Source organism: Nerophis lumbriciformis, linkage group LG23 (assembly GCF_033978685.3).
Source record: "Nerophis lumbriciformis linkage group LG23, RoL_Nlum_v2.1, whole genome shotgun sequence".
NCBI classification, from domain to species: domain Eukaryota; kingdom Metazoa; phylum Chordata; class Actinopteri; order Syngnathiformes; family Syngnathidae; genus Nerophis; species Nerophis lumbriciformis.
Genome location: NC_084570.2, coordinates 16,167,040 through 16,239,128, shown reverse-complemented (window position 1 = coordinate 16,239,128; position 72,089 = coordinate 16,167,040).

Genomic DNA, 72,089 nt, shown 5'->3' with positions numbered 1-72,089 from the left:
TATGGGTTGATAATATTTTTTGCAAACCAGTAATTATAATCCGCAAATAATGTGCCGTTGTTGAGTGTCTGTACTGTCTATAAATCGGCAGAGTAACCGTGTAATACTCTTCCATATCAGTAGGTGGCAGCAGGTAGCTAATTGCTTTGTAGATGTCGGAAACAGCGGGAGGCAGTGTGCAGGTAAAAATACGTCTAATGCTTAAACCAAAAATAAACAAAAGGTTAGTGCCCTTAAGAAAAGGCATTAAAGCTTATGGAAGGCTATGCAGAACAAAACTAAAGCTGAACTGGCTACAAAGTAAACAAAAACAGAATGCTGAAAAAAAAAGCAAAGACTTACTGTGGAGCAAAGACGGTGTCTACAATGTACATTCGAACATGACATGACAATCAACAATGTCCCCACAAAGAAGGATAAAAACAACCAAAATATTCTTGTTTGCTAAAACAAAGTAGATGCGGGGAATATCGCTCAAAGGAAGACATGAAACTGCTACTGGAAAATACCAAAAAAGAGGAAAAAGTCACCAAAATAGGAGCGCAAGACAAGAACTAAAACACTACACACAGGAAAACAGCAGAAAGGTCCAAATAAGTCAGGGTGTGATGTGACAGGTGGTGACAGTACACCTACTTTGAGACAAGAGCTATATTGGTGCATGCTTGGTTATGCTTTAAAGTCATATCCAACAATTGCGACAACAACGTTTTATTGTCTACTGAGTTGAATTTCTTAATGATTTCTGCTGATAGTGTGCCTCCACATTTTTTCAACGCAAAAAATGTGCCTTGGCTCAAAAAAGGTTGAAAAACACTGTTCTAGACTATAGTATACAATACTACTATTGCACAAAAAAGGTTGAAAAACACTGTTCTAGACTATAGTGTACAATACTACTATTGCACATTCTCCCACTCCCACATTAGGTTTTGAGGGTATGGAGGACTTCAGCTGGTCTGGTTGGTCGCCACCTGAAAAATGAACGCATGGGAGCAGGTTTCAGCTTAAAGGGGAACATTATCACCAGACCTATGTAAGCGTCAATGTATACCTTGATGTTGCAGAACAAAGACCATATATTTTTTTAACCGATTTCCGAACTCTAAATGGGTGAATTTTGGCGAATTAAACGCCTTTCTAATATTCGCTCAGGAAGCAATCCGCCATTTTCTCAAACACCGAGTCAAATCAGCTCCGTTATTTTCCGTTTTTTCGACTTTTTTCCATACCTTGGAGACATCATGCCTCGTCGGTGTGTTGTCGGAGGGTGTAACAACACGAACAGGGACGGATTCAAGTTGCACCAGTGGCCCAAAGATGCGAAAGTGGCAAGAAATTGGACGTTTGTTCCGCACACTTTACCGACGAAAGCTATGCTACGACAGAGATGGCAAGAATGTGTGGATATCCTGCGACACTCAAAGCAGATGCATTTCCAACGATAAAGTCAAAGAAATCTGCCGCCAGACCCCCACTGAATCTTCCGGAGTGTGTGAGCAATTCAGGGACAAAGGACCTCCCTAGCACGGCAAGCAATGGCGGCAGTTTGTTCCCGCAGACGAGCGAGCTTAACCCCCTATCGACCCTAGCTTCCCTGGCCTGCTGACATCAACTCCAAAACTGGACAGATCAGCTTTCAGGAAAAGAGCGCGGATGAGGGTATGTTTCCAGAATATATTCATTGATGAAAATTGGGCTGTCTGCACTCTCAAAGTGCATGTTGTTGCCAAATGTATTTCATATGCTGTAAACCTAGTTCATATTTGTTAATTTCCTTTAATGCCAAACAAACACATACCAATCGTTGGTTAGAAGGCGATCGCCGAATTCGTCCTCGCTTTCTCCCGTGTCGCTGGCTGTCGTGTCGTTTTCGTCGGTTTCGCTTGCATACGGTTCAAACCGATATGGCTCAATAGCTTCAGTTTCTTCTTCAATTTCGTTTTCGCTACCTGCCTCCACACTACAACCATCCGTTTCAATACATTCGTAATCTGTTGAATCGTTTAAGCCGCTGAAATCCGAGTCTGAATCCGAGCTAATGTCGCTATAGCTTGCTGTTCTTTCCGCCATGTTTGTTTGTGTTGGCTTCACTATGTGACGTCACAGGAAAATGGACGGGTGGTTAAAATCAGGCACTTTGAAGCTTTTTTTAGGGATATTGCGTGATGGGTAAAATTTTGAAAAAAACTTCGAAAAATATAATAAGCCACTGGGAACTGATTTTTAATGGTTTTAACCATTCTGAAATTGTGATAATGTTCCCCTTTAAAAGCTGAGTTGGTAAAATGCAAACGTGCCACTGTCCCCTTGGCTTTTTGTTGTTTATTGTCATGCTGCCATTTCGAGCCTTCTTCAGGTGCCTCTCGTGTCAGTTGAAGTAAAAATAAAGACGCTGACATTTAAGAGGGATAAAGCTGCATTTGGCACGGCGCAAAAAGTGAGCATGGGTGGGTGCGTCGGGCGGAGGAAGTGGCAATTGGAGAGGGTATGTTTGTCTGAAATAATAGCAAGTGACACTTGCAGAGAGCGCAAAAACAATACTGCTTCAAGAAATCAAATTGGTTTATTGTCGAGGCATTTCGCGGTGACGAAGGACGGCTTAGATAATAAGGGACGTTTGAAATCCGCTAGCCATGCCGGCAGCGCCCGATGTTTGGTGCGAACGCCTCCAGTGACCTGGAGTGCATGCGAATGTTACACGCTCCCCTCATCCACATGGGAGAGCAGAGTGATGCAGCCGGCCTTCTGCCAAAGCTTGAAGACAGCGAGGAGGCACCCGTGCACTTGCATTCACCAGACTCAACACTTGAGGTGATTTTTCTGACTTTAAAACAGGAAAAAAAATACCCATAATCCACATCTGTGGGAGAAATGAAATGCTTTTTTTTTTTTTTTTTAAAGCGTGTATTTCCCAGTCAAACATCCCAAAAAAAGACTCCAAAACTTGCCGGAGTGTCGCTAAATTAGTAATGAAACATTTTATCACCGTCTTGCTGCAAACAAAGGATACAGGCAAGCACGAACAACTCGCAATGTCTAAAATGCATCATTCGCGCTTTGTCGGTTACATCTCTCGTGTGCACTGGAAACGTGGAATTGCGCACGCAAACGCGGAATAAAGCAGCGCACGTTCGCATACTACATACAGTGCACACATGCACGCACGCCATAATTCAAGCTTTTCAAGAAATATTATGTCACATTAAAATACACATTTTGTAGCTTCTGCAGTGTGGAAAGTCAAGGTGTTAAAATATTTCTGCAACCATTATATTGGCGACATGCTGGCAAACAGAAATAGTCGCACCCACGCTGAGTGCTGACTGCTGAGGGCACTCAGATACTCTGTAGACTGCTCGTGCATAGACGCAGAGAGGAAATACTCAACACTGCCTTTTCTTGTTTCTACCCCGTATTCATTCATCCAATGCAGATCATGCACAACCCACTTTTCGCCTCCCTGGCTCAAGTTTTCAGCACTCATGGTAAATCTAACTCCTGTATTCTCCTAACTAAAGAGCGCACCGGTGAATAAGCCGCACCCACAATATTTTTGGAAAAATATTTATCTGCATCGGACTATAAGGTGCAATACGTTGTGAAATTACAAATCCCGTTTCCATATGAGTTGGGAAATTAGATGTAGATATAAACGGAATACAATGATTTGCAAATCATTTGCAACCCATATTCAGTTGAATATGCTACAAAGACAAATATTTGATGTTCAAACTGATAAACATTTTTTTTTGCAAATAATCATTAACTTTAGAATTTGATGCCAGCAACACGTGACAAAGAAGTTGGGAAAGGTGGCAATAAATACTGATAAAGTTGAGGAATGCTCATCAAACACTTATTTGGAACATCCCACAGGTGAACAGGCAAATTGGGAACAGGTGGGTGCCATGATTGGGTATAAAAGTAGATTCCATGAAATGCTCAGTCATTCACAAACAAGGATGGGGCGAGGGTCACCACTTTGTCAACAAATGCGTGAGCAAATGGTTGAACAGTTTAAGAAAAACCTTTCTCAACCAGCTATTGCAAGGAATTTAAGGATTTCACCATCTACGGTCCGTAATATCATCAAAGGGTTCAGAGAATCTGGAGAAATTACTGCACGTAAGCAGCTAAGCCCGTGACCTTCGATCCCTCAGGCTGTACTGCATCAACAAGCGACATCAGTGTGTAAAGGATATCACTACATGGGCTCAGGAACACTTCAGAAACCCACTGTCAGTAACTACAGTTGGTCGCTACATCTGTAAGTGCAAGTTAAAACTATCCTATGCAAGACGAAAACCGTTTATCAACAACACCCAGAAACGCTGTCGGCTTCGCTGGGCCTGAGTTCATCTAAGATGGACTGATAAAGTGTTCTGTGTTCTGACGAGTCCACATTTCAAATTGTTTTTGGAAACTGTGGATGTCGTGTCCTCCGGACCAAAGAGGAAAATAACCATCCGGATTGTTATAGGCGCAAAGTTGAAAAGCCAGCATCTGAGATGGTATGGGGGTGTATTAGTGCCCAAGACATGGGTAACTTACACATCTGTGAAGGCGCCATTAATGCTGAAAGGTACATACAGGTTTTGGAGCAACATATGTTGCCATCCAAGCAACGTTGCCATGGACGCCCCTGCTTATTTCAGCAAGACAATGCCAAGCCACGTGTTACATCAATGTGGCTTCATAGTAAAAGAGTGCGGGTACTAGACTGGCCTGCCTGTAGTCCAGACCTGTCTCCCATTGAAAATGTGTGGCGCATTATGAAGCCTAAAATACCACAACGGAGACCCCCGGACTGTTGAACAACTTAACCTGCACATCAAGCAAGAATGGGAAAGAATTCCACCTGAGAAGCTTAAAAAATGTGTCTCCTCAGTTCCCAAACGTTTACTGAGTATTGTTAAAAGGAAAGGCCATGTAACACAGTGGTGAACATGCCCTTTCCCAACTACTTTGGCACGTGTTGCAGCCATGAAATTCTAAGTTAATTATTATTTGCAAAAAAAAAAAAAGTTTATGAGTTTGAACATCAAATATCTTGTCTTTGTAGAGCATTCAATTGAATATGGGTTGAAAAGGACACAATTTCCCAACTCATATGGAAACGGGGTTTGTAGTTACTTACACTGGAATATTTTATAAATATGTATTTACATACCTTAATTGTTTCCAAACAGTGTCTGTAACATGGCAGCAAAACGGCTGATCAAGCAAAACAGAAGTCAAAGTCATGGACCCACTAGCTGCGAAAGCGAGCGCTACAATCAGCAAAATAGACTCAATTGTACGTGACTTTTTGGTGAGTTCACTGAGGAATTTGTGAAACTGAAACAATATAAAATAATGCCATTGTAAGTTAAAGGCCTACTGAAATGCGATTTTCTTATTCAAACGGGGATAGCAGGTCCATTATATGTGTCATACTTGATCATTTCGCGATCTTTACATATTTTTGCTGAAAGGATTTAGTAGAGAACATCGACGATAAAGTTTGCAACTTTTGGTCGTTGATAAAAAAGCCTTGCCTGTACCGGAAGTATCAGACGAGTAGCGTGACGTCACAAGTTGTGGAGCTCCTCACATCTGCACGTTGTTTACAATCATGGCCACCAGCAGCGAGAGCGATTCAGACCGAGAAAGCGAATATTTCCCTATTAATTTGAGCGAGGATGAAAGATTTGTGGATGAGGAAAGTTAGAGTGAAGGACTCAAGGGCAGTGGGAGCGATTCAGATAGGGAAGATGCTGTGAGAGGCGGGGGGGCCCCGATATTCAGCTGGGAATGACTAAAACAGTAAATAAACACAAGACATATATATACTCTATTAGCCACAACACAACCAAGCTTATACTTAATATGCCACAAATTAATACCGCATAACAAACACCTCCCCCCTCCCGTCCATATAACCCGCCAATACAACTCAAACACCTGCACAACACACTCAATCCCACAGCCCAAAGTACCGTTCACCTCCCCAAAGTTCATACAGCACATATTTTTCCCCAAAGTTACGTACGTGAAATACACATAGTGGCACGCACGTACGGGCAAGCGATCAAATGTTTGGAAGCCACAGCTGCATGCGTACTCACGGTACCGTGTCTGCGTATCCAACTCAAAGTCCTCCTGGTAAGAGTCTCTGTTGTCCCAGTTCTCCACAGGCCAATGGTAAAGCTTGACTGTCATCTTTCGGGAATGTAAACAATGAAACACCGGCCGTGTTTGTGTTGCTGAAGTCGGCCGTAATACACCACTTCACTCCTCCACCTTTCTTCTTTGCTGTCTCCATTGTTCATTGAACAAATTGCAAAAGATTCACCAACACAGATGTCCAGATTACTGTGGAATTTTGCGATGAAAACAGACGACTTAATAGCTGGCCACCATGCTGTCCCAAAATGTCCTCCACAATCCGGGACGTCACGCGCTGACGTCATCATACCAAGACGTTTTCAGCAGGATATTTCGCGTGAAATTTAAAATTGCACTTTTGTAAGCTAACCCGGCCGTATTGGCATGTGTTGCAATGTTAAGATTTCATCATTGATATATAAACTATCAGACTGCGTGGTCGGTAGTAGTGGGTTTCAGTAGGCTTTTAATAATACTAACGCAGACACTCGTAAACGTGTTAGCATATTAGCTAATGCTAGCTTTGTTACATTACGCTAGCACGTACACATATGCATGAAAACCACTCCTACGGACATCACACTTGGGACGATCTAGTAAGTATAAACTGTTTTAGTTATATAGTAAAACGTACAAACGTTGCTTGGAGTGAGGAATGGAAACCCCAGGACCCCTCAAAGTACACTTGGGTCCGATCAAGACCTTGCCGTACCCTCCAAGTTTTTATCGGTGGGTGAAAAACTTCATGTTTAGACAAGTTTGTAATAGTAATTATATTAACATAAAACACAAATTTAGATGTACCACTTTTGAAGCTCTCAGCATGATTTTGTTTTGAAAACTCCTGCCCCACTTTCAAAAAATTATAAATATTTTAATTAGTGTGAAACAATTTTTCTCCTTTTTTTTTTTTTTTAAATCAAGCTTCAATTTAATTTGACACATGTTTTGTAATAAAACAAATTCATGGGAATAAAAGTATAATAATTAAATAATAACAATTTCTAGTGCAATATAAACAGTGTTCTGAAAATTACTTTTAAAAAGTAAATAATTATAGTTACTTAAGTAATTTAATTACAAACGGAAATACTTTTTAATAGATATAATTCATTATTAGGGAAAGTAATTATATTACTCAAAAAAAAAAAACGAAATATCTGGCATATGCAGTTGAGAGATGTTTAATATGAGAGCGCAGTGTGTGTCACAGCTCAGTACAACACAGTTTGAGAGGAACCCAAGGATGCAGACAAAAGGTGAGTTGAACAGTTCTTTACTGAAGTATTATACTCACAAAAAGGCTCTCCTTACTGGAGGGAACAAAAGGCGACGGTGCAAAAAGGAGAACTCAAATGGGCACCGTGGAGAAAACAAAAACTAATATATAAAAATAGAACAAACTTGGGTCGGAGTTGCAAGACGTGCTACCACCGACGTAGACACCAAGCTGGACGGCACCGGGAGTGGCCAGAATGACAAGCTGCAAGAAACGCGAAGCATGGAAGCCATCAGAAGTGGAGAGCCGAGGACTGGAATCACCAAGTGCCATCCAGCTGCCAAGGTGCTGCTTAAATAGCATAAGAGTAAATTTGGAGCAGCTGTGCACGTCTCACAACTCCGCCCACAATGGGAACACAGGAACTCTAAGGGGAAGGAGAAATGAAGTAAAGGTCAACAAGGTCAACTGCATCAACAAAGGAAAACTTAATACAAACCACAAGGTGGCAGCAGGTGGTGACAGTATCCCCCCCCTTAATCAACGGACGCCACCTGGCGGACCTCCTGGTTTTTCAGGAAATCTGTGGTAAAAATCGGTAATTAGCGTTTTATCAATGATAAGGGAACGAGAAATCCAGGAACGATCCTCTGGGGGGTAACCCTTCCAGTCGATCAGAAACTGCACCCCCCTGCCTCGCCTCCTGGCGTCCAGGATGGTGTTGACTATGAAGGCCGGATGACCCTCCACCTGCAGAGGCGCTGGGGGAGACACTGATGGAGGGCTAAGGTCGCTCGACTCAACGGGTTTCAGGCGGGAGACATGGAAGACTGGGTATGACTTAAAAGACTTAGGTACCTTGAGTCGAGCTGTGACGGGAGTAATCATCCGCTTCACCTCGTATGGTCCAATGAATCTCGGTGCCAGTTTCTTCGACTCTCCTGGCAGTGTGATATCTCGGGATGATAGCCAAACCTTTTGGCCGGGTTTGTAGTCGGGGGCTGGTCTGCGATGACGATTAGCCATGGTTTGGTTTCGTCTGGCAGTGCGAGATAGGGCGGCACGGGTATCACGCCACACACGGTGCACCCGGCGCAGGAAGGCAGTCACCGAAGGGACTGCAGACTCTACTTCCTGAGAGGAAAATATAGGAGGTTGGAACCCATGCACCACTTGAAAAGGGGATCGGCCAGTAGAAGAACAAATGAGAGTGTTACGGGCATACTCCACCCAAGGGAGATAGGTGGACCACAATGCTGGATGTTGGTGACAAACACATCTCAAGGCCGCCCCCAAGTCCTGGTTGGCTCTTTCAGATTGTCCATTAGATTGCGGGTGGTATCCTGATGACATACTAACGGTGGCCCCCAACAGGTTGCAGAATGATCTCCATGTAGCAGATGAAAATTGAGGACCTCTGTCTGACACCACATCCATGGGGATCCCGTGAAGACGAACCACATGGGTGACCAGAAGTTTGGCGGTTTCTAGGGAGGAGGGAAGTCTACGAAGGGGGACAAAGTGTGTGAATTTAGAGAATCTGTCTACAATGGTGAGGACGACAGAAAACCCCCTGGAGATGGGTAGACCAGTGACAAAGTCCAGAGCAATGTGCGACCATGGACGAGAGGGGATGGGAAGGGGCTGCAGCAACCCCGCAGGAGCCTGATGGGAAACCTTGCTCCTGGCGCAGACAGGGCATGCAGCCACAAATTTCTTCGTGTCAGTGTGGATGGTTGGCCACCAGAACCGCTGAGTGAGTAGGAACTCAGTGCGTGTGGCACCTGGGTGGCAGGCAATCTTGGAGGTGTGAGCCCAAGACAAGACTTCTGGACGGAGGGCTCTCGGCACAAAAAGGCGACCAGGGGGGCAGCCAACAGGAGATGGGGAGTCCTTCATAGCCTACGACACACGCCTCTCAACCTCCCACTGTAATGCGCCAAGGATCCGGGACTGGGGAAGGATGGTCTCTGGGGGAGTGTCTTCTGTTGGGGGAGAGAACATCCTCGACAAGGCGTCAGGTTTACCATTGAGTGACCCTGGGCGAAAAGTGATGCAGAAGTCAAACCTTGTGAGGAATAGGGCCCACCGAGCCTGGCGGGGATTGAGGCGTTGAGCAGAGCGGAGGTAGGCTAGGTTACGATGATCCGTATAAATGATAGGATGTTTAGCACCCTCCAGCCAGTGCCTCCATTCTTGTAGGGCCAGTACCACTGCCAGAAGCTCTCGGTTCCCAATATCATAGTTCCTCTCTGCAGGTGAAAGGCGTTTGGAGAAGAAGGCGCAGGGGTGCAGCCTCCGATCGGCACTGGAATGCTGGGACAGCACCGCCCCGACACCGGTGTCAGATGCGTCCACCTCAACAAAAAATGGGAGATCATGATTACAGTGGACTAATACAGGAGCAGAGGTAAAAAGAGATTTAAGGCGTCGAAAAGCCTGGTCAGCCTCTGAGGACCACACAAAAGGAACTTTAGAGGACGTTAATCTATTTAAAGGCTGCGCTACTTTATTAAAGTCTCTAATAAAACGTCGGTAAAAGTTTGCGAACCCTAGAAACCGCTGCAACAGCTTCCTGGATGACGGCGTAGGCCAGTCTACCACAGCTTGGACCTTAGCTGGGTCTGGCTTAACCTGCCCCCTCTCTACAATCAGCCCCAGAAACGACACTGTGGGAGAATGAAACGTGCATTTTTGCGGTTTAACAAATAATCGGTTTTCTAAAAGTCTCTGCAAGACCAGACGGACATGCTGATGGTGTACTTCAATGGAGCGTGAAAAGATAAGTATGTCGTCCAAGTACACTACTACGAAACGGCCTATCATGTCGCGGAGAACATCATTGATCAAACACCGGGAGCATTTGTGAGGCCGAACGGCATGACGCAATACTCAAAGTGGCCTAGAGGAGTGTTAAAAGCAGTCTTCCATTCATCGCCCTGACAGATGCGCACAAGGTGATACGCGTTACGTAGATCTAATTTGGTAAATACTACCGCCCCATGCAGAGGCGCAAACAAAGACTCCAGTAGTGGAAGGGGGTATTTATTCTTAACAGTGATCTTGTTTAGGGCTCGGTAGTCTATACAGGGTCGCAACCCTCCATCCTTCTTCTTAACGAAAAAAAACCCAGCCGCCACGGGAGCGGAAGAGGGACGAATGTGTCCGGCGGCGAGTGAAGAGGAGATGTATTCCTCCATAGCATGCTGTTCGGGACGCGAAATATTGTATAGTCGTGAAGAAGGTAGCGGAGACCCTTGAAGGAGGTCAATGGCACACTCATATGGGTGGTGGGGGGGTAGCGACGTAGCCAGGTCTTTACAAAACACATCACTAAGCGAATGCTATTCTTCAGGAATCAGTGAAAGATCAGGGGGTTGAGGACTAGGAAGAGTGACAGGCTTAGTAGGAGACGAAGCGGAGCGCAAACAGTGACTATGACAAAAAATACTCCAATTACTAATTTTAAGTGTGGTCCAATCTATGCTAGGACTGTGACGTTGCAACCAAGGAAGGCCAATAACTACGGGTGCTGAACGAGAAGGCATTATCAAAAAACTAATCCTCTCACTGTGATTTCCCGAAATAAGGAGGGATGTGGTGTGTGTTTGATGCGTAATTTTAGCCAGGTGACGCCCGTCAAGTGAGCTAACAGTCTTAATGCGCTCCACACACACAGTAGGAATCTTTAACAACTCAACAAGCCCACTGTCAATAATGTTCTCATCTGCCCCTGAGTCAATTAGTGCCGTAATAGGGCACGAGTCCCCCCCCCATGACAGAGTACCTTCCACTTGGAGTCTTCCCACCAGCGGAGAAGATGCAGATGTTCCCGCCGGGACAGGCGGCGAAGGTGGTAGTCTTGGCCGAGGAAGATCTCCGGTGGAAGCAGGACGACCCCTCGTGGGGCGCGCAGGACAGCGAACGACGACGTGGTCCGCAGCTCCACAGTACAGGCATAACCGCAACCTCAGTCGACGAGTCCTCTCCGCTGATGACAGACGGCTGCCACCCAGCTGCATGGGTATCGCCCCCTCTATCCCCTCCTACGGAACACTGAAGTCAGAAGGCGGAAGCGACCCTCCCTGAGGCTTGGACGGTGATTGTGGAGACCTGGTAGGTGACTGCCATCTGGTGGACGGAGGATCCCTCCCCTTCTGGGCGTGTCGCTCTCGTAGGCGGTTGTCCAATCGGATGGAGAGTGAAATGAGCTCCTCTAGGGTCTGGGTTTCGTCACGGGCAGCCAGCTCGTCTTGGATGCGGGGGCTAAGGCTAGCCAGGAATATTCCCCGCAATGCTCTATCCCCCCAGCCACTCTCCGCTGCCAGGATCCTGAAGGAGATTGAGTGGTCGGCTGTAGAGGAGGACCCCTGTCGAGTAGCGAGGAGGCGACTGCCTGCCTCTCGTTCCCTCACAGGGTGATCAAAAACGCTGCGCAGCTCAGCAGAAAACAGGGGTAGACTGGAACGAAGTTCTGGTTTGCTCTCACATATCTCCATAGCGCAGCGTGCTGCTCTTCCAGCCAGTAGACTGAGTATATATGCCACACGGGCGGAGTCTGTTGAGTACGAGTGAGGCTGCTGTGCAAATACTAAGGAGCATTGGTATAAAAAAAGTCTGCATTGTCCAAAGTCCCCCTCATACCTGGGTGGGTGTGGTATGCTGGGTTCTCGGGTAGAAAAACCCGATGTCGAGGCGTCGGAGGAACCAGAGTTTCCAGCTGCAGGGTGAGTTACCTCCGAGCCTGGGAGCGGGTGAGGGACAAACATGCGGGTGTGCATTTCTTGCACTAGTGTTATCAGGTTAGCCAAACTCTGTTCATGATGGCTTATTTGCTGGTCATGAGCCCTGAGAGCCCGTCGAACAGGATCTTCGTCTGCGGGTTCCATAATGACTTGGTGATTCTGTCACAGCTCAGTACAACACAGTTTGAGAGGAACCCAAGGATGCAGACAAAAGGTGAGTTGAACAGTTCTTTACTGAAGTATTATACTCACAAAAAGGCGCTCCTTACTGGAGGGAACAAAAGGCGACGGTGCAAAAAGGAGAACTCAAATGGGCACCGTGGAGTAAACAAAAACTAATATATAAAAATAGAACAAACTTGGGTCGGAGTTGCAAGACGTGCTACCACCGACGTAGACACCAAGCTGGACGGCACCGGGAGTGGCCAGAATGACAAGCTGCAAGAAACGCGAAGCATGGAAACCATCAGAAGTGGAGAGCCGAGGACTGGAATCACCAAGTGCCATCCAGCTGCCAAGGTGCTGCTTAAATAGCATAAGAGTAAATTGGGAGCAGCTGTGCACGTCTCACAACTCCGCCCACAATGGGAACACAGGAACTCTAAGGGGAAGGAGAAATGAAGTAAAGGTCAACAAGGTCAACTGCATCAACAAAGGAAAACTTAATATAAACCACAAGGTGGCAGCAGGTGGTGACAGTGTGTGTGTGTGTGCTTTTAAAAGGCGGGGCCTGTTGCCAAGTGACGTGATCTAGGGTTTCAACGGAGCTGTTGTTAGCTTTAGCAGTTAGCAGCGGCAGTCTGTCGGCTCTGACGGCAGCTGTTTTGAATCTTTTAGTGATACCTCAGGTTAAAAAAAACCCATTGAATGCGCTTCGATGGCTGTCACATCTTCTTGTCAACAAACGGTGTGTTGTTTGGATGGCGTGTTCATCACTACGATCAATGATTTGTTGTCCTTTATTCCCATTGCGTGCATGTGCGTATGTTGTTTTCTGCTGTGTCACCGTGTGCTGTTGCCTCTTCCTCTTTGGTATCAAGTTCATTTTAGTGCGGTGCTGTTCGTTGCTTTCACTAGTAAAAGTGATGCATTGAACTTGCTGCACTTATAACGGTGTCTTGTTGACATTAAACCACATCAAAAGTAGCGCGCCACGTTACATCAAGCTATCGCTAACAGCGCTGACCGAAAAGTAATTAATTAGATTACTCTTTACTAGTAACTAATTACACTGTCATTCCGAACACTGAATGTAACAAACATACTTAAAACAAATGTGCATATCTTCCTGGCACATCACCGGCCGATATTCAACCTCAGTATACTGGAGATAATGGGAATTTCGGGGGAAATTTACAAACCCTGTTTCCATATGAGTTGGGAAATTGTGTTAGATGTAAATATAAACGGAATACAATGATTTGCAAACCCTTTTCAACCCATATTCAATTGAATGCACTACAAAGACAATATATTTGATGTTCAAACTCATAAACTTTTTTTTTTTTTTTGCAAAAAATAATTAACTTAGAATTTCATGGCTGCAACCTGTGCCTAAGTAGTTGGGAAAGGGCATGTTCACTACTGTGTTACATCACCTTTTCTTTTAACAACACTCAATAAACGATTGGGAACTGAGGAAACTAATTGTTGAAGCTTTGAAAGTGGAATTCTTTCCCATTCTTGTTTTATGTAGAGCTTCAGTCGTTCAACAGTCCAGGGTCTCCACTGTCGTATTTTACGCTTCATAATGTGCCACACATTTTCGATGGGAGACAAGTCTAGACTGCAGGAGGGCCAGGAAAGTACCCACACTCTTTTTTTACGAAGCCATGCTATTGTAACACGTGCTGAATGTGGCTTGGCATTGTCTTGCTGAAATAAGCAGGGGCGTCCATGAAAAAGACGGCGCTTAGATGGCAGCATATGTTGTTCCAAAACCTGTATGTACCTTTCAGCATTAATGGTGCCTTCACAGATGTGTAAGTTGCCCATGCCTTGGGCACTAATGCACCCACATACCATCACAGATGCTGGCTTTTGAACTTTGCGTCGATAACAGTCTGGATGGTTTGCTTCCCCTTTGGTCCGGATGACACGATGTCGAATATTTCCAAAAACAATTTGAAATGTGGACTCGTCAGACCACAGAACACTTTTCCACTTTGCATGAGTCCATCTTAGATGATCTCGGGCCCAGAGAAGCCGGGGGCGTTTCTGGATGTTGTTGATAAATGGCTTTCGCTTTGCATAGTAGAGCTTTAACTTGCACTTACAGATGTAGCGACAAACTGTATTTAGTGACCGTGGTTTTCTGAAGTGTTCCTGAGCCCATGTGGTGATATCCTTTAGAGATTGATGTCGGTTTTTGATACAGTGCCGTCTGAGAGATCGATGATCGAATGTTGGTTTCCGGCCATGCCGCTTACGTGGAGTGATTTCTCCAGATTCTCTGAACCTTTTGATGATATTATGGACTGTAGATGTTGAAATCCCTAAATTTCTTGCAATTGCACTTTGAGAAACGTTGTTCTTAAACTGTTTGACTATTTGCTCACGCAGTTGTGGACAAAGGGGTGTACCTCGCCCCATCCTTTCTTGTGAAAGACTGAGCATTTTTTGGGAAGCTGTTTTTATACCCAATCATGGCACCCACCTGTTCCCAATTAGCCTGCACACCTGTGGGATGCTCCAAATAAGTGTTTGATGAGCTTTCCTCAACTTTATCAGTATTTATTGCCACCTTTCCCAACTTCTTTGTCACGTGTTGCTGGCGTCAAATTCTAAAGTTAATGATTATTTGCAAAAGAAAAAATGTTTATCAGTTTGAACATCAAATATGTTGTCTTTGTAGCATATTCAACTGAATATGGGTTGAAAATGATTTGCAAATCATTGTATTCCGTTTATATTTACATCTAACATAATTTCCCAACTCATATGGAAACGGGGTTTGTACAATTGTGTTATCTGGAACGCAGCAGGAACGGCCTAGAAGTACATTTGCAGTAAAAATTAATATTAATTTGTCATTCACATGCGCATATTCACGCTAAACAGGACCACCTATGGGTTGCGGGGGGTTCTGCGTATAAGGAGAGGCGGCCATAGCCACTTGTCATTGATAAAATGTAATTCCTTCAGTCTACGAAGTGACAACTTTTTTTTTTTTAGGTATTCCAAATGTTTCCATATGTGAGAACATATGCATTCATGTTGTCTACAGTACATACGAAGACGGCGCCTTCATTAGATCAACATGGTTTTTACACCTCGACAAACCTACTGTAAGTGTTTCTCGCAAGGAATGCCCCCGTACTGCGGAGGTCACTTTCAGCTCTGTAATAAATGTCGCCTCATGGTGAAGTAATTGTGTGGTAAAAGCTTTAGGTAGCTTTAAGTGGCCTGTCAGAAGTCGATGCAGCATATAGGTCACTTGCAGGCGAAGGGAGTCAAGCAAGCACGATGGCAGCGCCTGCCAACAAATTAAACTCTTTGCTACAATACAGATATCGAATTTTGTGATGAATGTGAATAGACAAAATGCTTTTTGCATCCTTTTCCCCCCTCACAGTCTTCACTGACGACAAACCGGCTGGCTTGTTATCTGAGTTTCTCAGACCTATATAGAAATTCTATACCTTTCAGAAATTCCCACTTCACGTGTTTTTCTGGCCTTTTGGTCAGTATCGTTTTTCTTTTCAGCCACCGTTTCTTTCGGTTTTTGACAGTTTCCTTGAGGATTTTTGATGAAATGAAAGAACACTTTCCATCAAGCAGTTAATTTCAGTCGATAAACGGTTCCTCTTTTCATTACAAAGAGTGCCCAAATAATTCAAACTGTGCGGCTTTGTGAGATTGTCAAGTCCAAAGACCCTGTTCACAAAAGGTGAAGACGACTTCATAAGTAGGGAGAAAACACACACACACCTAAAATAATTAGTTATGAAGTCATTTTTTCTATGAAGTCAGTCAAGATGTACATTGCGCATGGAAATCACACTATTAATTAAAATGTTGGTAATAGTATAAACCAGGGGACGGCAACCCAAAACGTTGAAAGAGCCATATTGGACCAAAAATACTAGTCTAGAGCCGCGGAAAATGAAAAGTCTCATAATGAAGGCAACACATGACTATGACGTAAGTGTCTATATTAGCTATAATAGCCTACTATCAAAATGACTGAAGCACGCTGAAGCAAATCTTCGTTGACAGAAATTAAATTGAATATTTTATTCTACACATTTTTACAACATTAGAAACCATTAGTAAAGCAGAGGTTACTCAGGTGAGATAACTCCTGAAAATTAAGTTAAAGTTAAAGTACCAATGATTGTCACACACACACTAGGCGTGGCGAAATTTGTCCTCTGCATTTGACCCATCCCCTTGTTCACCCCCTGGGAGGTGAGGGGAGCAGTGGGCAGCAGCGGCGCCGCGCTCAGGATGTGTGTGTGTGTGTATATATATATATATATATATATATATATATATACCGTATTTTCCGCACTATAAGGCGCACCTAAAAACCACAAATTTTCTCAAAAGCTGACAGTGCGCCTTATAACCCGGTGCGCTTTATATATGGATAAATATTAAGATTCATTTTCATAAAGTTTAGGTCTCGCAACTACGGTAAACAGCCGCCATCTTTTTTCCCCGTAGAAGAAGCGCGCGGTGCATGCTGGGATATGTGACGTTTCATTTCCATTTGTGTGTTTATGTAAAGACCCCAAAATGGCTCCTATTAAGTGTGTTGTCTGTCTAATTATAAATAATGCAGACGAGGCGTGTTAACTGAGTTCTCAACGTTTACTTACAGCGTGCTCATAACCACATTCTAACTGCCAGCATACAACGCTTCTCAGGGCTACCGCGCATGCTCGTAACTATCGTTGCATGCTGGGTAGTGTAGTTGTTATATTTGCTAGCTCATAACAGCACATTGAGAGACACGCTTACGCGCTTAATTCAATACTCGCCGTCATTCCGGGTGGATTGACAAAAGACCTCCAGCCGCTAGATATTGGTGTCAACAGGGCATTCGAAGCTAGACTGCTAACTGCGTGGGAACAATGGAGGACAGAAGGCGAACACACCTTCACTAAGACGAGGAGGCAGCGCCAGACGACGCCAACATCTGCCAGTGGATCGTAAATTTGCCCAACTTTTCACTTCGGACACCGAAGACGAAGGATTTACGAATGAAGAATAACTTCAGAAAGTGAGCGTTATGTTTATTTTGTGTGTTGTGACATTAACGTTCGAGCAACATTATGTTGCTATTGCTCTGCACTATTTTGAATTTTACTATGTTTGTGATTGCACATTTGCGTACATTTTGGGAGTGAACAGAGTTGTTAGAACGCTGGTTTTTAATATATTATTAAAGTTTGACTGACCTATCTGACTGTTTTTTTGACATTCCCTTTAGCGCAGCGTAGGCGCGGCTTATAGTCCGGGGCGGCTTATTGGTGGACAAAGTTATGAAATATGCCATTCATTGAAGGTGCGGCTAATAATCCGGTGCGCCTTATAGTGCGGAAAATACGGTATATATACACACACACACACACACACACACACACATATATATATATATATATATATATATATATATGTGTGTGTGTGTGTGTGTGTGTGTGTGTGTGTCCAAGTTAAAGGAAACGGCTGGCTCTCTTCTTTTAATAGATATACATCTTTGGCAAGCTAGGTCATGTTTGCTGTGGTCTGGAACAACATGGCACACAAACAACTATCTGAAATGCAGCCAATATTACATACAGATACTGTGTCATGAGACATGCAAAAATAAGTGATATGCAAAGAGGATAAAAGTAAAGGATATTAAAAGAGCATGTTAGCATTGATTAGCTTGCAGTCATGCACTGACCAAATATGCCTGATTAGCACTCCAACAAGTCAATAACATCAACAAAGATCACTTTTTGCATTCACGCACAGCATCAAACTTTTGGTGGACAAAATGAGACAAAGGAGTGGAAGATTTTACATGTAAACACACTGTTGCGCCACAGTCCACACTATGGTGGGTTCAAGAACCGCCAAAATTAGTAGGACAAAACGATGTTCACTAAATACTCATATTAAACAGTGGAGTTTCTAACAATTGGGAAGGTTTGTGTCATGTTTGTCCTCAAACAAAAAACATACTAAAACCATTTTCAATCCTTTTTTAAAAATGATCCAGGGAGCCTCTAGCGCAGGGGTCACCAACGCGGTGCCCGCGGGCACCAGGTCGCCCGTAAGGACCAGATGAGTCGCCCGCTGGCCTGTTCTAAAAATAGCTCAAATAGCAGCACTTACCAGTGAGCTGCCTCTATTTTTTAAATGTTATTTATTTACTAGCAAGCTGGTCTCGCTTTGCTCAACATTTTTAATTCGAAGAGAGACAAAACTCAAATAGAATTAGAAAATCCAAGAAAATATTTCAAAGACTTGGTCTTCACTTGTTTAAATATCGCATTGTGTTGTGCTGACATAGAAGTAAGCTTATCTCTTGTCGTAGTTAGCTTTTACTGAAAACCAGTAACTAGTTACAGTTACTAGTTACTTTATTTCAAAAGTAACTCAGTTACTAACTCAGTTACTTACACCAAAAAGTAATGAGTTACTGTGAAAAGTAACTATTTAGTTACTTATTTTTTTCTTGATTTTTTTTAAAGCTCCCATTAATGCCCTTTTAGCCTTCATTTCAGTACTGTTATTGCTCTGGAGAATAATACAATCTGTTGATCAGCGCTATGATTTTTCAAAATGGGGTCCCAGGGACCCCATCCAGTCATAAAAATGGGGTCCTACAGTAAATTTTTGGGGTCCCACTTTTTTGTAAGCGTTTTGAAAAAACAAAAGATATATGTATGCATTATCCTGTTGTATCTCACATTCTATATTGTGTTTTGGAAAAAGGTTGTCATAAACGTTAATTCATTAAAAAAATATATAAAAAAAGAAAACAAATTTGTATACCGTATTTTTCGGACTATAAGTCGCAGTTTTTTTCATAGTTTGGCCGGGCTTCAGTGCGATTTATATGTTTTTTTCCTTCTTTATTATGCATTTTCGGCAAGTGCAACTTATACTCCGGTGCGACTTATACTCCGAAAAATATGGTACATATGTAAAATGTATTCAGTTATAAACATTCATTCACTTTCTTCTTTCCTTCATGGGTCTAAACTTCACCGCTGCTGGTAGTTTGTTCTATGTTTTTATTTAATAAATTGTAAGTGTATCTATTTCAGTATAAAAGTAAAAAGTGTTTTGCTTCGGTCATGAAATGATGATAATGTTGTGCCAGGGCATACATACATTTTATATTTAACGCTTAAATCTCTGGAGTCTACATCAACTTCAGATCTATCCCTCATTTCAAAATGTTTGAGTTTTTTTTATGTTGTTTTTTTGTTTGTTTGTTTTTCGCGTTTTTTTGTCAAACAAAACTATGTTTTTAATGGCAAACACAAAAAATATGCAAAATCGTCCACCAAAAATATTTTTTCAAAGTGGAATATTTGATGTGAAGTAATGGGAACCTTGGATAGGTCAATAATTCATAATAACATTGATTTTGATTCAATATTATGTTTTGAGCAATGACAGTTTGAAAGAAATTGATTAACGTGGACCCCGACTTAAACAAGTTGAAAAACTTATTCGGGTGTTACCATTTAGTGGTCAATTGTAGGGAATATGTACTGTACTGTGCAATCTACTAATAAAAGTCTCAATCAATCGCTCTCTCTGTCTCTGCCCCTCCCTCACGAATGCTGCAGCGTGCGTACAATTTGTTTTGTTTTTAACCCCTTCTTTACCATGAACGTACATTGAAAATACACGCAACCCTAACTCAAAATGCCGGACATTTGAGGCATTTAAGAAACTCCGCCCGGACAGCCCCGCAAAAGAAGACATGTCCGGGGAAAAGAGGACGCATGGTCAGTCTAGAATATCTGCATGTTAAGAAACTCGGCTTCAGCTGCACCATGTCTTGTTAGTAAACACAGACACCCCCCCTTCACCCCCACACCCAGACACACACACAGCGCCTCTTCTCTTATCCCCGTTGTGACAGAGGAAGAATCAGAAAGGACGACACTGCAACTCTCCAATAAAACACACTCAGATCTTCTGTTTTTATCCGATACTACATAAAAAATAACGTAAAATAACGCAGTAACGCATCATGTACTAACGGTAACTGAGTTACTGAATATAAAAAATAACGCGTTAGAGTACTAGTTACCGCCGAAACTAACGACGTTACTTTATAACGCGTTAGTCCCAACACTGTTGCTCTTACAATAACAATGTCGCTACAGTTTGGTTGTTATACAGGTTACGGAACTTAAATTATTGTTGGCGGTTTTTGAATGCATTTTTAAAGTGATTTAGAGGTAGATTTGATTGCTCCTGCATTGCTCGCCACCAAGAACGAATTGATTTTTACATGCTAGAATGCAAAAAAACAAAAAAACTTTTGTCTTGTCTCTCATGATTGTGAACGATAGGTACAATTCCAAAGAAAAAAAAAAGGGCAGTGCCCCTTTAAAGCTTGATTGCAACTTTACTTTGTTTTGACTTCTACTCTAGCGGCCTGTCTTAAGAATTTCCCCGGCCACACATCAATCAAAGTTTACTTACATAACCCTTAATCACAAATGTCTCAAAGGGCTGCACAGCGACATCCTCGGCTCAGATCCCGAGGATGTCGTGAAATTTGGTGGAGGAGGAATTATGGTGTGGGGTTGTTTTTCAGGAGTTGGTCTTGGCCCCTTAGTTCCAGTAAAAGGAACTTTGAATGCTCCAGGATACCAAAACATTTTGGACAATTCCATGCTCCCAACCTTGTGGGAACAGTTTGGAGCGGGCCCCTTCCTCTTCCAACATGACTGTGCACCAGTGCACAAAGCAAGGTTCATAAAGACATGGATGACAGAGTCTGGTGTGAATTAACTTGACTGGCCTGCACAGAGTCCTGACCTGAACCCTATAGAACGCCTTTGGGATGAATTAGAACGGAGACTGAGGGCCAGGCCTTCTCGACCAACATCAGTGTGTGACCTCACCAATGCGTTTTTGGGAGAATGGTCAAAAATTCCTATAAACACACTCCGCAACCTCGTGGACTGCCTCCCCAGAAGAGTTGAAGCTGTAATAGCTGCAAAAAGTGGATCGACATCATATTGAACCCTATGGGTTAGGAAAGGGATGGCACTTCAAGTTCATCTGTGAGTCAAGGCAGGTGGCCAAATATGTTTGGCAATATAGTGCATCTTAAAGGTTAAGGGAACATTAGGCAACCGTCAATGAAAGTAACATGTAACGTTCCGGAAGCCCGAATTTTTTTTCTGTTTGAACCAATATGGTACTAAAAATCAACCTAAAACACTAAAACGTTAATTGTCCAAAAGGTATATATAGTTTATAGCATCAACCGGCCAGGGACCATCTTGTCGTAAAAAGAAAAAAAACAAGCCCTGGGCTACCGCTAATTCAGTGTTACTGTGAATTGTATTTTTCATGCACTTATTTTTGCTGTATTTCTATGCCTACCTTAAACCGGTTCATGGTGCAAAAAAGGTTGGGGACCCCTGCTTTAAATTGTGAGCTTACCTTGATTTACAAGTATTTCCACCATCGGTTGAAGTAATATTTGTCACAGGGTTGTGCCGTTTGAGCAATAAATACTTAATATATTGCTATTTGTTTTTGTTGCTCTTGCTGAGTTTACACAATAAACAAACACACTGCCTGACGTAACCACACTGAAATAACAAGTATTGCGCATAAATCGGTCAATGTCGGTCGTAGCCACATCAAAATGAAACTTCATTCGCAGCTCCTGCCCAACTGTCACAACAACAGATGTTTTATCCATATAAATATTAAGAAGCTGCAGAAGCCGTTTGACGTATTTCAGTTTGTTTTGTCTAGTCCTGACTCAAACTGGATGGTCGAGCGTTTGGTGCACGGACACATCGCTTGTTGTGTTGTCACCCGGAAGTGACTTCCCCTGTCATTCACTTAAAAAGGTCAGTGTGAGGACAGAGGCACGCAACAGCTCTATAAAAACGAGTTGCTTTTAATTAGAGATACTGCGCAAAATTGGCAACGCTAGACGGAGAATCGGCCCGAAGGAGACAGCGCTTAATAATTTGCTCCCCAATAACGTTACATTACTACACAATACTATTCATCCTATTGTATTGATTTTCAAAAAGTATTTATTATCTAAGTAGTTGATCCTTTTTAAACATGTCATAAGTGTGGTGTTTTTGGGAGGGCCAAGAACAAATTAAATTGATTTTATTTCATTTCAATAGAAGGGTGTTACATTCCCAGATGGCTCTGGGTCTAGGGATCGTAGGAGAATGCAACAAACGTGTATAAACTAAATGAGGTGTATATTAAAGACAATGAAGACAAGAATTGAAAACAAAACTAGTGTTATTGAAAGGTAACCATGGGGGGGGGTTACAACAAGACACAACACTAGCCTAGCTTGGGAATACAGGTGCTGTCAAAGGAATTAACAAAACATACCAAAAGACACCTGAAAAAGAAAGGTACGCTTACTAACTATCCATCCATCCATCCATCCATCCATCCATTTTCTACCGCTTATTCCCTTTGGGGTCGCTGGAGCCTATCTCAGCTACAATCGGGCGAAGAGGCGGTGTACACCCTGGACAAGTCGCGCTTACTAACTAAAGCTATTTTAATTAGCAGAAACCAAAAACTGCCCTACTCTAGCCAAATAAACCAAAACCTACAAGGGTGAAAGCCATCACTAAGCCTTGTGTCTCTATACACAAGCAAGTCCGACGTCTGTAGTGTATAGAGGCCTCGGTCTAACCATTCCCAAGACTTGGCTGCACACTATACAGTAGTGATGGGTTGATGAGGCGTCATGAAGCGTTTCGACACATTGCAAAACTGTATTGATACTGTGCCGATACTGTGTCACTAAATACTGACATCTGCTGGACATTAAAAATCCCTACAGGCAACCTATGGACAGACTCAACTGACACTGATTTTATGACCTAGTATATACAATAATATAAACCAAGTCATTGTATTTCATTTAGGATTATCTCATATCTTCATTTAAATAAAAATATATTGTTATATTTTTTAGATACTGTCAATAAATAATGTGAACATGGAAATCTAAGAGAATGTGTTATGAATGAGTATACTTGTGGACTGGGAATTTATTTTTTGTAATTTTTTCTTTACACATTTTTATTAAAAAAAACAACAGTTTTTCCAACGTATTAAATTTTAGACGATTTCTCTTCTTAGTTATTATTGCTCCGGCTGTAGAAAAGACCCGCTCACAGGGCACAGAGGAGACACAGTTCGCATATCGGTCACGTGACCGAAACAGCTCATGATCGGTCACGTGACTTTCTAAAAGCGGTACGCGCACCGACACAGGGTTTTGCTCTATGAGCTCGATGCATGCGCCGATGCATCGGTGTTGCCGGACCCATCACTACTATACAGATACTTAGAAAACACCGACAGTTGAAAGGTAAACAAAAACCAAGACCAAAAAAAATGGTGTGGCACAAGTTAAGCAAAGAGTTTAACAAAAATGGGTACAAAAACAAAGTAATGTCAAAGTCAAAGTAGATCTGACAATAGCAAAATCAAGTAGAGTCTATCAAGGCTGCAACACAGCATGGCTGAAAACGAATCAACCTGATCCAGTGTTGAGCAGGTGGTTTTAAGCAGGATGGGAGGATGAATGGTGGACCGGGATTGGCTGGCTGATTAACAGGTCAAATGAGGATCAGCTGGGAACAGGAACCGGTTGATTGGCAGCAGAGGCAGTGAATGAGTGTGACCTCTAGAAACAATAGGGGAAGAAACACAAACAAACCACCACTATGTGGAACATAACAAAGGGGCTGCTTTGAGTTATGAGTGTTTTGAGTTACGAGCTTGGTCGTGGAATGGAATATGCCTGTAGGTTGAGGGATCCACAGAATTACTTGTCTATTATTACAGTCTTGGTAGGACCCCAACCTAAGATGATACCACATACACACACTCAGTATGTTTACATGCACCAAAAACAAATTATTGACTTATTTTGGGAGAGGGTAGATTTTTAACACGTGTAAAACCTTCAAGTTTTTTTACCTTTTAAAAAAATGGGATTAAAATAGCTCCACGATGCAATTGTAATACACTGCCATTGATCGATAATCGGACCCAGCGTTCTACACACACGTCACTCTTCCCAAAATTATAATCCGGAATCAGAAAGCTTGGCAACAAGCCCACAATATTTATAGCTCGCCAAAATGTGAGTTTTAATAATAATTTTTCACTTCAAAATGACTAAAATATATGAAGTTTCCCTTTACTTCATTGTGTAAGGCAGGCCTGGGTAATTATTTTGACTCGGGGGGCCAAATTTAGAGAACAAAAATGTGTCCGGGGACCGGTATATCTATTTTTAGGAACATTACCTCACAATAATGTCTGATTGAATGCTATAAACGTTATGACACACTGCCCTTAAAAAACAGAATGGAATTTCATTTTTTTTACTGAATGAGACACCCAGAATGTACATGAAAATAAAGAATGTAGGATTTACATAATTAACTATGAACGATAAAACACTGAATATTGACAACATATGAACGTCACACCCCGTCTCGGTCAACATATTTTACAATCAAGCTAAATGCAACAAATATTTACGAAATATGAACGCCATGGGTAAAGAAAAAACACCTGCAATCTGATATATCTGATATATCACTAAGCTTTAGAACTTTGTTGTAAAAATCTCCTTCCGTGTCTGTCCCTGACACCCGCATTTCAGGCTGGCTCTGGAAACACTCTGTGGAAACGCTCCCCACCCACACTGCTTGGTGACTTAGATTACCATAGTAACTAGTATAGCATGCAAAAGCGCAGATTCCAACCATAGAAATACTCTGTATAGTTCAAGACGGTCATTTGAAAACGTCATTGCACATTATAATGGCGGCTACAGTTTCCATCTTAAAGATCTAAAAAACTTATTTGGGGATGTCTGGTGGGCCAGATTGAAAAGCTTAACGGGCCGGGCCGGGCCTTAATTTGCCCTGGTCTGGTGTAAGGTTAGCTGATTCATGTGGATCATCATAATAATACATCATCAGTTATTAGTAAGGTAAGCAGGTAAGAGTCTTTTAATACTCAAAATAGGGAGAATGAGTCATGCATACAAAGGTTCTAAACATAGTCAATCCTAGAGCCCTGAGGAACAGGTGAGGCAGTCATAAGTAGCGGCCTGATTGGCAACTGCAACCAGGTGTGCCGGGCTGCCAATCAGGGACAGGTGAGGAAAACGAGCGCTCAGAGGAGACATGCAGGAAATGGAAACCAAATAGGAGCGCTGGCAGAAAATAAACACAAAACAAGGAAACACAAACAGAAGTGAAGTGACAGATCATCACACTCCTAAACATATTACAGTATATAGCCATTCATATATTATATTACTGTATTTTCCGGACCATAGGGCGCACCGGATTATAAGGCACACTGCCGATGAATGGTCTATTTTTTATCTTTTTTCATATATTAGGCACACCGGATTATAGGGCGCATTAAAGGAGTCATATTATTATAATTTTTTTCTAAATGCAAAACACTTCCTTGTGGTCTACATAACATGTAATGGTGGTTCTTTGGTCAAAGTGTTGCATAGATTATGTTTTACAGATCATCTTCAAGCCGCTTTCTGACAGTCGCTTCAGGACGCGCCGTTTTGCAGACAGTCTTATTTACGTGGCTCACCTTCGACAGCGTCTTTTCTCCGTCATCTTTGTTGTAGCGGTGTAGTGTGCAAGGACGGGGAGATGTGTCAAAAGATGGAGCTAACTGTTTTAATGACGTTAAGACTTTACTTAAATGTATAACAGAGCAGCATCTTCTCATCCGGAAACAACAACACAGGAAATGTGTCCCGTGAAAAACCATCCGACCGGAACTCTCTAATAACCAACATTCCTTGGGTGAATAATGTAAACTCACTACACCGGTATGTTTTAGCGCTTTCACGGCGAGTTTACTGACCGATATAAGTAAGAACTTTACACTACTTTATATTAGAAATGGCAACAGCGGAGAATGAATGTCACATAACAAGAAGGTACCAGAAGGTAAGAAAAGTTGCTTTTGCATAATATTGCGAAACAAAACGCCAGAAAATAAGTCTTATCTTATACACACACCATAATAATACTCGTATGTTTAATGCGCCGACAATCCTTCGAGCGGTGCGGCTTCATAGCTTACCAAAGTCGCACTAAAACATTTTGATATATTTTTGTGTGTAGTGTTCTATATTTTCAATGGAACATTTAAAATGTTGGTGTTGTTTACTTGAGACATATTGCAATCATAATGCTGTCTACACGTATCTCTTATGTGTGACTGCCATCTACTGGTCACACTTATCATTACACCATTTACAGAATAAAATAGCTTTGAGGTGAGTGAGCTCAACCAAACTTATTCCTTACATTAGGCACCAGGTTATAAGGTGCACTGTCGAGTTTTGTGGAGAACAAAAAAATGATTTTAAGCGTGCCTTATAGTCCGTAAAATTCGGTACTTTAATTTATTTTCCCATATAAAAACCCCTCATTTTTAAGGTGTAGCGACTTTTATTTTATTTTGTAGTTGAAGCAACTTCCTTGTTCATTGGTGGAATCGGGTCAACTTCTTTTGTTTTCACTTCATCGAACTGCGCATGCAAGTGGCGTCGAGGCCACATTGGGGTCTGAGCACGTTTACATTGGAGTCTGATAAAGATCACATTTTACTTTCAGTGTAAACAGTCAGCTGGAATAAAAATCAGATTTCGAAAAATATACAATTTAGGCCGCTTTGGCATGCGATGTAAACATAGTCAATGAGTTTACCTTAGTCACATCTTCTTTTGTATATAGCAAGACCATAATCCCTATCATTTGGGCAAAGCTCCTCCAATTACAAGGTGGCTGTGAAAAGCTTTCTCTTGTCATCCCTGTTCTTCTAACACACATTTCTTATACCTATACACTACATTTATAAAACTTATTTTTGCACTTCATGTCATCAGATTCTCATACTTTGTGCCAATTAAAAAAAGCTTAATTCCCCGATGTCACCGTAGCTCTTATATCAGCAGCAATTCCGATGTTCAAGAAAGGTGACTCACTTTGTTCAGAATTTTGAGGACATTTCCAGTGAACCATTTACTAGGACACAATCATTTCTAATCATTGACGCAGAAAGCTGATGCCGGCGTTTGAGCTTGGTATCAGGTGGTAATTATCGTCATCAGTGTGGTTTGTTATTGTCCCAATCAGACAAATGAAAAGGACATGCTGCAAGCCATGAATAATAGGTGCAATAAAGTTATGTTCTGTGGTCAGGCGGTGTTTCTAGTTACAGGCCATTAGAGGCAACACAGGGTGTAAAGCCATTGTTTCTCACTCTATAAAGTAAGGTTCCGTGCCTCAAAGTAGGCTTTCAGCTTCACTTGCACACACGGGGCACTTTGATCATAAACTTTTAAACTTTTAACATTATGACATGACAATGGCCACTCTACTGCATCATTAGTTTTATTCTGTCTGGAGAGTTACCATCACTTCTGGGGCTCCAGCCTGACCTTCAGGTAGCTTCTATTTAATCCTTTAGTAAATCATAATCATGGAGGCCAAAATATATTGTTGTCACCGCAAGTAATAGAGCAAAACAATGCAAAGAAACTCATCTTATTGTAAGGTCCCAGCACATATTGACTTTTGAGCAGGGGAATCAAACTAATTTTAGATCAGGGGCCACATGGAGAAAAATCTACTCCCAAGTGGGCCGGACTGGTAATTTAAAAATAAAGACAACTTTAGATTGTTTTCTTTGTTTAAAAATAGAACTGTCACGACTTGGACTGTGGCGTGATTTGTTCTCCCGAGGTGCAAAAGATTTGGACCAGATGTGGCGTGAAGGGGAGTACATGATTTATTTTAACATTTTAACTACAAAAAAAGAAGCAAACAAAAGGCGTGCACAAGGGCGGAAGTACAAAACTTGACTATAAACACAAAACTTGCACAACGGCAGAAACTATGAACAATGAAACAAAACTTGCAAACTATGGCATGAATAAAGAAAACTTACCTGGACATGGCATGAAGTGCGCAGAGGTAAACAGAGTGTGACAGGGGTATGATGTCGCCAGACAGACAGCCTGGCAACTGGAAGCTTAAATAATAGTGACATGATTAAAGACAGGTGCGTGAGTCGTGAGGGCAGGTGAAAACTAATGGGTTGCTATGGTGACAAACAAGAGTGCACAATGAGTCCAAACGTGGAACAGGTGAAACTAATGGGTAACCATGGAAACAAGACAAGGGAGTGAAAAGCCAGAAACTAAAGAGTCCAATAACTAAACAAAACAAAACATGACTAAAACAAAACATGATTACACAGACATAACAAGAGCAAGCATATTTTAATAGTATTATATCCTTATTTGTCGTTATTTATACTTTCTGACTAAATTATGTGACAATGTTTATCACTCAACTCATTGATGTTAATTTTCAATCCATCAAAATAAAAAAATAATATCAAAAAAATAATATCAAAATCAAATTACAGGACGTTGTTTATGTAGTTTGCTTATTGTCCTCGACTGGTGCACTAACATCATGTGGTTTATTTTTTTTACACATCTAGCATCATCTACAAAGATACAAATAATTGCTATTGCGACATTTAGTGGACACATTTTTTTAGACTTACTTTTTATTGTCATTCAAATTTGAACTTTACAGCACAGATAAGAACGAAATTTCGTTACCTAAGCTCATGGTAGTGCAGGATAAAAAAGCAATAAAGTGCATTTATAAATAAATAAATATATATAAATAATATAAAAAATATATATATATAAAATACATAAATATATATAAATAAATAAATAGATTACTGTACAGATGAATGTATTGCACTTTTTCACATGCGTCCACGTTTATGGATGTATGTTATATTGTCTTTTTTTATTCCAGCGAGTTAATCCATTTTGGGGGGAGTTGAGGGGACGATTTAATTATGATGCGTTCAAGAGTCTTACGGCTTGAGGGAAGAAGCTGTTACAGAACCTGGAGGTTCTGCTTCGGAGGCTGCGGAACCTCTTTCTAGAGTCCAGCAGTGAAAACAGTCCTTGGTGGGGGTGGGAGGAGTCTTTGCAGATTTTCTGAGCCCTGGTCAGGCAGCTGCTTTTTGCGATCTCCTGGATAGGAGGAAGAGGAGTCCTGATGATCTTTTCCCCCGTCCTCACCACTCTCTGGAGAGAGACTTCCAGTCTGAGGCATTGCAGGCTCCAGTCCAGACAGAAATGCTGTTGGTCAGCAGGCTCTCTATAGTGCCTCTGTAGAATGTGGTGAGAATGGGGGGAGGGAGCTGTGCTCTTTTCATCCGACGCAAAAAGTGCATGCGCTGCTGAGCTCTTTTTACAAGAGCTCCGGTGTGTAGGGACCAGGTTATATTGTTAGAACAGCTGGTTCTTTCATTAAAACATTTCGGTTCATTTTTATACTTAGCAAACTCATCCTGCGGGCCGGATAAAACCGTTTTGCGGGCCTGATCCGGCTCGCGGGCCGTACGTTTGACACCCCTGATTTAGAACTTAAAGAAAGAGTGCCTGTCATGATCCGTTACCCGGGTCATGGCATGATTTATGTTTGGTAGTTTTCCTGTTTTAGTCTGTTCCCTGGGTGCACCCTCTTTCCCCGTTTACTGTTGGTTTCTATGGGCACTGATTCTCCTCACCTGTCTTTGTTTAGCAATTAGTGTTCCCACCAGGTGTTTTGGTTGATCACTCCTTTACAGCTTTCTGTCACCCAGCACGAGTTGATGGGTCAATGTTTGCTATATGCAACATTTACGTTCTCCTGGTTTTTCCTCCTTGCTCTAGTGATTTTTCTGCTCACTAGTATTCCTCATTTTTCAGCCTTGGTGACATTTGGGTTTTTTGGCGCCACGCTTGTTCGCGTCCTCAGTTTTTGTAGTTTTGTCCTGCGTTTTATTTATTCAAAGCTTAATCTTACCTGCACGCTGCTCCAGCTTGTTTTTTTTGCGTTGGATGGAACATTAACAGCCCAGCCATGCGCCCCCAACGTAACAGCGTTATATTTGGACTTTGGTACTATATAGGGATGTCCGATAATGGCTTTTTGCCGATATCAGATATTCCGATATTGTCCAACTCTTTAATTACCGATACCGATATATACAGTCGTGGAATTAACACATTATTATGCCTAATTTGGACAAACAGGTATGGTGAAGATAAGGTACTTTTAAAAAATAAAAATAAAATAAAATAAGATAAATAAATTAAAAACATTTTCTTGAATAAAAAAGAAAGTAAAACAATGTAAAAACAGTTACATTGAAACTAGTAATTAATGAAAATTAGTAAAATTAACTGTTAAAGTATTAGTAGTACTATTAGTGGACCAGCAACACGCACAATCATGTGTGCTTACGGATTGTATCCCTTGCAGACTGTATTGATATATATTGATATATAATGTAGGAACCAGAATATTAATAACAGAAAGAAACAACCCTTTTGTGTGAATGAGTGTGAATGAGTGTAAATGGGGGAGGAATGTTTTTTGGGTTGGCGCACTAATTGTAAGTGCATCTTGTGTTTTTTATGTTGATTTAATAAAAGAAATAAAAATAAAAAAAGATACCGATAATAAAAAAAACGATACCGATAATTTCCGATAATACATTTTAACGCATTTATCGGCATCTCTAGTACTACATGTATCAAGACATATACAGTGGTACCTAAGCTTACGAGTATCTTTTTACTTACAAGATTTTTGAGGTATGAGGGGTCTCTCGACTTTATGTTATACTTTAAATTGCGAGCATAATTTGAGTTAAGAGCATCCCCTAAGAAATCCAGTGGTAAGATGCGATTGGAGATATACATATTTAGACTACAATTTTTTCCTAATTTCTTAATGTGTATTAAAGAAGTACATAAATGCAAGTTCATTAATATGCTGATAATTATTGTAAAAAATAAAAATAAATCTATTTTTCGGAAGTGATTATCTGTGACACATCGAACAGCCAATCACATCGTGATTTAGGCTCTGTATTGACCAATAGGATTAGGTCATCAACAATTATATCATCTGAGAGTGTAGGTCTCACTTGGTAGGATATGTACAGCGAGTGGTGACCATAGAGTGCTCAGAAAGCATAAGAACAAGTATATACATTTGATTATTTACATTTGATTATTTACAATCCGGGGAGGTGGGATGTGGTGGGGGGAGGGGGTTAGGCTAGGGTTGTAGCTGCCTGGAGGTGTTCTTTTAGTGTGGATTTGAAGGAGGATAGAGATGCACTTTTTTTTACATCTTTTGGGAGTGCATTCCATATTGATGTGGCATATTTAAATCAATCAATCAATCAATGTTTACATAAAGTTGATTTGATTTGATTTGATATGGCGTGGGGGATAGATGGCGCGGTTGGGAGAGTGGCCGTGCCAGCAACCTGAGGGTTCCTGGTTCAATCCCCACCTTCTACCAACCTCGTCACGTCCGTTGTGTCCTTGAGCAAGACACTTCACCCTTGCTCCTGATGATTGTTGTTACGCCCCCTAGGCTCCGACGAACCAAGAATGATTCTGATTTGTTCCAAATGATCTTCTTTCCAAATATTGCAGTTGAAGGCAACTATACTGCCTCACCTACACTTGAAAAAGTACAAGATAGCACTATACAGGTAAAAGCCAGTAAATTAGAATATTTTGAAAAACTTGATTTATTTCAGTAATTGCATTCAAAAGGTGTAACTTGTACATTATATTTATTCATTGCACACAGACTGATGCATTCAAATGTTTATTTCATTTAATTTTGATGATTTGAAGTGGCAACAAATGAAAATCCAAAATTCCGTGTGTCACAAAATTAGAATATTACTTAAGGCTAATACAAAAAAGGGATTTTTAGAAATGTTGGCCAACTGAAAAGTATGAAAATGAAAAATATGAGCATGTACAATACTCAATACTTGGTTGGAGCTCCTTTCGCCTCAATTACTGCGTTAATGCGGCGTGGCATGGAGTCGATGAGTTTCTGGCACTGCTCAGGTGTTATGAGAGCCCAGGTTGCTCTGATAGTGGCCTTCAACTCTTCTGCGTTTTTGGGTCTGGCATTCTGCATCTTCCTTTTCACAATACCCCACAGATTTTCTATGGGGCTAAGGTCAGGGGAGTTGGCGGGCCAATTTAGAACAGAAATACCATGGTCCGTAAACCAGGCACGGGTAGATTTTGCGCTGTGTGCAGGCGCCAAGTCCTGTTGGAACTTGAAATCTCCATCTCCATAGAGCAGGTCAGCAGCAGGAAGCATGAAGTGCTCTAAAACTTGCTGGTAGACGGCTGCGTTGAGCCCTGGATCTCAGGAAACAGAGTGGACCGACACCAGCTGGACTGCTGCTGAGTGGTCCAAAGTCATGTTTTCTGACGAAAGCAAATTTTGCATTTCCTTTGGAAATCAAGGTCCCAGAGTCTGGAGGAAGACAGGAGAGGCACAGGATCCACGTTGCCTGAAGTCTAGTGTAAAGTTTCCACCATCAGTGATGGTTTGGGGTGCCATGTCATCTGCTGGTGTCGGTCCACTCTGTTTCCTGAGATCCAGGGTCAACGCAGCCGTCTACCAGCAAGTTTTAGAGCACTTCATGCATCCTGCTGCTGACCTGCTCTATGGAGATGGAGATTTCAAGTTCCAACAGGAATTGGCGCCTGCACACAGCGCAAAATCTACCCGTGCCTGGTTTACGGACCATGGTATTTCTGTTCTAAATTGGCCCGCCAACTCCCCTGACCTTAGCCCCATAGAAAATCTGTGGGGTATTGTGAAAAGGAAGATGCAGAATGCCAGACCCAAAAACGCAGAAGAGTTGAAGGCCACTATCAGAGCAACCTGGGCTCTCATAACACCTGAGCAGTGCCAGAAACTCATCGACTCCATGCCACGCCGCATTAACGCAGTAATTGAGGCAAAAGGAGCTCCAACCAAGTATTGAGTATTGTACATGCTCATATTTTTCATTTTCATACTTTTCAGTTGGCCAACATTTCTAAAAATCCCTTTTTTGTATTAGCCTTAAGTAATATTCTAATTTTGTGACACACGGAATTTTGGATTTCAATTGTTGCCACTTCAAATCATCAAAATTAAATGAAATAAACATTTGAATGCATCAGTCTGTGTGCAATGAATAAATATAATGTACAAGTTACACCTTTTGAATGCAATTACTGAAATAAATCAAGTTTTTCAAAATATTCTAATTTACTGGCTTTTACCTGTAAGTGTTACACCTGCCGCTGGTAGTAATTGCCTACAGCCAGAGATCAACACAATCCTGCCCTTGACCGTAACTTGGATTGCGAAGTTCGACACACACTGAATCAGAAAAAAAACCCATTGAAAACATGTCCTACCATATAGCAGTCTGCAGTCAGTCTGTGCCACACCAAATCAAAATTCAGTTTCCGCACCAAAACAACATCAACACAGCGGATATTAATCCATGAAAATATGGAGAAGCCACCAAATGGTCTTCCCGATGTATTCCAGTTCCTTATTTCTCGTGCGAGAAAACTCTCTGACATGTTACTCAAAGATGTCAATGTGCAAAATAAACAATTTCCTCATTCCTATTGTTAATTAACACAGCCCAAAGATGACACTAGACAGGAGACATTAGTCCAGTCCGCAGGGTAAATGCTGTACAATATCACTAGATCCATCCATCCATCCTCTTCCGCTTATCCGAGGTCGGGTCGCGGGGGCAGCAGCCTAAGCAGGGAAGCCCAGACTTCGCTCTCCCCAGCCACTTCGTCCAGCTCTTCCTGTGGGACCCCGAGGCGTTCCCAGGCCAGCCGGGAGACATAGTCTTCCCAACGTGTCCTGGGTCTTCCCCGTGGCCTCCTACCGGTCGGACGTGCCCTAAACACCTCCCTAGGGAGGCGTTCGGGTGGCATCCTGACCAGATGCCCGAACCACCTCATCTGGCTCCTCTCGATGTGGAGGAGCAGCGGCTTTACTTTGAGCTCCCCCCGGATGGCAGAGCTTCTCACCCTATCTCTGAGGAAGAGCCCCGCCACCCGGCGGAGGAAACTCATTTTGGCCGCTTGTACCCGTGATCTTGTCCTTTCGGTCATAACCCAAAGCTCATGACCATAGGTGAGGATGGGAACGTAGATCGAACGGTAAATTGAGAGCTTTGCCTTCCGGCTCAGCTCCTTCTTCACCACAACGGATCGATACAGCGTCCGCATTACTGAAGACGCCGCACCGATCCGCCTGTCGATCTCACGATCCACTCTTCCCTCACTCGTGAACAAGACTCCGAGGTACTTGAACTCCTCCACTTGGGGCAAGATCTCCTCCCCAACCCGGAGATGGCACTCCACCCTTTTCCGGGCAAGAAATATCACTAGATTACCTCATAAAATTACTGTAGTTGTTTGTAGCACACTGCAAATTATTTGCCACTTGCCAAAATTTAAATCTTTTACTAAAAATGTCCCTAGTTTTCAATCAATCAATCAAGTTTTATATATATGTAGCCCTTAATCACAAGTGTCTCAAAGGGCTGCACAAACCACAACAAACACAAAGCAGCTGCAGTTCATCCAAAATGCTGCTGCTCGAGTCCTGACTAGAACCAGGAATTACGACCATATTAGTCCAGTGCTTAGGTCACTGCACTGGCTTCCTGTTGCTTAGAGAATAGACTTTAAAACAGCTCTTTTCATGGTCATATGAACCATATCAGGGTCTGAAACGCTCAGGGAATGTTCTCCTGCTGTGGTGCCCAGAGTCAGGACCAAACGTGGTGAGACTGCGTTTCCGTTTTATGGAAGGTCAAATCCGGACTATCAATCAATCAAAGTTTATTTATATAGCCCTTTATCACAAGTGTCTCAAAGGGCTGCAAAAAACTCAACCCAATGGGATACAATGAGATACCTTGGAAGGCGACCGGTGCAATGGATGTCGAGTGGTTCTAGTTAATAGTGTGAGAGTCCAGTCCATAGTGGGGCCAGCAGGGGATCATCTTGACTGGAGACAGGTCAGTAGCGCAGAGACGTCCCCAACTGATGCACAGAGGAGTGGTCCACCCCGGGTCCCGACTTTGAACAGCAAGCGCGTCATCTGTGGTCACCTAATAACCTCTCCACGCAGGAGAATGGGGCAGAGCAGAAAAGAGACGGCAGATCAACTGGTCTAAAAGGGGTCTATTTAAAGGCTAGAGTATACAAATGAGTTTTAAGATGGGACTTAAATGCTTCTGCAGAGGTAGCATCTCTAACTGTTACCGGGAGGGCATTCCAGAGTACTGGAGCCCGAATAGAACACGCTTTATAGCCCGCAGACTGTTTTTAGGCTCTGGGAATCACTAATAAGCCGGAGTTCTTAGAACGCAGATTTCTTGCCGGGACATATGGTACAATACAATCAGCAAGATAGGAGCTAACTACTTATTTTTGGTCATTGACTTTCCATCATAATTTTTAATTTTAGGATGAATAACTATATTGTGTCTATTCTAGTTGAAAAATGTGAAATATACAAAAAATAACTATTCAAATAAGATATTTTGGTTTTCCCCACATTTTGCAACATCCTAAGGATGGTTAATTAAAAAATTGCAAGTTGAATAATGCCTGTTTTTCAAATAAAATACCTATGTCTATGTTAAAAGTTCTGGTAATTGGTAGATCTTAAATTAGGATGTCTTACCAAGTAAAATTAACAAGCTGCACAGACTTATAATTTCACTAGTTTTCGATATATTATTCCTTCAATCTAGTCTTTTTATTTAGAATTTTGTCAGCTCAAATCCCAAGCAAAATGTTATTTGAACTTTTTTCAATAGTATTTTTTATCTCAGCTTCGACTGGTGACAAACCCATGCAACAGTGTACAGTCTCTCCCATCTGGGTCTCTGAAGAACCTAATTAAGTCCCTGAGTGGTCATAGCGTCTTGGTGGCCTCCTTCACCAGTCTTCTTGTTCTTGCCCGATTACTCAGTTTGTGAGGCCGGCCAGCTGCAGGCAGATTAAGAAAAATACCATGTACCCTTCTGTGTGTTAATTAGGCATTCGACTGAAGTCTGTGGGTTGCGGAGTGAGTTGGAAATCTTCTTGAAGCCATCTCCTGTCCTAACCTTTTTAATGATCTTTTCTCTGAGTTGCTTGCGGTGTTCTTTTGTCTTCATGTTGTATTGTAGCAGGAATACTAATGAACGTAAGACTGGACCTCCCAAACTACAATCATTTGACACACATTAATTGTACTCAGGCGATATCCACTTCACCAACGGTGACACTGCTGGTATCAGCTCGCTAGATCTCTGCGAAATTAGGTCAGTCACTTTTAAAAGGGGTAAATAGTTTACCTTATACATTTGTTAGTCATGAATGAAATGAATGAAATAAGTTTATTTCGGTCATATAATCAACCATCAACCATTAACCATTTTGTGTGACCAGTTTAAGAGTACAGACTATACATATACAGTATAACAATCATACACATTTACACACAAAAGGAAAAGAAAAGAAAAGAAAAAGCATGACCGAAAAAGGAATAGGCTGAAGCCAAAGCTTATATTTGCCTATCCTAAACCTTCACTGAAAATAAGATTACCTGGAACATCAATGTTAAAAAAAAAAAAATCAAAATCAATGGGATGAAAGTAATTGTTACTATATTTTATAATTTTCAATTATCTCACCTTTCAATGTTTTCTTAAACCTTAACAAAGAAGTGCATGTCTTCAGCTCATGAGTGAGCTTGTTCCACCATTTAACTCCTAAAACTGAAATACATTTGTATTTAATATTCGTTCTTGCTTTACCTATTTCAAAAATCAATACCCCCCGTAAATTATGGTTTTCTCCTCTAAATTGAAATAACCTAAGAATACAAGCTGGAAGGCTGTTGTTCAGCAGGCTCTCTATAGTGCCTCATCGGTGCCAGTTTGCAAAATACACTCAAAAAAACCCCAAAAATAAACATTATTTTACGTATAAAAGCAATAAAAATCTGCAAGACCTAACAGGTGTGAATACTTTTGCAAGACAATATCTGCACACAAATACACAACAACCTTTTAAAACTAAACAAGGTTGAATTAATCAACATACTGTAAGTGTTAACTGTTTTGTTGTAACATGATCCAGAACAATACTGCGTAGAACAGTCAAGTCCTGTACTCCTTCAGATATTTGAGCTGAAGCCAAGGTACTACAGCACACTTAAAGGACATAAACAATTCATATACTTGCGGTGGGTTTCCACATTTCCAGTAGGGTAGGGATTCCTTACGGCCCTACTCCTGGGTGGATGTCGCTTGAGAGGAATGCAACGTAGTCTGCTGAAAATTATGGAAAGCGCCACTCTACATAGCAACTGACGCTGAAGCCAAAGTTGGAATTGCCACAAAACACATTTTAAGATATTCAACACTCTACTGCCATCTGGCGGCTAAACTGGATAGTGTACGGCCTAAATTTGTCACCTTTCCTGTGTCAGGTAAACCAAATGAATCGCCTTCCTGCTGTAAAAAAATGTAAAATAAAAAGTTTATCAAGTCTGCTTCTTTAGCATTAACAGGTAACTAACCTGGGCTTCACAACATGTACAAAAACTGTTATGTACCGTATATTCCTGACTATAAGGCACACTTAAATCCTTTCATTTTCTCAAAACTCGACAGTGCGCCTAGTGTACGGAATAATTTTGGTTGTGCTTACCGACCTCGAAGCTATTTTTTTTCGGTACATGGTGAAATAAGTGTGACCAGTAGATGGCAGTCACACATAAGAGATACGTGTAGACTGCAATATGATGGCAGTCACACATAAGAAATATGTGTAGACTGCAATATGACTCACGTAAACAACACCAACATTGTATAAGTTCCATTGAAAATATAAAACATTACACACGGCGCTCAATAATCTATCAAAAATGTTTTAGTACGACTTTGGTAAGCTATGAAGCCGCACCGCTTGATGGATTGTACTGTGCTTCAACATACAGGTATCATTATGGTGTGTGTATAAGGTAAGATATATTATCTGCTGTTTTGTTTCGCAATATTATCCAAAAGCAACTTTTCTTACCTTCTAATACCTGCTGATCTGTAATTGGGATCTGCATAAGTCCTGAAAATGTGCGCGCTTCCGCCTTTGTAGTCGGTTCCGTCCTTATTTTTCTCTATTTTCTTGTTATGGGACATTCATCCTCCGCGGTTGCCATTTCTAATATAAAGTAGGGTAAAGTTCTTACTTACGTCTGTCAGTAAACTCGCCATGAAAGCGCTAAAACATACCAGTGTAGTGAGTTTACATTATTCACCCAAGGAACTTTAGTTATTAGAAAGTTCCGGTCGGACGGTTTTTCACGGGACACATTTCCGGCGTTGTTATTGCACTAGTGAGCCACGGATGAGGAGATGCTGCTCCGTTATTGATTTAAGTAAAGTCTGAATGTCATTGAAACAGTGAGCTCCATCTTTTGACACTTCTTCCACTCCTGTCCTTGCACGCTACACCGCTACAACAAAGATGACGGAGACAAGACGCTGTCGAAGGTGAGCCACGTAAATAAGGCCGCCCACAAAACGGCGCATCCTGAAGCGACTGTCAGAAAGTGCCTTGAAGATGATCTGTAAGACATAATCTATGCAACATTTTGACCAAAGAACCACCATTACATGTTATGTAGACCACAAGGAAGTGTTTACATTTAGAAAAAAAAACAATAATATGACTCCTTTAATGCACCCTATAATCCGGTGCAACTTTTGTATTAAAATAGACCTGACTAGACACGCACATCAGCAGTGCGCCTTATAATCCGGTGCGCCCTAAGGCCCGGAAAATACGGTAGTTGGAAATGTTGCATTGGCAAACCCTCTTAGGCAATGATCATGATCATGACAATAAGCTAAGCTGATATTCAAACACGGAATTGTAGCTCCGCCCATCTGAATGCTTGCAAGCTTCTCTAACACGGGGATAGACTTTCTATCAAGGGTGCCTGCTTTCCCACGACACAGGCTATATCTGGCTATATGCAGCTCTAATGCGTAATATCCACTGGTGTGTAGGATAAACATAAATAATGACACATATACCAGTCAAGGAACAAATTCCTGGCTCCGAAACTGCATTGTGTGTGGGCAGATTTTCAGGACAGCTAAAATTCCATGCAGAAAATATCTAGTAAAGCAGATCTTAAAAAGCCATCTCAGTGGTTGATGGATGCACCTAAAAACGCACGGGCTGTGACACCTCAAGTCTAACATCGTACAGTAAGAGTGTCATTGAGCGGGGAGAGGAGGATCTGTGAGCATCAGAACGACGTTTCACGATGAAACAACTTAGATCCAAGGACGCATCAGGAAGACGACCTCTAGTGATCATCTGCTAAGTGTATGCCTCAGGCATCAGAGGAGGAGAGGAACTATTGTCATGGGAAATGTCATGTGGAGAAGGAAAAAAGAAACCCTGCACGAAAATGTACCATCGACATTAAGAAAAGGTTCAAAATGGGAAATATTGACCTATAGCGTGTATGGGACACAACAACCACAATGGCATACTTCAGTGATTGCCAATTATGTTCCACCGAGCCTACACATATACTAGTATCATTTGTATGTACAATTGTTTTAAGTACGCCTCTGCATAACATTGTAACCTTATTAACATGAAAGAAAACAGAAAATAATTATAGATACATTTACAACAAATAACACCTATATTAACACCGCCTACTGAAACCCACTACTACCGACCACGCAGTCTGATAGTTTATACATCAATGATGAAATCTTAACATTGCAACACATGCCAACACGGCCGGGTTAGCTTACTAAAGTGCAATTTAAGATTTTGCGCGAAATATCCTGCTGAAAACGTCTCGGTATGATGACGTCTGCGCGTGACGTCACAGATTGTAGAGGACATTTTGGGACAGCATGGTGGCCAGCTATTAAGTCGTCTGTTTTCATCGCAAAATTCCACAGTATTCTGGACATCTGTGTTGGTGAATCTTTTGCAATTTGTTCAATGAACAATGGAGACAGCAAAGAAGAAAGCTGTAGGTGGGAAGCGGTGTATTGCGGCCGACTGCAGCAACACAAACACAACCGGTGTTTCATTGTTTACATTCCCGAAAGATGACAGTCAAGCTTTACCATTGGCCTGTGGAGAACTGGGACAACAGAGACTCTTACCAGGAGGACTTTGAGTTGGATACGCAGACACGGTACCGTGAGTACGCATGCAGCTGCGGCTTCCAAACATTTGATTGCTTGCCCGTACGTGCGTGTCGCTATGTGCATGTCACGTACGTAACTTTGGGGACATTGGGGAAATATATGTGCTGTATGAACTTTGGAGAGGTGAACGATACTTTGGGCTGTGGGATTGAGTGTGTTGTGCAGGTGTTTGAGTTGTATTGGCGGGTTATATGGACGGGAGGGGAGAGGTGTTTGTTATGGGGATTAGTTTGTGGCATATTAAATATAAGCCTGGTTGTTTTGTGGCTAATAGAGTGTATATATATATGTCTTGTGTTTATTTACTGTTTTAGTCTTTCCCAGCTGAATATCAGGTCCCACCCGCCTCTCACAGCATCTTCCCTATCTGAATCGCTCCCACTGCCCTCCAGTCCTTCACTCTCACTTTCCTCATCCACAAATCTTTCATCCTCGCTCAAATTAATGGGGAAATCGTCACTTTCTCGGTCCGAATCGCTCTCGCTGCTGGTGGCCATGATTTTAAACAATGTGCGGATGTGAGGAGCTCCACAACCTGTGACGTCACGCTACTCGTCTGCTACTTCCGGTACAGGCAAGGCTTTTTTATCAGCGACCAAAAGTTGTGAACTTTATCGTCGATGTTCTCTACTAAATCCTTTCAGCAAAAATATGGCAATATCGCAAAATGATCAAGTATGACACATAGAATGGACCTGCTATCCCCGTTTAAATAAGAAAATCGCATTTCAGTAGGCCTTTAAATTCTGGACTATAAGCCGCTACTTTTTTCCTAGGTTCTGAACCCTGCAGCTTATGAAACGGTGCAGATAATTTATCAATTTGTTTACATTGAAGGCCGGCTATAATGTAAATAGTTAAAAAAATTAAAAAAAACAAGCAAATACACTGAATAGGTGTTATTGTTTGTGCTATGGCATCATCTTTTGGACAAGATTGCTCACTTCTAGCCGTCTATAGCGTTAATACACATATGGGTTTTTCATTTGTCACTCCGAGACACTTTTGTAAGTTTTACAATATAACTAAAACTAGTGTTACTGACTAAACCGTCATGTGTGATGTCTGTAAGAGTTTTTTCATGCATATTTGTACGTGCTATGGTAATGTAATGACGCCAGCGTCGTTAGCATGAGCTAATATGCTAACACGTTTACAAGTGTCTGTGTTAGTATTATTAACTTACAATGGCATTGTTGTTGTATTGTTACAGTTTCCAAAATGTCACCGCGGACTTGTTGAGTCTGTTTAGCTGATTGGAGAGCTAGCTTTTGTTTGATCAGTATCACGTGGGGGGGTCGCAGCTTACTGCGGGGTTTGTTCCCCCGGGATGCAAACGGACCACTCTGGACAGGATGTGCAGATAGGAACATGATCTATTCTCGAAAATCAAAGAAGTAAAAAAACAGAAAACAAGCCGAACACAACGGCGTGCTACGATATTAGCTGTAAAAGCTAGCAACGGCAAAAGATAAGCTAGCTTCCACGTCAACAAGAAACATCTTTGAGTTAGTAATGCACACAATTCGATAAGACACCAATGTGTACTGACTGAAAAACATGAACAATCATATTATAGAATTTGTAAAGTATCCGCCCACATTTCATGTTTTTGTTTGTACACAGCTAGCCAGACAGCGTATGTACTGACGTGCTGCGTGTATCATGATCAATATAAAGTGCGACTCACTCAATGGACAGTTGTTTGTTTGGTCCAGCTGGCCGGGGATGTTTCTCCCGAAGTTTTTGGGTAAGCACTCCATTGATATCAAAATAGCTTGGCTTTAAGTTCCACATTTACAGCTTCGAGTCACTTTCACCTCACTCTGTCGGTTTCCGTCTGCCCCGACATCTCCCTCTCCCTTTGCGCTGGTTTATAGGAACTGTACTTCATCCTCTGTATTTTCAGCTTCAAAAAGATAAGGTTGTGAATCCTCATTGGTCCAAAAATAGTATAGTTGTTAAGGTCTGTCATGATTAGAATACACGCACGCCTTCTTTACGTACTTAGGACACACAGTTGTTGCCAGAAGTCGAAAGTGCGCTGCTTTGGAAACGGAAATAAATGCGCCAAATAATTAGTTCCGGCAATGTTAAAAATGACCAAAATACGGTAAATATTGAACATATTACATATTGTTATGAACATGTCTGTTACTGCATTGTATGTAGACTTGTAGTGTGTATATAAAACGTTGATGGAGGGATTTTAAGTTGTCTTAGAAGGCTTTCACGGCTACAACAATGACTCACATTGCCTGCATCTTGCAAGCGATTTATATCATTTTTAAAATAAAAATGTAAAAAAAGACGTGTCTTCTTGCATCTCTTAATAATTGTGAACAATAGGAAAAAAAAAAAAAAGTGCAGTTCCCCTTTAAGGAAAAAAGCGTACCGTATTTTCCGCACTATAAGGCGCACCTAAAAACCACAAATTTTCTCAAAAGCTGACAGTGCGCCTTATAACCCGGTGCGCTTTATATATGGATAAATATTAAGATTCATTTTCATAAAGTTTAGGTCTCGCAACTACGGTAAACAGCCGCCATCTTTTTTCCCCGTAGAAGAAGCGCGCGGTGCATGCTGGGATATGTGACGTTTCATTTCCATTTGTGTGTTTATGTAAAGACCCCAAAATGGCTCCTATTAAGTGTGTTGTCTGTCTAATTATAAATAATGCAGACGAGGCGTGTTAACTGAGTTCTCAACGTTTACTCACAGCGTGCTCATAACCACATTCTAACTCCCAGCATACAACAACGCTTCTCAGGGCTACCGCGCATGCTCGTAACTATCGTTGCATGCTGGGTAGTGTAGTTGTTATATTTGCTAGCTCATAACAGCACATTAAGAGACACGCTTACGCGCTTAATTCAATACTCGCCGTCATTCCGGGTGGATTGACAAAAGACCTCCAGCCGCTAGATATTGGTGTCAACAGGGCATTCGAAGCTAGACTGCTAACTGCGTGGGAACAGTGGATGACGAAGAAGCGCGCGGTGCATGCTGGGATATGTGACGTTTCATTTCCATTTGTGTGTTTATGTAAAGACCCCAAAATGGCTCCTATTAAGTGTGTTGTCTGTCTAATTATAAATAATGCAGACGAGGCGTGTTAACTGAGTTCTCAACGTTTACTCACAGCGTGCTCATAACCACATTCTAACTGCCAGCATACAACGCTTCTCAGGGCTACCGCGCATGCTCGTAACTATCGTTGCATGCTGGGTAGTGTAGTTGTTATATTTGCTAGCTCATAACAGCACATTAAGAGACACGCTTACGCGCTTAATTCAATACTCGCCGTCATTCCGGGTGGATTGACAAAAGACCTCCAGCCGCTAGATATTGGTGTCAACAGGGCATTCGAAGCTAGACTGCTAACTGCGTGGGAACAATGGATGACAGAAGGCGAACACACCTTCACTAAGACGAGGAGGCAGCGCCAGACGACGCCAACATCTGCCAGTGGATCGTAAATTTGCCCAACTTTTCACTTCGGACACCGAAGACGAAGGATTTACGAATGAAGAATAACTTCAGAAAGTGAGCGCTATGTTTATTTTGTGTGTTGTGACATTAACGTTCGAGCAACATTATGTTGCTATTGCTCTGCACTATTTTGAATTTTACTATGTTTGTGATTGCACATTTGCGTACATTTTGGGAGTGAACAGAGTTGTTAGAACGCTGGTTTTTAATATATTATTAAAGTTTGACTGACCTATCTGACTGTTTTTTTGACATTCCCTCTAGCGCAGCGTAGGCGCGGCTTATAGTCCGGGGCGGCTTATTGGTGGACAAAGTTATGAAATATGCCATTCATTGAAGGTGCGGCTAATAATCCGGTGCGCCTTATGGTGCGGAAAATACGGTAATTCAAAAATTAAAACCCTAAAATACATTTATATACCAACAAAAACTGAACACTTTCATATCCTTTTAAGTGGTTGACGGGTCTAAAGATACTGCATTGATGTATGGAGCTAAAGTAAAGTTTTGTACTTGATAAAATAAACTATGAATTTGAAAATTCTAGATTTAGTGTTGAATTTTGAAATATACATCAGTGTATTCAAAATAAAAATAAGTGCACTTTTTTTTTTTAGATTGATTCTAATTGTGATTTACTGCGGTAATTATGAATAAACTGCATTTTTATTTTTCACTTCAATATATTTTGATATTGGAGCTTTTGCATTTTTTTAGATTGAAATATATTTATTAATTTTTTTACACCATTTTTTTCAATATCAATATCATTTTGAAAAAAAAATTCAGATCCAGACTTTTGGCCCAACTTTTTTTTCAAATGAGATGGGCGTGGAATCGTGACAGACAACTTAGCAAAAAGGTTACGGGTGTCCCCTTTCATGTTGAATTCAGGGAACGTTTTAACTCAAACAATTTAACTCGACACTTTACGTAAGCTACACTAGAGATCCGAAACACCGCACATATTTTATCGTAAAAATAATATACAGTTCCGAAACTCGCAGGTTTATTTTTTGTGTTTAGGTCATTTTGTTACATTGTGCTTTGCTGGGCCTTGAATTTTCCCACTTTATTTTGCCATCTTTGAACGCACCAAGGTTGTCAAAAGTTCCAAAGTGTGGGATGATTATCATTTTACAATAAATGTTTTTTTCTTGTTTACTATTTGGTTCATTGACCAGAGTTTCATACTCCCGATCTGCCGTGTAATCAAGCAGACATTTCCTGGATGGCTTTGAACTCGCAGCATCTGTGACATCATCCAGGCTGCTCGATCAGCACACATAACAGCATACGCCTGAGGAGATGGGAACAAATCCCGGGCCTTAATTTGTGTCTGGCTTTGGGGCACTGACATTTCAGGTGGCTGAAAAAGGTTTAATGTGTTGAAGCGTGACGTTCTCGCGGAATATTGCAGAATGTTTGGTGCAAATTGAATGAAACTGTCATGTCTGTGATCATGTTTTGTTTAGTTATGTTTTGCTTGGTTTTTGGACACTTTTTAGTTCTTGCCTTCACTCCCTTTGTCACCATAGTAACCATTAGTTTCACCTGGTTCACATCGTCATGTCACGCACCTGTCTCACATTTTCACATTTTGAGTCACACACCTGTTTTCACTAATCATGTCATTACTATTTAAGCCTGTAGTTGCCAGGCAGTCAGCCTGACGACATCACTCCTGACACTCTGTTTCATGTTCATAGTCCATGCTGCCCTGTTCACGTCATCGCAAGTAAGTTGTGTTTATGTATGCCACAGTTAGTGTCTTTTGTTTTGCCATGTTCGTAGTTATGCAAAGTCCAAGTTTTTGTTCCCTACGTTAAGTTTTGTGTCTCCACTGTGAGCGCCTTTTGTTGGTTCTTTTTTTGAGTGTTAAAATTAAATATGTATTTACCTTCACGCCATGTCCGGTCCAAATCATTTGCACCATGGGAAAACAAACCACGCCAAAGTCCAAGTCCTGACAGAAACAAGGCTTCCTTTGTATCAGTGAAGAAGTCTTACACCATCGGCGAATGAGAGAGCTTGGTTTTCTCACCCCAACCCACCTATAGCACAGTACATGTAATCTCGCCAAATTGGAGCATTGTTTATTTTATTTTTGTTATTAGATTTATAGGCGTGATGTCGTGAGTGATGTCACTCAAAGCTCTATTGACAATGTGCTGAATGTGAACTTCATGAACATTTGCATTAGATTACTCTCATTGAATCAAATGATCAATATCTATTTTTATCTTTATCCATGTGTACACCAATTAATGCCAAAAATAATGGTATCAATAAATGTAATAAAACAACGTATTTTGATCACCCATGTTAGCGGCATAGAACACAACAGTTATCCATTTTGCTCAACTAAACCACATTTTGCAGTGTTTACACTTTTTACACTGGCTGTGAATTACTGTACACCGGCAATCGATGCATTGGGGAAAAAAAATATTCACTACATTAAATATTTAGGCTAAATCAGGTGTGTCAAACTCATTTTAGATCAGGGGCCACATGGAGAAAAATCTACTCCCAAGTGGTAAAATCACGGCATGATAACTTAAAAATAAAGAAGACCTCAGATTGTTTTCTTTGATTAAAAATAGAACACACACATTCTGAAAATGTACAAATCATAATGTTGTTGGGTTTTTTTTTTACACTTACACGTTGCGGTTAATAGTATTCTATCTTTATTTGTCGTTATTTATACTTTCTGACTAAATGATGTGATAATGTTCATCAGTCTACTCATTGGTGTTAATTTTTAATCTATCAAGATGAAAAAATAATACCAAAATCAAATTACAGGATGTTATTTATGTAAATTGATCATTTTCCTCGACTGGTGCACTAACATCATGTGGTTTATTTATTTTTTTACATATGTAGCATCATCTACAACAGACTTGGGCAAATTAAGGCCCAGGGGCCACATGCGGCCTGTTAAGCTTTTCAATCTGGCCCGTCGGACATTCCCAAATAATTGTTTTAGATCTTTAAGATGTAAAGTGTAGCTGCCATTATGATGTGCAGTCATGTTTTCTAATGACCGTAAGTCTTGAACTACTATACTAAGTATTTCAATGCTTGGAATCTGCGCTTATGGCTGATATACCAGTTACCAGAGGTGGGACCAAGTCATTGTTTTGCAAGTCACAAGTAAGTCTCAAGTCTTTGCCCTCAAGTCCGAGTCAAGTCCCGAGTCAAGACAGGCAAGCCCCGAGTCAAGTCCAAAGTCAAGACTGGAAAGTCTCAAGTCAAGTCCTAAGTCCTGCATTTTGAGTTTCGAGTCCTTTCAAGTCCTTTTAACCACAGACTAATATATTAACACAGATTGTGTATGCTTTTCAAACGCTGTATTTATTTATTAAAACAAGTGCATTTTAAATTGCAGGAAAGAAAATTGTGCTGACATTGCACTTTATAATAGCACTATTAACCAGTCATTTTAAACATTAACTCATTCCTTTACAGAACAAACACATTGAAAAATAAAGTGCAAATGTACTTATTTGTACAAAAGTGTTAACATTGAAAAAACATGACATATACGTGAACATAACAAAAAAGTTGTACTTTTTATATGTCAGGGCCCTATGCTGCATTGCATTTGCAAAAGACCAAATTAGCCAAGAGTCTGTCAGTCATTTGTGCACGATGGGGGCGTAGTATTTATTTTACCTTTATTTTACTATTTTTGTCTTTTTTTAGGTGGCTAAAATACGCGGTGCTGCTGACCGCCGTCTAACGTTACGTGTGATATATTGACTAACGTAACCCTGCTTAAAAAAAATCACTGAACAAAAAGTATGAATAAGGTAGTGAACTGCAACAGATTCCCGTGTTTGCAATAACGTTATAACGTTAGCAGTGAGTTTACAGCCTCACTGATTTAACTACACAGCAAATAAAAGTCACGTTACTTAGCCAATAAACGTTATCTTACATTCAAAACTTACCGTTCTTTGTGCAACTTCAAATGCCGGACGAAGTTGGAAGTTGTTGCCTCTCCATCAGTAATTTTCGAACCGCATGTGTTGCATACTGCAAACCGTTTTGTGTTGACCACCTCGTAATTTTTATACCCAAACGAAATTATTTTAGGTATCATTTTTTGTTCACTGGCGTGTGGTTTGGACATGTCTTCTTCCTTGGTTGTCCTGCAATTTGATTGGATGAATGCTGTGTGATGAAAACAAAGTAGATCTAATTTGATTGGTTGTTGTACTGAGACCACACCAGCTGACACACGCAACGCTGATAGACAAGTACACAATGAAAAATACGGAGCGCTCCCGAATAACTTTTTCATCTTTGGGTTTTGGGGAAAGTAGCAAGTCATGTCAAGTCATGTAAATTCAAAAGGCTCAAGTCCAAGTGAAGTCACAAGTCATTGATGTTAAAGTCTAAGTCGAGTTGCAAGTCTTTTTACATTTTGTCAAGTCGAGTCTAAAGTCATCAAATTCATGACTCGAGTCTGACTCGAGTCCAAGTCATGTGACTCGAGTCCACACCTCTGCCAGTTACTATGGCAATCTAGTTAGTTACTATGGCAATCTAATTAGTTACTATGGTAATCTAATTAGTTACTATGGTCATCTAATTAGTTACCATGGTCATCTAATTAGTTACTATGGTAATCTACGTCACAGCATTTCAGACGAGCCACCAAGCAGTGTGGGCGGGAAGCGTTTCCACAGACGCGGAAGGAGATTTTCACAACAAAGTTCTAAAGCTTAGTTATATATAAGATATATCAGATTGTAGGTGGGTTTATTTTGTACCCTTTGCGTTCATATTTCACTGTTTGTTGCATTTTTGTTGCGTTTCACTTGATTGTAAAATATGTCGATCGAAAGGGGGTGTGACATTCATATTTTGTCAATATTCAGTGTTTTATCGTTCATAGAAACATTTAAAATTCCATTATGTTTTTTTAAGGCGGTCTGTAATAAAGTTTTTAGCATTCAATCAGACATTATTGTGAGGTTTTGTATTAGTGTTCCTAAAAATAGATATACCGGCCCCCAGACACATTTTTTTCTCTAAATGTGGCCCCCGAGTCAAAATAATTGCCCAGGCCTGATCTACAAAGAACTGCTATTGCGACATCAAGAGGACACCTTTAGAACAGCAGTTTCTTTCATTCAAAAATGTCGGCTCATTTTTGTACTTAGCAAACTCATCCCGCGAGCTGGATAAAACATTTTTCGCGGGCCTACTTCGGCCCGTATGTTTGACACCCCTGGGCTAAATAGTCCCTTTGCGAAATAGGTTTATATTATTTACCGCTATGTTTAGCATAGCACAACATTTTTGTCAAATGCTAAGCTAAATAAGATTACTCGATGAACTAACACTAGTGAGGACTGGATTTACAGACGTATCTTCTTTGATTAACTGAATTAATGTTATGATGTCCTTGTGTTAAATATTGACTAATCCATGGATGAATAAAATATGTATTCCCTGAATGAAACAGTTTTAAAGCTGGAAATATCCTTACTGAGACCCCCTAGAAGTCTTTGTATTTGCTGAAATGACCTTGAGTTGGGTGTTTACGATGTCGACCCACAGAAAGTCATTAATCATTGAGAAAAAGATTATTATTTTGAAAGTTTTTATTTGAGTCATTGCTTCACTGTTACCGACCAAAATGATTTGTAAATATAACAACATTTTCTTTGTTAATCAAGAAGGGGCCAACTATTGCATGCCTACTTTTTGCAATGCTTAGAATTGGTTCAGGAGCAAGCCAGTCAGGTGATCTGTGACGTGGAGGTAGCAACCACAGATCCCTTACCCATCAACAACAATGCTATTCAAGCCGACTTTGTGAAATCCAACAACGAATACTTTGAGATATATTGTGATCTAGACCCATGTATTTTCGAGTCCGAACACAAAGAGGATGAGCAATACGTTTTTAGAAGCCGACTGCTAAACGGATGTGGCTTTTTTGTAACATAGCATTAGCAGCACTGCTAGGTGCCAAACATACAAACTAACCGTAATAAAAATTAATAAAAGAAATACTTACTGTACAATTTCCACTTTAATTGGGATGCTGACCAGCGGGAGTCACATAATACTGTTAAAATTAAGATTCAATCACAATCCTAAAGGATTTAAAAAAAAAGATGCCGCAACTAGCGTTTTTTTGTGTCGTTCCATGGCCACATTTGTCTACTACCAGGTGAGAGATAAATGAATTATAATCTAGAATTTACTTTCAGCAAATTTGAGACGAAGCAGAAGCAGCCGCCGGCTCAGTGTGTCAACAATAGCAGCGTAAGCTAGCATTAGATCAATGTGCCGCTGAAATAGTCCCTCTTCGTTAGCGCTTATAATAACAATATCACTCATATTTGGTTCATGTTCAGGTCATGACATGTAAATGGAATATTGTTGGCGGTTACTGGATGTTTTTAGAGAGTATAATGGCCGCAATAGAGGACCCTCGATCTGTTGACTCAATTGTCAGCTATTATTTTCACGATTTTGAATGCATGAAAAAACCCAAGCATATTTGTTCTTGTCTTACATAAGGATTGTGAATGATAAACACCACATCTCTTTCCAATGTTTGCATATTTCCAGTATGACTGATGTGATAATATGGTCAGAGTGCAGAAGCGTTACTCCAGTGACGTAGGTAGAATCTACGGAAATTGCCATAGATATTCAGAGTGCAATATTCAAAACGGCCAACTGAATTTGTGGCATCTTGTGATGTAAAGACAGTATTTTCACATACTTTGCGGATTGTAGATAAAGTTAAAAAGTTAAAGTACCAATGATTGTCACACACACACTAGGTGTGGCGAGATTATTCTCTGCATTTGACCCATCACCCTTGATCACCCCCTGGGAGGTGAGGGGAGCAGTGGGCAGCAGCGGTGGCCGCGCCCGGGAAATAACATTGGCTATGGTTTAATGGATACAAAGAAACACAATTTGGCAGCTAAAGTGGATAGTGCACACCCCCAAATTGGTCACGTTTCATGTGTCAAGTAAAACCCAACGCATGGGGTCACATGAATCCCCTTCCCACTGTATGCAAATCGCAAATACACAAAAACAGGGACCAATGGTTTTGCATTCTAGGTCCCCTTAAAGCAGGGGTCGGCGTATTGGACCAAAAATACAAAAAACAAATCTGTATGGAGCCGCAAAAAATTAAAAGCCATATATAAGTCTTATAATGAAGATAACGCATGACGTAAGTGTCTATATTAGCTATAATAGCCTACTATCAAAATGACTGTGTCGCAGGCTGAAGCAAATCTTTGTTGACAGAAATGTTGAAATGTTATATTTATTCTACACATTTTTACATTAGAAACCATTAGTAAATCAGAGGCTAATCAGAAGGTGAGATAACTCCTGGAAATTACTGATTTTTGATGGTCAAAGGTATAGATGTGTGTGTCCAAGTTAAGGCTGTCTTATTGTAATAGATTTATTACAATCTTTGGCAAGCTGGGTAACGTTTGCTGTGGTCTGGAACAACATGGCACACAAACAACTATCAGAAATGCAGCCAGTATTACATACAGATAATGTGTCATGAGACACATTATAAATTATATACCAAGAGGATAAAAGTAAAGGATATTAAATAAGCTCAAATATACATACAAAGGAGACATAATGATGCAATATGTACATACAGTTAGCCTAAATAGCATGTTAGCATTAATTAGCTTGCAGTCATGCACTGTCCAAATATGCCTGATTAACACTCCAACAAGTCAATAACATCAACAAAGTTCACCTTTGTGCATTCACGCACAGTATAAAACTTTTAGTGGACAAATGAGACAAAGAAGGAGTGGACGATTTTCCATGTAAACAAACCGTTGCATCACAGTCCACACTATGGTGGGTTCAAGAACCGCTAAAATTAGTAGGACAAAACAATGATTAACAAGTACTCTCATCAATGAAGCATACACACAAACATATTAAACAATGGGGTTTCTAACAATTGGGAAGTTTTGTGTCATGTTTGTCCTCAAACAAAAAAACAATTCCCACATCTTTTTTTTTTGGACTGGTTACTGTGATGCCACCTGACATTCTTTCTGCTGACTTTGCTTAAGTTGACTTTTTCAGTTCCTAATTTTATTTAGATTTTAGTGCAGCGGACTCCACAATACTGGAATTAAGCTCAATTTCCACCGATTGAAAGTGAAGGGGGAAGCCCTCATCTTTGCTTTTTGCTTCAGAGTTCAGATTTGGCTTGTTTTTCGCTATAGCAGGGGTCGATAACCCGCGGCTCCGGAGCCGCATGCGGCTCTTTGATCACTCTGATGCGGCTCAGCAGCTTACTTGCCGAACCCCCCGATTTTCCCGTGAGACTTCCGGGATTCAGTGACTCTCGCAGAAAACTCCCGGGATTAATATTCGCCGATTTTCACCCTTACATCTATGATAAGGGCGTGCAATGATGGTGCAACATTTGACGCCCTCTACAATCTGTATTAATAGTGTGCCAGCCCAACCACTTGTTATACAGTATGCATCTTCTACTTGCACACGTACGTGACAGCAATGCATACTTGGTCAACAGCCACACAGGTTACACTGAGGGTGACCATATATAACAACTTTAAAACTCTTACTAATAATGCGCCACACTGTGAACCCACACCAAACAAGAATGACAAACACATTTCGGGAGAACATCTGCACCGTAACACAACATAAACACAACAGGACAAATACCCAGAATCCCATGCAGCCCTGACTCTTCCGGGCTACATTATACACCCCTGCTACCACCAAACCCCGCCCCCACCCCAACCCTGCTCCCTCACACATCAACCCCCCCCTCTCTGTGCGTCGGTTGAGGTGGGCGGGGTTTGGTAGCGGGGGTGTATCATGTATCCCAGAAGAGTTAGGGCTGCATGGGATTCTGGGTATGTGTTCTGTTGTGTTTATGTTGTGTTACGGTGCAGATGTTCTCCCGAAATGTGTTTGTCATTCTTGTTTGGTGTGGGTTCACAGTGTGGCGCATTATTAGTAAGAGTGTTAAAGTTTTTTTTATACCGCCACCGTCAGTGTAACCTGTGTGGTTGATGACCAAGTATGCCTTGCTGTCACTTACGTGATCAAGTGGAAGCCCACACAATGTGTGGCTGATCAGGCACGCTGATTGTAGTGGGTGCTATATGCTGTACCATCTCGGCACGCATGACGCTGACAATCGCAATTCATATAAAACCTGCGTGCCGCACCAGCATTCAAATTCCATATTAAGTTGTGGGCAGCGTGTCTGAGACCCCTGGTTTATACATAGCACAAAGCAAAAAAAACAACTTTGTATGCAGTGATATTTCATTTTAAATTTCAAAAAATCTTTGCGGCTCCCATTGTTTTCTATAATTTGTGAAACTGATCAAAGTGGCTCTTTGACTGGTAAAGGTTGCCGACCCCTGGGCTAGAGCAAAGCGGACTTCTAGCTGTTGTACCTCATGTCTGATTCATAATTGGGGATCAAGCAATGTGGACAAATGAGTTGTGTTGTCAGAAAAACTAAATTAAAACTTAGTGTTGTCAGAAAAACTAAATTAAAACTTAGCAGACCAACATCGTTGTAGGAACAATCACTGTTTGAAAAAGATTGTTTGGGTAGGTCCATTGTTGGCTTTTCAATTCCTCGTACGGTGGTACTTCGGAATACAATTGTTGTGCTTTAGGTTACAAGCAAAACTTCGGGATTACGAGCCTCCCCACCATTAGCTTATCGCTATAGACGACATACTGTAACTGTGTTTTTCCAACCATGGGAACGAAGAACATTTTCAAAAAGGTGACTGAATGTGTAGCCAACTTGGCAAAGCTGTTTGAGCACAGCTCTGTTAGTGTGGTGGATTGATTTTATTGAAAAATAATGTGTTTAAAAAGTGTTAGTTCCATTCACAACTAGATGAGGCAATTCCTGAAGGAATTGCGTGTGAATGCTCCAATGCTGAAGTTGAACTGAAATCATGGATGTTTTTTTTAGAATTGTTGAAGTAAAGCACACAATTCCCAAACAGGCTGAATATTTTGAAGTTGGAACCGTTTGAATCAGATGAAAAATGTGGGAGTTGTAGAACTTTGAAGAATGTCCCGTTGACTTCAATGGGAATTTCCCAAAAAATTGGTTATTTCAGGAAAAGCGGGAATTTTTTTGAAAATGGTAAAAAACTTGAATGATCTGTATGAGTTGAAATAGTTGGTGTTGGAATTTTTGAAATCGGTCGAGAAATGTTGAAGTAGTAACATGTTAATTTGAGAAACGGTATTACGGAATTTCGGGAAAACCGGCAATTTTTCCAGTTCAAAAAGCAACTTAGTTTTTTGTCCTAATTAAGAAAAATGTGTAGATGGTGGAACGGTTGAAGTGGGTTGAAAAATGTGGGAGGAGTAGTCGCCAGAGAAAAGGGTGGAAATAGGGCTTTGGAAAACCAGGAATTCTGGAAAATCCTGGGATTTTTTTGAACTTGGAAAAATGATAGTTTGAATTTCCAGATTGGTGGAATGGTTTGAATTGGTTGAAAAATGGCCAATTCATTTTGAATGGGAAAAATGTCCCAGAAAACCTGCAATCCTGGGAAATCTGGGAATATTAGGAATTTGTCAAGGGAAAGCCCACGATTCCCAAATAGGCTGAACAGTTTGAAGTTGGAACAGTTTGAATCAGATGAAAAATGTGGGGGTTGTGGAAATTTGAAGAATGTCCCATTGATTTCAATGGGAATTTCCCAAAAAATTGGGAATTTCTGGGAAATCGGGGATTTTGGGAAAATCTGGAATATTTTTGAAAATTATAAAAAAAAAAAAACTTGACTGATCTGAATGAGTTGAAATGGTTGGTGTTGGAATTTTTCAAATTGGTTGAGAAATGTTGAAGAAGTAACATGTTGAATTGAGAAACGTTATTATGGAATTCCTGTAATTTCGGGAAAACTGGGAATTTTTCCAGTTCAAATAACAACTTTGTTTTTTGTCCTAATTAAGAAGAATGTTTAGACGGTGGAACGATTGAAATGGGTTGAAAAATGTGGGAGGAGTAGTCACCTGAGAAAAGTGTGGAAATAGGGCTTTGGCAAACCAGAAATTCTGGAAATCCTGGAATTTTTTTGAAGTTGGAAAAATTATGCTTTGAATTTCCAGAGTGGTGGAATGGTTTGAATTGGTCGAAAAATGTGGAAATGGTGGAAGGTTGAAAAATGGCCAATTTATTTTGAATGGGGAAAATGTCCCGGAAAACCTGCAATTCTGGAAATCTGGACATTTTTGGAATTTGTCAAGGGAAAGACCGCGATTCCCGAATAGGCTGAACAGTTTGTATCAGACGAAAAATGTGGGAGTTGTGGAACTTGAAAAATTTCCCGTAGATTTCTATGAGAATTTCCCCAAAAAATTGGGAATTTCGGTAAAAGCAGGAATTTTTTTGAAAATGATAAAAAAAAACTTGAATGATCTGAATGAGTTGAAATGGTTGGTGTTGGAATTTTTCAAATCGGTCGAGAAATGTTGAAGTCGTAACATGTTGAATAGAGAAACGATATTACGGAATTCTGGGAAATCTGGGAATTTTCGAAGTTTGTCTAGGGAAAGCCCGCGATTCCCGAATAGGCTGAACAGTTTGAAGTTGGAACGGTTTGAATCGGGTGAAAAATGTGGAAGGTAGAGCACACCAAAATCTGAAGAAGAAGAAGAAGAAGAATACGTTTAAAAATAGATGACTTTTGGTGTAGACAACCATATGTGTGAATGCTTTGGAGCATTCACACAATTAGCAATTGAAGAGAGTTGCATTCAATTTTTAAAATGATTATAAATATTTAAAAAAGTGTAAACTGTATTACAATTGTCCAAAACATACCTGAAACTATTTAATCAGGCATATGTGCGTGAAGGATTGCTCATAGATTGATTAGTTAAGTCTACAAGACTGGAGGGGAGCTGTTGGCTGCTTTGGTCATTCTGGATGAAGCAAGATGCAAGTAGCACACATTTGTATATTTCTTTGAGGTTGAAGTACATTTATATTTACTTGAGTATATTTTTACTGAGAAGATTACATGTTAATGTATCTGAGGTTTGCAGTTCTTCTAAAAGTATGTGAATCCCGATGACACTGAAATTGTTTGGATATATGGAAACTATTTAATTTGACTCTTATTGAAACTAAAAAACTAAAACTAAAATAATGCAATTTGGTATCAGTGGAAAAGAGCATTATACACGAATACAAATAGACGGAGTAGATATTGGAAGGATAAAAGAAACCAGATATTTGGGAGTATTAATAGATGATAAAAAGAACTGGAAACCTCATATACATAATATACAACATAAGATGGCAAGAAACACGTCAATAATGAATAAAGCAAAATAAGTCCTGGGCCAAAAATCACTTCATATTCTCTACTGCTCGCTAGTGTTACCATATCTGAGTTATTGTGCAGAAATATGGGGAAATAACTACAAATGTGCGCTACATTCACTAACCGTGTTACAAAAAAATATAAATTAGAATAATGCATAATGTTGGATATAGAGAACATACAAACCCTTTATTTGTTGAGTCAAAAATATTGAAGTTCGATGATTTGGTAAAATTGCAAACAGCTAAAATGATGTACAAAGCAAACTATAACCTGCTACCAAAGAATGTACAACAATTCTTCTCAACTAAAGAGGAGAAATATAACCTTAGAGGAAAATCTAATTTAAAACATTTGTATGCTCGTGCAACACTAAAATCCTTTAGCATATCAGTATGTGGAATTAAATTATGGAATAGAATAAGTAAAGAAGTTAAACAATGTACTGATATGATCCAGTTTAAGAGGTTGTTCAAATTAATAGTGCTTACGAAGTACAACGAAGAAGAAGTATGAGAAACACCTTCAACTAGGGATGTCCGATAATGGCTTTTTGCCGATATCCGATACTCCGATATTGTCCAACTCTTTTCTCCCTAAATGCTGTTTTCGAGGCAATCATGAACATGTTAAAATGTTATTTTATGGTGATTGCAGACTCACTACAAAAAAATGTTTTTCCTCATAAGCAGCTGCACGCAGACATTTACTACAGATATTCAGGATATTTAGACTAGGGATGTCCGATAATGGCTTTTTGCAGATATTCCGATATTGACCAAACCCTTAATTACCGATACCGATATCAACCGATACCAATATATACAGTCGTGGAATTAACACATTATTATGCCTAATTTGGACAACCAGGTATGGTGAAGATAAGATACTTTTTTTTTTTAATTATTAAAATAAAATAAGATAAATAAATTAAAAACAATATCTTGAATAAAAAAAGAAAGTAAAACAATACAAAAACAGTTACATAGAAACTAGTAATTAATGAAAATTAGTCAAATTAACTGTTAAAGGTTAGTACTATTAGTGGACCAGCAGCACGCACAATCATGTGTGCTTACGGACTGTATCCCTTGCAGACTGTATTGATATATATTGATATATAATGTAGGAACCAGAATATTAATAACAGAAAGAAACAACCCTTTTGTGTGAATGAGTGGGAGGGAGTTTTTTTGGGTTGGTGCACTAACTGTAAGTGTATCTTGTGTTTTTTATGTTGATTTAATAAAAAATAAAAAAAATTAAAAAAAAACAATACCGATAATAAAAAAAAAAACGATACCGATATTTTACGATATTACATTTTAAAGCATTTATCGGCTGAATCAGACATCTCTACATTCAACCTTATTGAAAATGTGATATTCTTCATCTCAGTATGTTTATCATGACTGACTTAATTATCTATTACAAAAACGGCTGTATTAATCATTCACGGATGTCATTGTGCTACAAAAAGAAGTCAGTAAATGAACGTATGTATTTGTAAACGCTCTGAAGTGGGAAAGGGGTAGGAATAAATAAGCTTTGCTTCTTCTTACTCCTTTTCGGACATGATGTAAAGTGAAATTATATGAAATTGTGTGATGTATTATGCTGTAAGTGTGTCCATGTTCGAAATAAACTAAAGAAAGAAAGAAAGAAAATTGACATGTGTCATTTAAATTTACTATTTTTGCTTGCATAATGTAAATGCAGAGACTTTGTTTGTAAAAAGAAAATAAATTGATTCTGGATGAAGCTGCCATCACTGCAACATCGTGTCCGGCCATCTTCATTCATATCTCCCCTTTTCTAGGGCTATAATATTAGCCTGCAACATACTGAAACAGAAAGGGTCTAATGTCAGCTAAGAATACTAAAATACTATCTAAACAGTGTACATTTATCCATGAAAATATGATGGAAAAGATGATGATAGTGTGTTAAACCGTATAAGTCCACTCTACAAGGTAAAAACTGTACATTATTATTACAATTCCTCATAAAGCCAATCTTTGTAGTACATTATACTGTGTTGTTTTTCATACATTATTTATTTAATAACTGTTTTAATTTTTAAAAGGCATGTTACTTGTTGGAACAGTAGTGTTTTTTGAGGGAAATAAATTCACAATACAAGTTGTTTTCTTTTAGGTACAAGCTGCATCACAGAACCGTTAAACATGTTTGTATCCATTTTTAAATGTGAGTAAGGGATGACTGATATTTATACTGTACTCTTCCCCAGGAAACAGAAAAAAAGGAGCTCACTATCAACCTGATAAGTTTGAAAGAAGAGTGGTGATTGAAAGGGATAGTTTCAAGCTCAGACCCACCTTTAACATCTAAACTGAAGACATCTGGCAACTAAACAGGAGTGGTGCGTACATCAAGGCTGGCCTTTTTATAACACTTTCTTTCAGGATTTCCATGCTTAAAATCTGCAATGAATTGGGTTTGAACGTACAACAAATATTTGTATGTTTTTTTTTTACTCGCAGTAGGACTGTTTTGGGGGAGATTTGGAGCAATGGTGTTGGTTGACATTTTAGGGCAAACTACGCATCCATGAAATGTGTCACAGCTCCGGAGACCTCCGCTAAGTATACGCAGACCTTCTATTTTTGGCAGACGTCGCAGCACGGGGGATCATTCAGCAAAAATTATCTTGTGCGAGACAGGAAGTCATGCACAAACACAAAATAAATTATTGTTCCGTGTTCAAATCGGATCATATTTTACACCTTGATACAGTACTTGAAACAGTAGGTAAGGTTTTTGGTCTCATTCCTTTGAGAATCCTGCATGTGATGAAGCATTAAAGGTCTACTGAAACCCACTACTACCGACCACGCAGTCTGATAGTTTATATATCAATGATGAAATCTTAACATTGCAACACATGCCAATACGGCCGGGTTAGCTTACTAAAGTGCAATTTTAAATTTTGCGCGAAATATCCTGCTGAAAACTTCTCGCGTGACGTCACGGATTGTAGAGGACATTTTGGGACAGCATGGTGGCCAGCTATTAAGTTATCTGTTTTCATCGCAAAATTCCACAGTATTCTGGACATCTGTGTTGGTGAATCTTTTGCAATTTGTTCAATGAACAATGGAGACAGCAAAGAAGAAAGCTGTAGGTGGGAAGCGGTGTATTGCGGCAGGTGTTGTGCCAGATAACGCACCCCCGCCGTAGAATGCACCCCTTGACTGTTGTGCCGGATAACACAGCCGGTGTTTCATTGTTTACATTCCCGGAAGATGACAGTCAAGCTTTACCATTGGCCTGTGGAGAACTGGGACAACAGAGACTCTTACCAGGAGGACTTTGAGTTGGATGCGCAGACGCGGTACCGTGAGTACGCATGCAGCTGCGGCTTCCAAACATTTGATCGATTGCCCGTACGTGCGTGCCGCTATGTGCATGTCACATACGTAACTTTGGGGACATTGGAGAAATATATGTGCTGTATGAACTTTGGGGAGGTGAACGGTACTTTGGGCTGTGGGATTGAGTGTGTTGTGCAGGTGTTTGAGTTGTATTGGCGGGTTTGTTATGCGAGATTAATTTGTGGCATATTAAATATAAGCCTGGTTGTGTTGTGGCTAATAGAGTATATATATGTCTTGTGTTTATTTACTGTTTTAGTCATTCCCAGCTGAATATCAGGTCCCACCCGCCTCTCACAGCATCTTCCCTATCTGAATCGCTCCCACTGCCCTCTAGTCCTTCACTCTCACTTTCCTCATTCACGAATCTTTCATCCTCGCTCAAATTTATGGGGAAATCGTCGCTTTCTCGGTCCGAATCGCTCTCGCTGCTGGTGGCCATGATTGTAAACAATGTGCAGATGTGAGGAGCTCCACAACCTGTGACGTCACGCTACTCGTCTGCTACTTCCGGTACAGGAAAGGCTTTTTTATCAGCGACCAAAAGTTGCAAATTTTATCGTCGATGTTCTCTACTAAATCCTCTCAGCAAAAATATGGCAATATCGCGAAATGATCAAGTATGACACATAGAATGGACCTGCTATCCCCGTTTGAATAAGAAAATCGCATTTCAGTAGGCCTTTAAGGAGTGGGACTCCCCAGGACTAGCTGCAGTGTCCTCTAACAACCACCAGGTAGTATCATAATGTATCATCTCTTTCTCTTTCAAACTTATCAGGTTGATAGTGCATTCTTCACTCATGGTTAAAGTGAAGGATGGTATTAATAGGCGGGGACAGACCTGAAGGCCAAACTGTCGTCCTTTCTGCAAGTCAAGTCAGTGCCGTCAACGATGCCGCCGGCGGGTATTGACAGACGGTGAAGCACGGAAATTTCACATGAAAACTTAGAGATAGTGTTTCATTTTACATTGTGGACAATTTTTTTCTTGCTATTTGACACACTTTTCTGTTTCAGCTCAGGATGTCCCAATCACAATGTTTGGCCTCAGACCCGATCCGATTTTGAGTCCTAATCAAATACTTTGCCAATAGATGATAGCAGCATACTTGCCAACCCTCCCGATTTTCCCCGGAGACTCCCGAATTTCAGTGCTCCTCCTGAAAATCTCCCAGGGCAACCATTCTCCCGAATTTCTCCCAATTCCCACCCGGACGATAATATTGGGGGCTTTCCTTAAAGGCAATGCCTTTTACGTCTTCAACAACCTGTCGTCACGTTCGCTTTTCCTCCATACAAACAGCGTGCCGGCCCAGTCACATAATATATGCGGCTTTAACACACACACAAGTAAATGCAAGGCATACTTGATCAACACCCATACAGGTCACACTGAGGGTGGCGGTATAAACAACTTTAACACTGTTACAAATATGCGCCACACTGTGAACCCACACCAAACAAGAATGGCAAACACATTTCGGGAGAACATCCGCACTGTAACACAACACAAACACAACAGAACAAATACCCAGAACCCCTTGCAGTACTAACTCTTCCGAGAGGCTACAATATACACCCACGCTAACACCAAACCCCGCCCCCCCAACCACACCCACCTCTACACTCCCCTCCTCCCCCCCATCTCCCGATTTCGGAGGTCTCAAGGTTGGCAAGTATGGATAGCAGTGGAAATGTTTTATAGCAAGTAACTCATACTATAACACATTTTATAAAGGTTAGCTTATTAAATTTGGCTAGAATGATTTTATATGAGATGTATTCAATTTTAAACACAAACAATATGGCTATGGTACAATAACTGAACAAAAGTGAAAACTACAGTTGGCTTCCTTTTAAAACATTTGGCTTGTGCCCTCTAAGCCTTCCAGTAACCAGACACTTTTAGTCCATGAGTTTGTAAACAATAACAAAAAACACCCCAAAATAATTGTGTAATAATAAGAACAAGAAAAATATCCATCTAATCACTTTTGAATCGTGTACAAACCCCGTTTCCATATGAGGTGGGAAATTGTGTTAGATGTAAATATAAATGGAATACAATGATTTGCAAATCATTTTCAACCCATATTCAGTTGAATATGCTCCAAAGACAACATATTTGATGTTCAAACTGATAAACATTTTTTTTTTTGCAAATAATCATTAACTTTAGAATTTGATGCCAGCAACATGTGACAAAGAAGTTGGGAAAGGTGGCAAAAAATACTGATAAAGTTGAGGAATGCTCATCAAACACTTGTTTGGAACATCCCACAGGTGAACAGGCAAATTGGGAACAGGTGGGTGCCATGATTGGGTATAAAAGTAGATTCCATGAAATGCTCAGTCATTCACAAACAAGTCTGGGGCGAGGGTCACCACTTTGTCAACAAATGCGTGAGCAAATTGTTGAACAGTTTAGAAAAAACCTTTCTCAACCAGCTATTGGAAGTAATTTAGGGATTTCACCATCTACGGTCCGTAATATCATCAAAGGGTTCAGAGAATCTGGAGAAATCACTGCACGTAAGTAGCTAAGCCCGTGACCTTCGATCCCTCAGGCTGTACTGCATCAACAAGTGACATCAGTGTGTAAAGAATATCACCACATGGGCTCAGGAACACTTCAGAAACCCACTGTCAGTAACTACAGTTGGTCGCTACATCTGTAAGTGCAAGTTAAAACTCTCCTATGCAAGGCGAAAACCGTTTATCAACAACACCCAGAAACGCCGTCGGCTTCGCTGGGCCTGAGCTCATCTAAGATGGACTGATACAAAGTGGAAAAGTGTTCTGTGGTCTGACGAGTCCACATTTCAAATTGTTTTTGGAAACAGTGGATGTCGTGTCCTCCGGACCAAAGAGGAAAATAACCATCCGGATTGTTATAGGCGCAAAGTTGAAAAGCCAGCATCTGTGATGGTATGGGGGTGTATTAGTGCCCAAGACATGGGTAACTTACACATCTGTGAAGGCACAATTAATGCTGAAAGGTACATACAGGTTTTGGAGCAACATATGTTGCCATCCAAGCAACGTTACCATGGACACCCCTGCTTATTTCAGCAAGACAATGCCAAGCCATGTGTTACATCAACGTGGCTTCATAGTAAAAGAGTGCGGGTACTAGACTGGCCTGCCTGTAGTCCAAACCTGTCACCCATTGAAAATGTGTGGCGCATTATGAAGCCTGAAATACCACAACGGAGACCCCCGGACTGTTGAACAACTTAAGCTGTACATCAAGCAAGAATGGGAAAGAATTCCACCTGAGAAGCTTAAAAAATGTGTCTCCTCAGTTGCCAACCGTTTATTGAGTGTTGTTAAAAGGAAAGGCCATGTAACACAGTGGTGAACATGCCCTTTCCCAACTACTTTGGCACGTGTTGCAGCCATGAAATTCTAAGTTAATTATTATTTTCCAAAAAAAAATAAAGTTTATGAGTTTGAACATCAAATATCTTGTCTTTGTAGTGCATTCAATTGAATATGGGTTGAAAATGATTTGCAAATCATTGTATTCTGTTTATATTTACATCTAACACAATTTCCCAACTCATATGGAAACGGGGTTTGTATATGCTTATACTAAACTATCAATCAATCAAAGTTTTTTTATATAGCCCTAAATCACAAGTGTCTCAAAGGGCTGCACACGCCACAACGACATCCTCGGCTCAGATCCCACATCAGGGCAAGGAAAAACTCAACCCCAATGGGCTACAATGAGAAACCTTGGCCTTGTGGTTAGAGTGTCCGCCCTGAGATCGGTAGGTCTAGAGTTCAAACCCCGGCTGAGTCATACCACAGACAATAAAAATTGGGACCCATTACCTCCCTGCTTGACACTCAGCATCGAGGGTTGGAATAGGAGGTTAAATCACCAAAAATGATTCCCAGGCGCAGCCACTGCTGCTGCTCACTGCTCCCCTTACCTCCCAGGGGGTGATCAAGGGTGATGGGTCAAATGCAGAGGATAATTTCACCACACCTCGTGTGTGTGTGACAATCATTGGTACTTTAACTTTAACCACAGATGTGGGGACCCCCCAGGCGACCGGTGCAATGGACGTCGAGTGGATCTAGTTAATAGTGTGAGAGTCCAGTCCATAGTGGGGCCAGCAGGAGATCATCTTGAGTGGATACAGGTCAGCAGCGCAGAGACGTCCCCAACTGACGCCCCCCCTCTCCACGAAGAAGAAAAGAGACGGCATATCAACTGGTCTAAAAGGGGGGTCTATTTAAAGGCTAGAGTATACAAATGAGTTTTAAGATGGGACTTCTTTATTTTTATTATTTCATTATTTATTTATTTCAGGCTCTTAAATGCTCCTACTGAAACTTCATATTGATAGTATCGACGTCTGGCTCGATCACCCCTTATTTACATTGAAACTTCAGCGGTTAACATTTTGTGCCATCCTGCTGTGTGTGTGGGGACCATGTTTCAATTTAATGAATAAATACAAATGTATAAAACAAGAAAAGAACCACCAAGATATCCTGCCTGACTGGATTTGAACACCAGGGAGTAAAAATATGTTTTTAGTCTAGATTTAAATTGGCTCAGGGACTGGCAGGATCTAATAGATAATGGAAGTCTGTCCCACAGTCTAGGCCCTGCTGCTGAAAAGGCTCTGTCTCCTCTGGCTTTGAGCTTGGTTTTAGGCTAAGCCAGGAGGAGCTTTCGATTTACCAACATGTTCAAAAACCACTTAGGTTCATAAATCAAGGTTTCGCTGTATATTCAAAACACGACAGCACTTCTGTTGTATAGAAGAACTTGGACAAGTGTGAACACTTTGGCAGATGCTTGCTTTGACATTTAAACCTCCTAGAACGGGGGTCGGCAACCCGCGGCTCTATGCGGCTCTTTAGCGCCGCCCTAGTGGCTCTCTGGAGCTTTTTAAAAAATGTATGAAAAATGGAAAAAGATTAGGGGTAAAAAAAATATCTTTTGTTTTAGTATGTTTTCTGTAGAAGAACAAACATGACACAAACCTCCCTAATTGTTATAAATCACACTGTTTGTATTAAACATGCTTCACTGATTTGAGTATTTGGCGAGCGCCGTTTTATCCTACTAATTTTGGCGGTCCTTGAACTCACCTTAGTTTGTTTACATATATAACTTTCTCCGACTTCCTAGGACGTGTTTTATCCTTTTTCTGTCTCATTTTGTCCACCAAACTTTTAACTTTGTGCATGAATGCACAAAGGTGAGTTTTGTCGATGTTTTTGACATGTGTAGAGTGCTAATCAGACATATTTGGTCACTGCATGACTGCAAGCTAATCGATGCTAACATGCTATTTAGGCTAGCGATATGTACATATTGCATCATTATGCCTCATTTGTAGCTACATTTGAGGTCATTTAGTTTCCTTTAAGTCCTCTTAATTCAATGTATATCTCATGACACACTATCTGTATGTAATATGGCTTTTAATTTTTTGCAGCTCCAGACAGATTTTTTTTTGTATTTTTGGTCCAATATGGCTTTCAACATTTTGGGTTGCCGACCCCTGTCCTAGAAGGTCAGCGTCCAAAGCAATGAACACTTGTATTTGTACATTTGTTATTTTTTTCAGAAATGTGTAACTCTGACAAAAAAATGTACCAAAAAAAATGTTCACTACAGAAAATGTTGGTTCTCAAAGCAGGAATAATAGCGATGGGAGAAGTCTGGCCCCTTGGTCGTTACTTTTCTGAAAATGTGGCCCCTAAAACAATGTAGTTGAATACCCCTGGTGTAAAAGAACTTGATAGCATGCCCATATAGTCCTGACTCAGATTGAATGTTCACAAACAAGACAGTCCACATTGTGACACTGGTGAGAATTCAATGGGAAGGTGTTAACAATCACCACTGTGGCTTTTCAACCTCGGTTATATCTGCACTTCAGACTCCCAATGTAAAAGATTCCCTCAAATCATGCCATCAATAACGGATAAAAATGTCATGACTATACTTCCATTCTTTGCACGCCTTTGTTTTCTTCAGTTCACTCGCACGGAAAGCTCCCTGCAGAGTCTACTGAGGCGAGCTCATCCGTCTTGTTAGGCGGCAGCAACACATTCCTTACGACAACAGATGGAAGTCAGGATTTTCTGTTACCAGGCTTATGTTGTCTTTATCTCTCACCTGCAGCAACATCCTCTCATTTAGTCATCCAGCTGCTGAACCAGAGGTTGTACGTGGCTGTAACCTTGCATGTTCAGCTGCAGAGCACGTGCCGGATGTATAGGATACACTAAAGCAAAAACAAAAGTACCTATTCTTTAAAGTGTGCAAATTAGGGTATACCGGTATTAGTATAGTACCGCGATACTAATGAATCATTTTCGGTACTATATCGCCTCTGAAACGTACCAGTCCCGCACCCTCCCGCGCCCGCGTCGTCGTCACATCGTGACATTGCTGGTTTTACGAGCAGAGGAGCATGCTCGGTAGCACACAATCACGGAGTACTTACAAACCCCGTTTCCATATGAGTTGGGAAATTGTGTTAGATGTAAATATGAACGGAATACAAAGATTTGCAAATCATTTTCACCCCATATTCAATTGAATGCACTACAAAGACAAGATATTTGATGTTCAAACTCATAAACTTTATTTTTTTTTTGCAAATAATAAATAACTTAGAATTTCATGGCTGCAACACGTGCCAAAGTAGTTGGGGAAGGGCATGTTCACCACTGTGTTACATCACATTTTCTTTTAACAACACTCAATAAACGATTGGGAACTGAGGAAACTAATTGTTGAAGCTTTAAAAGTGGAATTCTTTCCCATTCTTGTTTTATGTCGTTCAACAGTCCGGGGTCTCCGCTGTCATATTTTACGCTTCATAATGCGCCAGACATTTTCGATGGGAGCAAGGTCTGGACTGCAGACGGGCCAGGAAAGTACCCACACTCTTTTTTTACGAAGCCACGCTGTTGTAACACGTACTGAATGTGGCTTGGCATTGTCTTGCTGAAATAAGCAGGGGCGTCCATGAAAAAGACGGCGCTTAGATGGCAGCATATGTTGTTCCAAAACCTGTATGTACCTTTCAGCATTAATGGTGCCTTCACAGATGTGTAAGTTACCCAAGCCTTGGGCACTAATGCACCCCCATACTATCACAGATGCTGGCTTTTGAACTTTGCGTCGATAACAGTCTGGATTTTTAGCTTCCCCTTTGGTCCAGATGACACAATGTTGAATATTTCCAAAAACAATTTGAAATGTGGACTCGTCAGATCACAGAACACTTTTCCACTTTGCATGAGTCCATCTTGGATGATTTCGGGCCCAGAGAAGCCGGCGGCGTTTCTGGATGTTGTTGATAAATGGCTTTTGCTTTGCATAGTAGAGCTTTAACATGCACTTACAGTTGTAGCGACAAACTGTATTTAGTAACAGAGGTTTTCTGAAGTGTTCCTGAGCCCATGTGGTGATATCCTTTAGAGATTGATGTCGGTTTTTGATACAGTGCCGTCTGAGGGATCGAACGTCACGGTCATTCAATGTTGGTTTCCGGCCATGCCGCTTACATGGAGTGATTTCTCCAGATTCTCTGAACCTTTTGATGATATTATGGACCGTAGATGTTGAAATCCCTAAATTTCTTGCAATTGCACTTTGAGAAACGTTGTTCTTAAACTGTTTGACTATTTGCTCACGTAGTTGTGGACAAAGGGGTGTACCTCGCCCCATCCTGATTGATACCCAAATTTGTGGTATCATCCAAAACTAATGTAAAGTATCAAACAACAGAAGAATAAGTGATTATTACATTTTAACAGAAGTGTAGAAAGAACATGTTAAAAGAGAAAGTAAGCAGATATTAACAGTAAATGAACAAGTAGTTTAATAATTAATTTTCTACCACGTGTCCTTAATAATGTTGACAAAATATTAGAATCGAAAATGACACAATATGTTACTGCATATGTCAGCAGACTAATTAGGAGCCTTTGTTTGTTTACTTACTACTAAAAGACAAGTTGTCTGGTATTTTCAATATTTTATTCAAGGATTGAACTGCAGTAAGAAACATATGTTTAATGTACCCTAAGATTTTTTGTTAAAATAAAGCTAATAATGCAATTTTTTGTGGTCCCCTTTATTTAAAAAAGTACCGAAAAGTATCAAAATAATTTTAGTACCTTTACCAAAATATTGGTATCGTTACAACACTAGTGCAAATACATGAAACACATCTGCATTGCTCTTCAAACAGCTAGGAGGAAACATATGAACTGTTTTTGGGGGGAGATTATTCTCAAGGTTATGAATGCAGTTGACTTTAAAATAGTTGCTTAAACTTTAATTACTTGTGAGGGGAGGCTTAGTGGGACAATAACCAAGTCTTCATGGAGTGAGCAAGAAGAACCAACTTGGTGTTGCATGGGTTTAGTGAGGTTACAAAGCTGCCTCGTGGGATTCTGTCGTCATTTTCTTGACGTAAGGAACGGCGAATATTACATTGGAAGAAAGAAGGAAAAGTTTGAGGCGAAGTGGGATTGGATTAAACACTCTCCAGACTTTCTCAGGGAAGGTGTTGTTTAAACTACCGTATTTTCCGCACTATAAGGCGCACCTAAAAACCACAAATTTTCTCAAAAGCTAACAGTGCGCCTTATAACCCGGTGCGCTTTATTACGATTCATTTTCATAAAGTTTAGGTCTCGCAACTACGGTAAACAGCCGCCATCTTTTTTCCCCGTAGAAGAAGCGCGCGGTGCATGCTGGGATATGTGACGTTTCATTTCCATTTGTGTGTTTATGTAAAGACCCCAAATGGCTCCTATTAAGTGTGTTGTCTGTCTAATTATAAATAATGCAGACGAGGCGTGTTAACTGAGTTCTCAACGTTTTCTCACAGCGTGCTCATAACCACATTCGAACTCCCAGCATACAACATCGCTTCTCAGGGCTACTGCGCATGCTCGTAACTATCGTTGCATGCTGGGTAGTGTAGTTGTTATATTTGCTAGCTCATAACAGCACATTGAGAGACACGCTTACGCGCTTAATTCAATACTCGCCGTCATTCCGGGTGGATTGACAAAAGACCTCCAGCCGCTAGATATTGGTGTCAACAGGGCATTCGAAGCTAGACTGCTAACTGCGTGGGAACTTCTCAGGGCTACCACGCATGCTCGTAACTATCGTTGCATGCTGGGTAGTGTAGTTGTTATATTTGCTAGCTCATAACAGCACATTGAGAGACACGCTGACACGCTTAATTCAATACTCGCCGTCATTCCGGGTGGATTGACAAAAGACCTCCAGCCGCTAGATATTGGTGTCAACAGGGCATTCGAAGCTAGACTGCTAACTGCGTGGGAACAATGGAAGACAGAAGGCGAACACACCTTCACTAAGACGAGGAGGCAGCGCCAGACGACGCCAACATCTGCCAGTGGATCGTAAATTTGCCCAACTTTTCACTTCGGACACCGAAGACGAAGGATTTACGAATGAAGAATAACTTCAGAAAGTAAGCGCTATGTTTATTTTGTGTGTTGTGACATTAACGTTCGAGCAACATTATGTTGCTATTGCTCTGCACTATTTTGAATTTTACTATGTTTGTGATTGCACATTTGCGTACATTTTGGGAGTGAACAGAGTTGTTAGAACGCTGGTTTTTAATATATTATTAAAGTTTGACTGACCTATCTGACTGTTTTTTTGACATTCCCTTTAGCGCAGCGTAGGCGCGGCTTATAGTCCGGGGCGGCTTATTGGTGGACAAAATTATGAAATATGTAATTCATAGAAGGTGCGGCTAATAATCCGGTGCGCCTTATAGTGCGGAAAATACGGTAGAGCTTTTGGCGAAGATGACGGCCTACGAGAATAAATGTTGAATGACCAACGTCACTTGGTTGGTTTGTGGCTGTCCAAGTCTTTGCCTGTATTTCTGTGAATACCTTTGTTTTATTAGGGCCTGAGCAGCAAAAGCTGCAATTGCTTCGTTTATCATTAATCTCCCACTTCGATTGCATTTTAGAGGCACTTAACATGCACAAAAACTCACCACATCCAGTGCAGAAAATGCACTGGATGGGTACCAAACACGGAATGTCAAAATGTACTCTGTAGCGCTCTCTTGAAAAATAGAAAACAATTAGCCCCTGCCACCAGTTTCTCATATCGTCATAGGACGCACGTAAAAGTCTCGAGAACCCATGTTTGAAGACAAAAAGAAAGTGGCCATCTTAGTTTCCGTCGGCCATTTTTAGGCCAAAACAGAGGTCTTACTTTGAAGGGGAACATTATCACCAGACCTATGTAAGCGTCAATATATACCTTGATGTTGCAGAAAAAAGACCATATATTTTTTTAACCGATTTCCGAACTCTAAATGGGTGAATTTTGGCGAATTAAACGTCTTTCTAATATTCGCTCTCGGAGCGATGACGTCACAACGTGACGTCGCATCGGGAAGCAATCCGCCATTTTCTCAAACACCGAGTCAAATTAGCTCTGTTATTTTCCGTTTTTTCGACTGTTTTCCGTACCTTGGAGACATCATGCCTCGTCGGTGTGTTGTCGGAGGGTGTAACAACACGAACAGGGACGGATTCAAGTTGCACCAGTGGCCCAAAGATGCGAAAGTGGCAAGAAATTGGACGTTTGTTCCGCACACTTTACCGACGAAAGCTATGCTACGACAGAGATGGCAAGAATGTGTGGATATCCTGCGACACTCAAAGCAGATGCATTTCAAACGATAAAGTCAAAGAAATCTGCCGCCATTGAATCTGCCGGAGTGTGTGAGCAATTCAGGGACAAAGGACCTCGCTAGCACGGCAAGCAATGGCGGCAGTTTGTTCCCGCAGACGAGCGAGCTAAACCCCCCTGGATGTCTTGGCTCACACCGTCCCGAAGATGATCAAGAGAAGAATATCAACCCTAGCTTCCCTGGCCTGCTGACATGAGGGTATGTCTCCAGAATATATGAATTGATGAAAATTGGCTGTCTGCACTCTCAAAGTGCATGTTGTTGCCAAATGTATTTCATATGCTGTAAACCTCGTTCATAGTTGTTAGTTTCCTTTAATGCCAAACAAACACATACCAATCGTTGGTTAGAAGGCGATCGCCGAATTCGTCCTCGCTTTCTCCCGTGTCGCTGGCTGTCGTGTCGTTTTCGTCGGTTTCGCTTGCATACGGTTCAAACCGATATGGCTCAATAGCTTCAGTTTCTTCTTCAATTTCGTTTTCGCTACCTGCCTCCACACTACAACCATCCGTTTCAATACATTCGTAATCTGTTGAATCGCATAAGCCGCTGAAATCCGAGTCTGAATCCGAGTCTGAATCCGAGCTAATGTCGCTATAGCTTGCTGTTTTTTCCGCCATGTTTGTTTGTGTTGGCTTCACTATGTGACGTCACAGGAAAATGGACGGGTGGTTAAAATCAGGCACTTTGAAACTTTTTTTCGGGATATTGCGTGATGGGTAAAATTTTGAAAAAAACTTCGAAAAATATAATAAGCCACTGGGAACTGATTTTTAATGGTTTTAACAATTCTGAAATTGTGATAATGTTCCCCTTTAACAAACTCCTCCTACAGACTATGACTAAATGAACCGCTGTTAGAATGACAGATAATAGACAGATGGGCGATAAAAAATTGCAAAGGATTTTGCCACAAAACTTTCAACATTTGTAACTCGGCTCCAAAAATTCAGATCTTGTTAAGAATTGGTTCAAACGATGATGCTGACACAGTTCTAGTGTTATGTTTCATGCCTCGCCATCTCTTGTCACAAATGTATACATTCTTTCATTATTGTCCAGTTTCCAAGCAACTAATGACTATTTGAATAGTCGATTAATCAACTGTCTTAACGATTAGTTGACTAATTGGTTTATGAAATGTTAACCATTGGCTTTTTCAGCTTCAAACATTTTTAGGTATGTGTTAAATAACAACAAAGATGACTATGTCTTTATAATAAATATAATATATAAAAAAATAAAAAATAAATAAAAGTAACTGTTAAACCTTTGTCTATTTAAAAGCAAGGACAGGCAAAGTTCCAATAAAGAATAACTTTTGTATGTAAAACAAAGACTAGTCAAAATAACAGCAACAAAAAACAACACTTATGGTATTTAGACTCCTCAATAAGAAAACTGCATTTTGTGAGAATAATGTGTTTAGAAAGATGTACACAGGCTCATAGGGAAGGTTTAATTGGCAGATTTTGGCTAAAATAATTGTTTAATAGATT